The following is a 69,803-nucleotide window of genomic DNA, read 5'->3' as shown; positions in this document are numbered from 1 at the left end:
AAATTTGGACCTCAAAATGTCATAAAAAACGTCATAGTATAGTAAGGCGTCAAAATCGGACCAAAAATGTCAAAAAAAATTTTGACCTCAAAATGTCATAAAAAACGTCATACTATAGTAAGGCGTCAAAATCGGACCAAAAAGGTCAAAATTTTTTTTGACCTCAAAATGTCATAAAAAACGTCATACTATAGTAAGGCGTCAAAATCGGACCAAAAAAGTCAAAAATTTTTTTTGACCTCAAAATGTCATAAAAAACGTCATACTATAGTAAGGCGTGAAAATCGGACCAAAAAAGTCAAAAAAAAATTTGACCTCAAAATGTCATAAAAAACGTCATACTATAGTAAGGCGTCAAAATCGGACCAAAAATGTCAAAAAATTTTTTGACCTCAAAATGTCATAAAAAACGTCATACTATAGTAAGGTGTGAAAATCGGACCAAAAAAGTCAAAAAAAATTTGGACCTCAAAATGTCATAAAAAACGTCATAGTATAGTAAGGCGTGAAAATCGGACCAAAAAAGTCTCAATTTTTTTTTACCTCAAAATGTCATAAAAAACGTCATAGTATAGTAAGGCGTCAAAATCGGACCAAAAAAGTCAAAAAAAATTTTGACCTCAAAATGTCATAAAAAACGTCATACTATAGTAAGGCGTCAAAATTGGACCAAAAAAGTCAAAAAAAATTTGACCTCAAAATGTCATAAAAAACGTCATACTATAGTAAGGCGTCAAAATCGGACCAAAAATGTCAAAAAATTTTTTGACCTCAAAATGTCATAAAAAACATCATAGTATAGTAAGGCGTCAAAATCGGACCAAAAAAGTCAAAAAAATTTTTGACCTCAAAATGTCATAAAAAACGTCATACTATAGTAAGGCGTCAAAATCGGACCAAAAAAGTAAAAAAAAATTTTGACCTCAAAATGTCATAAAAAACGTCATACTATAGTAAGGCGTCAAAATCGGACCAAAAAGGTCAAAAAAATTTTTGACCTCAAAATGTCATAAAAAACGTCATACTATAGTAAGGCGTCAGAATCGGACCAAAAATGTCAAAAAAAATTTTGACCTCAAAATGTCATAAAAAACGTCATAGTATAGTAAGGCGTCAAAATCGGACCAAAAAAGTCAAAAATTTTTTTGACCTCAAAATGTCATAAAAAACGTCATACTATAGTAAGGCGTCAAAATCGGACCAAAAAAGTCAAAATTTTTTTTGACCTCAAAATGTCATAAAAAACGTCATAGTATAGTAAGGCGTCAAAATCGGACCAAAAATGTCAAAAAAAATTTTGACCTCAAAATGTCATAAAAAACGTCATACTATAGTAAGGCGTCAAAATCGGACCAAAAAGGTCAAAATTTTTTTTGACCTCAAAATGTCATAAAAAACGTCATACTATAGTAAGGCGTCAAAATCGGACCAAAAAAGTCAAAAATTTTTTTTGACCTCAAAATGTCATAAAAAACGTCATACTATAGTAAGGCGTGAAAATCGGACCAAAAAAGTCAAAAAAAAATTTGACCTCAAAATGTCATAAAAAACGTCATACTATAGTAAGGCGTCAAAATCGGACCAAAAATGTCAAAAAATTTTTTGACCTCAAAATGTCATAAAAAACGTCATACTATAGTAAGGCGTGAAAATCGGACCAAAAAAGTCAAAAATTTTTTTTACCTCAAAATGTCATAAAAAACGTCATACTATAGTAAGGCGTCAAAATCGGACCAAAAAGGTCAAAATTTTTTTTGACCTCAAAATGTCATAAAAAACGTCATACTATAGTAAGGCGTCAAAATCGGACCAAAAAAGTCATAAAAAATTTTGACCTCAAAATGTCATAAAAAACGTCATACTATAGTAAGGCGTGAAAATCGGACCAAAAAAGTCAAAATTTTTTTTGACCTCAAAATGTCATAAAAAACGTCATACTATAGTAAGGCGTCAAAATCGGACCAAAAAAGTCACAATTTTTTTTGACCTCAAAATGTCATAAAAAACGTCATAGTATAGTAAGGCGTCAAAATCGGACCAAAAAAGTCAATTTTTTTTTGAGCTCAAAATGTCATAAAAAGCGTCATACTATAGTAAGGCGTCAAAATCGGCCAAAAAAATTAAAAAAATTTTTTGACCTCAAAATGTCATAAAAAACGTCATAGTATAGTAAGGCGTCAAAATCGGACCAAAAAAGTCAAAAAAAATTTTGACCTCAAAATGTCATAAAAAACGTCATAGTATAGTAAGGCGTCAAAATCGGCCAAAAAAGTCAAAAAAATTTTTGACCTCAAAATGTCATAAAAAGCGTCATAGTATAGTAAGGCGTCAAAATCGGACCAAAAAAGTCAAAATTTTTTTTGACCTCAAAATGTCATAAAAAACGTCATACTATAGTAAGGCGTCAAAATTGGACCAAAAAAGTCAAAAAAAATTTGACCTCAAAATGTCATAAAAAACGTCATACTATAGTAAGGCGTGAAAATCGGACCAAAAATGTCAAAAATTTTTTTGACCTCAAAATGTCATAAAAAACATCAAAGTATAGTAAGGCGTCAAAATCGGACCAAAAAAGTCAAAAAAAATTTGACCTCAAAATGTCATAAAAAACGTCATACTATAGTAAGGCGTCAAAATCGGACCAAAAATGTCAAAAATTTTTTTGACCTCAAAATGTCATAAAAAACATCATAGTATAGTAAGGCGTCAAAATCGGACCAAAAAAGTCAAAAAATTTTTTGAACTCAAAATGTCATAAAAAACGTCATACTATAGTAAGGCGTCAAAATCGGACCAAAAAAGTAAAAAAAAATTTTTGACCTCAAAATGTCATAAAAAATGTCATAGTATAGTAAGGCGTCAAAATCGGACCAAAAAAGTCCAAAAATTTTTTGACCTCAAAATGTCATAAAAAACGTCATACTATAGTAAGGCGTCAAAATCGGACCAAAAAAGTCAAATTTTTTTTTGAGCTCAAAATGTCATAAAAAACGTCATACTATAGTAAGGCGTCAAAATCGGCCAAAAAAATTAAAAAAAATTTTTGACCTCAAAATGTCATAAAAAACGTCATAGTATAGTAAGGCGTCAAAATCTTCCAAAAAAGTCAAAAATTTTTTTGAGCTCAAAATGTCATAAAAAACGTCATAGTATAGTAAGGCGTCAAAATCGGACCAAAAAAGTCAAAAATTTTTTTGACCTCAAAATGTCATAAAAAACGTCATAGTATAGTAAGGCGTCAAAATCGGACCAAAAAAGTCAAAAAAAATTTGACCTCAAAATGTCATAAAAAACGTCATAGTATAGTAAGGCGTCAAAATCTGCCAAAAAAGTCAAAAATTTTTTTGAGCTCAAAATGTCATAAAAAACGTCATAGTATAGTAAGGCGTCAAAATCTGCCAAAAAAGTCAACAATTTTTTTGAGCTCAAAATGTCATAAAAAACGTCATACTATAGTAAGGCGTGAAAATCGGACCAAAAAAGTCTAAATTTTTTTTTACCTCAAAATGTCATAAAAAACGTCATACTATAGTAAGGCGTCAAAATCGGACCAAAAAAGTCAAAAAAAATTTTGACCTCAAAATGTCATAAAAAACGTCATAGTATAGTAAGGCGTCAAAATCGGACCAAAAATGTCAAAATTTTTTTTGACCTCAAAATGTCATAAAAAACGCCATAGTATAGTAAGGCGTCAAAATCGGACCAAAAAAGTCTACATTTTTTTTGACCTCAAAATGTCATAAAAAACATCATAGTATAGTAAGGCGTGAAAATCGGACCAAAAAAGTCATAAAAAATTTTGACCTCAAAATGTCATAAAAAACGTCATACTATAGTAAGGCGTCAAAATCGGACCAAAAAAGTCAAAAATTTTTTTGACCTCAAAATGTCATAAAAAACGTCATACTATAGTAAGGCGTCAAAATTGGACCAAGAAAGTCAAAAAAAATTTGACCTCAAAATGTCATAAAAAACGTCATACTATAGTAAGGCGTCAAAATCGGACCAAAAAAGTCAAAAAAAATTTTGACCTCAAAATGTCATAAAAAACGTCATACTATAGTAAGGCGTCAAAATCGGACCAAAAAGGTCAAAATTTTTTTTGACCTCAAAATGTCATAAAAAACGTCATACTATAGTAAGGCGTCAAAATCGGACCAAAAAAGTCAAAAAATTTTTTGACCTCAAAATGTCATAAAAAACGTCATACTATAGTAAGGCGTCAAAATCGGACCAAGAAAGTCAAAAAAAATTTGACCTCAAAATGTCATAAAAAAGTCATACTATAGTAAGGCGTCAAAATTGGACCAAAAAAGTCAAAAAAAATTTGACCTCAAAATGTCATAAAAAACGTCATACTATAGTAAGGCGTCAAAATTGGACCAAAAAAGTCAAAAATTTTTTTGACCTCAAAATGACATAAAAAATGTCATACTATAGTAAGGCGTCAAAATCGGCCAAAAAACTCAACAAAAAATTTGACCTCCAAATGTCATAAAAAATGTCATACTATAGTAAGGCGTCAAAATCGGACCAAGAAAGTCAAAAATTTTTTTGACCTCAAAATGTCATAAAAAACGTCATACTATAGTAAGGCGTCAAAATCGGACCAAAAATGTCAAAAAAAATTTTGACCTCAAAATGTCATAAAAAACGTCATACTATAGTAAGGCGTCAAAATCGGACCAAAAAGGTCAAAATTTTTTTTGACCTCGAAATGTCATAAAAAACGTCATACTATAGTAAGGCGTGAAAATCGGACCAAAAAAGTCAAAAAAAATTTTGAGCTCGAAATGTCATAAAAAACGTCATACTATAGTAAGGCGTGAAAATCGGACCAAAAAAGTCAAAACATTTTTTGACCTCGAAATGTCATAAAAAACGTCATAGTATAGTAAGGCGTCAAAATCGGACCAAAAAAGTCAAAAAAAAATTTGACCTCAAAATGTCATAAAAAACGTCATAGTATATATAGTAAGGCGTCAAAATCTGCCAAAAAAGTCAAAAATTTTTTTGAGCTCAAAATGTCATAAAAAACGTCATAGTATAGTAAGGCGTCAAAATCGGACCAAAAAGGTCAAAAAAAATTTGACCTCGAAATGTCATAAAAAACGTCATACTATAGTAAGGCGTCAAAATCGGACCAAAAAAGTCAAAAAATTTTTTGACCTCAAAATGTCATAAAAAACGTCATACTATAGTAAGGTGTGAAAATCGGACCAAAAAAGTCAAAAAAAATTTTGACCTCAAAATGTCATAAAAAACGTCATACTATAGTAAGGCGTCAAAATCGGACCAAAAAAGTCAAAAAATTTTTTGACCTCAAAATGTCATAAAAAAGTCATACTATAGTAAGGTGTGAAAATCGGACCAAAAAAGTCAAAAAAAATTTTGACCTCAAAATGTCATAAAAAACGTCATAGTATAGTAAGGCGTCAAAATCGGACCAAAAAAGTCAAAAAATTTTTTGACCTCAAAATGTCATAAAAAACGTCATACTATAGTAAGGTGTGAAAATCGGACCAAAAAAGTCAAAAAAAATTTGACCTCAAAATGTCATAAAAAAGTCATACTATAGTAAGGCGTCAAAATTGGACCAAAAAAGTCAAAAAAATTTTGACCTCAAAATGTCATAAAAAACGTCATACTATAGTAAGGCGTCAAAATCGGCCAAAAAACTCAAAAAAAAATTGGACCTCCAAATGTCATAAAAAACGTCATACTATAGTAAGGCGTGAAAATCGGACCAAAAAAGTCAAAAAAATTTGTGAGCTCAAAATGTCATAAAAAACATCATAGTATAGTAAGGCGTCAAAATCGGACCAAAAAAGTCAAAAAATTTTTTGACCTCAAAATGTCATAAAAAACGTCATACTATAGTAAGGCGTCAAAATCGGACCAAAAAAGTCAAAATTTTTTTTGACCTCAAAATGTCATAAAAAACGTCATACTATAGTAAGGCGTGAAAATCGGACCAAAAAAGTCAAAAAAAATTTTGAGCTGAAAATGTCATAAAAAACGTCATAGTATAGTAAGGCGTCAAAATCTGCCAAAAAAGTCAAAATTTTTTTTGACCTCAAAATGTCATAAAAAACGTCATAGTATAGTAAGGCGTCAAGATCGGACCAAAAAAGTCAAAATTTTTTTTGACCTCAAAATGTCATAAAAAACGTCATAGTATAGTAAGGCGTCAAAATCTTCCAAAAAAGTCAAAATTTTTTTTGAGCTCAAAATGTCATAAAAAACGTCATAGTATAGTAAGGCGTCAAAATCGGACCAAAAAAGTCAAAAAATTTTTTGACCTCAAAATGTCATAAAAAACGTCATAGTATAGTAAGGCGTCAAAATCTGCCAAAAAAGTCAAAAATTTTTTTGAGCTCAAAATGTCATAAAAAACGTCATAGTATAGTAAGGCGTGAAAATCGGACCAAAAAAGTCAAAAAAATTTTTGACCTCAAAATGTCATAAAAAACGTCATACTATAGTAAGGCGTCAAAATCGGACCAAAAAAGTCAAAAAAAATTTTGACCTCAAAATGTCATAAAAAACGTCATACTATAGTAAGGCGTCAAAATCGGACCAAAAAAGTCAAAAAATTTTTTGACCTCAAAATGTCATAAAAAAGTCATACTATAGTAAGGTGTGAAAATCGGACCAAAAAAGTCAAAAAAAATTTTGACCTCAAAATGTCATAAAAAACGTCATAGTATAGTAAGGCGTCAAAATCGGACCAAAAAAGTCAAAAATTTTTTTGACCTCAAAATGTCATAAAAAACGTCATACTATAGTAAGGTGTGAAAATCGGACCAAAAAAGTCAAAAAAAATTTGACCTCAAAATGTCATAAAAAACGTCATACTATAGTAAGGCGTCAAAATTGGACCAAAAAAGTCAAAAAAATTTTGACCTCAAAATGTCATAAAAAACGTCATACTATAGTAAGGCGTCAAAATCGGCCAAAAAACTCAAAAAAAAATTGGACCTCCAAATGTCATAAAAAACGTCATACTATAGTAAGGCGTGAAAATCGGACCAAAAAAGTCAAAAAAATTTGTGAGCTCAAAATGTCATAAAAAACATCATAGTATAGTAAGGCGTCAAAATCGGACCAAAAAAGTCAAAAAATTTTTTGACCTCAAAATGTCATAAAAAACGTCATACTATAGTAAGGCGTCAAAATCGGACCAAAAAAGTCAAAATTTTTTTTGACCTCAAAATGTCATAAAAAACGTCATACTATAGTAAGGCGTGAAAATCGGACCAAAAAAGTCAAAAAAAATTTTGAGCTGAAAATGTCATAAAAAACGTCATAGTATAGTAAGGCGTCAAAATCTGCCAAAAAAGTCAAAATTTTTTTTGACCTCAAAATGTCATAAAAAACGTCATAGTATAGTAAGGCGTCAAGATCGGACCAAAAAAGTCAAAATTTTTTTTGACCTCAAAATGTCATAAAAAACGTCATAGTATAGTAAGGCGTCAAAATCTTCCAAAAAAGTCAAAATTTTTTTTGAGCTCAAAATGTCATAAAAAACGTCATAGTATAGTAAGGCGTCAAAATCGGACCAAAAAAGTCAAAAAATTTTTTGACCTCAAAATGTCATAAAAAACGTCATAGTATAGTAAGGCGTCAAAATCTGCCAAAAAAGTCAAAAATTTTTTTGAGCTCAAAATGTCATAAAAAACGTCATAGTATAGTAAGGCGTGAAAATCGGACCAAAAAAGTCAAAAAAATTTTTGACCTCAAAATGTCATAAAAAACGTCATACTATAGTAAGGCGTCAAAATCGGACCAAAAAAGTCAAAAAAAATTTTGAGCTCAAAATGTCATAAAAAACGTCATACTATAGTAAGGCGTCAAAATCGGACCAAAAAAGTCAAAAAAATTTTTGAGCTCAAAATGTCATAAAAAACGTCATAGTATAGTAAGGCGTGAAAATCGGACCAAAGAAGTCAAAAAAATTTTTGAGCTCAAAATGTCATAAAAAACGTCATAGTATAGTAAGGCGTCAAAATCGGACCAAAAAAGTCAAAAAAAATTTTGAGCTCAAAATGTCATTAAAAAACGTTTTTTAGTAAGACCTCAAAACGTCATGAAACACCTCAATGGGGGGTAAGGCGTCAAAATATGACCAAAAAAAGTGATTTTTTAGTAAGACCTCAAAATGTCATAAAACACGTCATGGGGGGTAAGGTGTCAAAATTTGTCAAAAAAGTCATATTTTAGTAAGACCTCAAAATGTCATGGAAAGTGTCATACAGCCGTATGGCGTCAAAATATGCCAAAAAAAGTCATATTTTAGTAAGACCTCAAAATGTCATAAAACACGTCATGGGGCGGGGGGGTAAGACATCAATATATGCCAAAAAAGTCATATTTTAGTAAGACCTCAAAATATCACAAAACACGTCATGGAGGTAAGGCGTCAAAATATGCCAAAAAAAAGTCATATTTTAGTAAGACCTCAAAGCCTAAATAACAGTAAAATGGTTGTGGTACAAAAAAATTCACCGGCTTAAAATTCTTACATAAATTTGGGCGTGGTTACGTTGAGCGACAACCTCAAAGACGGGCACTGGCAGTTAGCTCTTTGCTAAAGCATCGGCTGGGCTGGGCTAGGCGGCTACCTCCAGCGGTTTACAGGGTCTGCAGTTCGGGAAACCCCCCGAACCTCCCGATGGCCAGCCCGCCTCTGGCCAGCTATGTTGTTTTTCTGCTCTCTTGGTAACAGTACAATCCTCAGCCACAGTGATTAAACCCTGCTGGAATACTCTGATTAAATAAGTGTGTCTAAAGACTAAATGTAGGCCAAATACCCTGTCAAACTCAAAATGTCATGCTGCTTTCACTGTTTCCACTCCTGCCACCTCACGCGTCTCCTGTCCATGTCTGCCCTCTCCAGTTTGTCTCAAATCTTTTCTGCAACTTCCTCTATCTGTGACTCTTTCTGTTCTTTATTCTGCAGAGGAATATGCTGGTTCTGATTTAACAGTCTCCATCTCCGCTTAGGTGTCAACGCTCACATCTAAACCACACAAACGCCCTCATTTCCACCATCTTGTTACAAACTCTTCCATCCTTCCTCTATGCTGCACTTCATCCTCACATTGTTCTGCAATTTACAGCTAAATATTGTGTATTTTTCCTCAGTCTCGCACCTACATACTTCACTTTCTCATGTTTCCTCCTCTCATGTTCCCTGGCTGCCACTCATCCCCCACCCTTTCAGGTCTTCCCCAGTTTCTTGGGCCTGTTATATGTTGTCAGGTTAAAAATAAAATCCAGCAACACCAAGATAAGCAGCTCAACTCACCACCCATCAGCTGACAGTAGCTTAACGCATCGCCTCCTAATTCAAGGTCATGAATGCTATTCTCTTTCCTGGAAGGCCAATTAAAACTCAATGTTGGGGATTTTCAGCAAAGACCAGGAACTGCTTAAGCTCCTACAGAAATTCCTCCAAATAACTTATATAAATGTGATGACCTGCCTGGGAGAGGTCATGTTGTGCGGTTGCATAAATGTATAGACAAAGCACTAGCTTCCAATAGTTATTTGCTTCAACTGGAGGCTGCTCATTATGGCTCCTCAGTGTCAGAATGTGAGTCCATATTCAGACCAGAGTTGAGCAGAGCACTGGATACTAAAGTTAGAACACAAAGTGCCTTTATAAATAGACATCAGCTCTCAGGGACCCGCACATTGAAAGCTTTAACTACCTCCAAAGTTACAGAGCATCGTGACTGTTGACATCAGATCAGTGTCTCATTTTATACTACTTCCAAGCAACATAAGGTTTTCACATCAGAGTTTCAAATTCAGCATTCTTTAGAGATTTCTCGCAGGCAAGCAAACACAACAGGCGGCTGTGTTGGTCCACCAGCCTTGAAAAACACACAGTAACTTTGTGCTCACCTTAAGGGTAACAAGTTCTTAGCATGCACACATGAGAGTGCTCTGCAGCTTTGGAAAAAAACTTAAAGATAGTTTCATATATTGTCTGTCTTAAACCACACTCACCTCCCAACGTTGAAAGAGTTTCTTCAGCGGTGATTCCTTCTCTACATGCACTCCACAAAGAGCCTTCCTAATGTCACTCCACTGGAAGAGATGAGGGACAAAAATTGTCAGACGAATTGTGTTTGCAAGTTCCAAAGTTAGTGTTTTTACTCTGAAATGTCCCCTTTACTAATGTGTTACTTATCCTCCACTACAGCTTCGCAGAGAAACACAAAACAGGTCATTTTACCATAGAACCAGGACTGTGGATTTTATCCCGTGATCTCTTACACTGAAATCACATTAAGGGGAGATCTCTTCACAGTCAATGTGGGCAGGAGGAATAATTTGGGATTGTGAGTATTGTTTCAAGACGGACTTGTAAAAACTGTGAAGTCTGATGCGACTGCAGAACATCATTTTACAAGAAGATTTAAGCCAGTGTCAAAGTATTTAGAAGCTGTAACTTTGAAAAAGAGTGATCAGATTAGGCCTAGTTAGGCACTGCTATTCTGAAGCTGGCGTGATGAACAGTAGCCAACATGGTAATTTGTATCCTCATTCAAAGAAAAATCATTCTGAAAGCTTGTTTAAATTCAGTGTCCTCATAATACAATGTTTCCTCTGCTCGCAGAGAAGCAACAGCTGTTCCTGGTAAAGCACATTCATTATGCAAAGACATGCAATTTAGCTGAAGAGTTTCCATAATAAAGCACCTCTTCTTTTGTGTGCAAACAAATGGAAGCCCCAAGATATGGCATTCTTTACTTTATGCAATCAAAATATCACACTGTGTGTAGAAATTATTATCTAGTAGTAGTAGTAGCAGTTGTAACAAGATAAATTATCATAAATGGAATTGCTTTTGTATTGTACCATGCAGCTGGTCCACACTGAATGCACACAGCAACTTCAAAATGGAGAGAAATAAAGTCTGGATACTTTTCATGCAATTCTTGCTGCTCAAGCTCAGCGAAATCACAGGATCCTCCTCAGCAGGAGTCATCTGATGTGCGTTAGACAAAAGGTTAGCTAAGAGAAGTACAACAAATATGATCAATTACACAAACAGGGAAAATGATTTTTCAGAAGAGAGGGCTTGTCAAAAGCTCAAAATGTGGTACTTTGAGTCATATGACTAGTTTGAACTTTTTGTTGTGTGCATTCTGGCTGCCAACATTTTGGGACATTGCATAATGTGTTGGTTACCGTTCTGAGTTAGAATTAGTTAGTTTCATGGTATTAGACAGGTCTGGGTTGGTTTTTAGGATAAAATCTGATTCTATTAGAAATGTTATTCATGATTTTTATAATCGCATCTCTGTTTAATTCTGATTTTATGGCATTTATTTCCATTATCTGTCTTTTGTTGTTTGTCTGTAAGGAAAAAAGATATATAATCTCAGCAAAGCTTTATCCACAACATAATGTCTTGTATTACCATTTTATTGTTTATTTTATATTTTTTAATATGTATGAGCAGGACTCATGCTAACTGAATAATAATAAAGTAAACCGAACTGATGATTTACATGATTTAAAACAAAAATATATACATAACATAACATTTGAGGCTTCCAGATGGATACAGATGGTTAAAAAAACATCAAGAATCACTGTACTGTACTCATATGGCTATCAGGAAATGGCTTCAGGTCTGGATGTACAGTACCAGTCAAAAGTTTGGACACGCCTTCTCATTCAGTGGTTTTTCTTTATTTTTATTACTTTCTACATTGTAGATTCATACAGAAGACATCAAAACTATGAAGGAACACATAAGGAATTATGTAGTTAACAAAAAAGTGCTAAACCAACCAGAATATGTTCTATATTTTAGGTTCTTCAAAGTAGCCACCTTTTCTTTGATGACAGCTTTGCACACTCTTAGGCTGAGCTGATCTGAAAAAAAAAAAAAAAAAAAGCTTCACAAGAAAGCCTGCACACATTTCCACCTCAATAACAATTCCTTGTGTTCTCCAAAACAAAGTTGACCTTTTTCAGAACATGGACATTTTCACTGTACGGTTTCACTCAAAAATACAAAGTCATTTCAGTTTCAGAGAACAGAAGAGGAAGGCAGCTGATGTATATCTAGATTTTAAAAAAAGACTCAAGCAATCATGTACAGGGCTGTGTATTATCTGGCAGAAATGATGAATTTTTCCACAGAACCCCCGGGACACACCACAGCTATAATTAGAAATGCAGCTTCACACAAGACAATTTGTTCCTCTTGAAAAAAAAAAAAAAAACATGAAAAAACAAGTTTGTGTGTGTGTGTGTGTATTGTCTGTATTTGTGAGAATTACTAAACCTACCACAGAGCAGGGAAGTGAACGACATCAGCACTGGTGGTGTACTGCAAAATTCAGTGACTCAGTGTTCTTGCTGATTCTTCAAAATGAAATTTGAATTTACCAAGGGCACAAATAACTACTTGCATGCTTCATGCATATAATGAATGGTTGTAGAAGAAATAATTCACTTACTAAGTATGTGGCCATGTGGCCAAGGTAAGACTGAGTGCGACAAGATGTCATTATAAGCAATCCCTGCAGTGAGTTATTAGGTACCTGTATGAACAACTGAATCAGGTTTGTTGAAATTACTTATTTATTTTGGTCATTAAGAGATCACTTTTTGATGCATTTCATGTATAAATGGTGTATACATGTAAAAACATATCTTAAGCTAAGAGGCTTTAGCTCTCTGACTCAGTATCTCCTGAAGTTTCAGTCTATTTAATTGGAAATTGTATTAAAAACTTTTCTCACCATAGAGTGAAAGGTAGTTGGAGATCTTAGACTGAGATGAAATCAAGATTAAACTGTTACTAAATCTGCATTTGGCGAATGAAATGGTTTGTAGGTTTATCCATCTTTCTTGCCTTTGTCCATCTATTTTCCAGAGAACAGAAGCAACTTTTTAAAAAAAACTCAGTGTGTAGGGACTGTAGCATCTGAGGCCTGTGTTTTCTGACTCATCAATCACAAGTAGTCTTGCAAACAAAGCATCAAAACAGCTCAGGTGCTGAAATAATGTTTTCAGGAGATGATGTGAGTGGAGTTATACAGCAAAATGTCGCCTACATACATATTTCTTGAGACTCCCACATGAAATAAAATCATCAGCTTTGTATTTTCTTATTCATTGTGTGGGTACCATGAACTGGCCACTTCACAGTAGAGCACATCCTGTAACAATGAATACTGGATTATGTTTTCTGTGTGTAAATGAATAGAAAGTGCAGAAAGCTCAAAGGGCATAGTGAAGGAGGGAAGATGTCCTTTGATATTAATGGAATAACATATTCTGAGCTTGAAAGTGGATCTGATTTATGCAAGAGAGCTTCCAGAGCCCTTGAGGTAATTATGTGATTCTTCCACCCCCAATGACAGAAGGAGGGGTATTATCATGATGCCCTGCTGCTGCATATACATATACAGCTGATTCGCTGGGAAAAACATTTACCAAATACTGCTACTGAGACACTCCTCCTGTTTGTTCAACTACTTTTCCAGTCCCACTTGTACATGACAGAAATGGACAGTGGATGCTCAAATTTTAATTTTTGTTATGAGTGAAAATTCTGTTTTTTTGGTTAGAAAGGATTCTTTAATTAAACACCAGTATCTTTACTATTAGAGTCACTTTCTGTCTACCTTGTTTGCAGACATGTTCTTTTGGAGGTTACAGGTAAAATGCCAAGTGAACGTTAGACTAATGATGGCAGTAGCGGGATTGTTGTGACATTAACATGGGTACTTTGGTAACAAATAGCTTGGAAAATTGCAGTTGTGCTGAAGCCATGATGAAGTCTGCAAACAGATATTTCCATATTTAGATCAAATTTGCAGAAGGAAAAAATATGTTTTGTCAAAGCACTGAATTTTGTCTGAATAGTTTTGCTGAAAGTCACCAGACGTTACATGTTGAACCGATTTACAGTCCATGTAAGGAGCTTTGTGAAAAAAGAACACTACTGTCCCTAAAGATAATCCAACTGAAAACAGGAAATTCAAACTCAGCTTAACATCTGCGCCTCTAGACCTACGGTTCTAGACTAATACTGGCCAATCGATTGATAAGAAAAGCAGCAGTAGCAGCTGTTTAGACCACTGGTACAAACTGCACCCAAGTGAGGGGCTTCTAGACCAAATGCAGACATGCTGATGTATGCCATCTACAGGCAAGCAAAGTAATAGAATGGTGACACTTGTGCCAATTCAATGAGTGTGGGGGGCAATGCACTTATTGTTTTGTTTTTTTGTTACTGCCATTTGTGTACGTGAGCATTTGAGGATTTATATGTTAAATTTTAAACCTGCAAATGTTTGTTTAACTGGAACATTTTCCAGTGAAAGCAGGGACAATGCAGAGACGACGCCTCCGGTACAGTCATCCGGCACGACTGTCGACGTGGTCCTGTCCTGGAGAGGAGAGAAGGCGGGGTCCTGACTAGATATGGCACATGGCTTGGTGGTTTATTATAAGGATTATACATTGAGCAATCTATGACTCTTTGTTAATGATTTACTGAAATTCATTCCTGCAGACTTTTTGGTTTATGATTCATGTAAGGTGAAAAACTTTTTAATGACTTACCGGCAACTGTAACTGTAGTCTTGATAGTAGTCTTACTGTGTGGAAAACCCATTAGTATTTACAAATGGATAAACAACATTTTTGCCATCAAGCTGTGGTAGCATTAATTTTCTTTGCCTGTAGGAAGCGACATCATCACATCTAAATCCACAGGTCTAAAGTGCTGCTGCTATTACTTTCCTTTCCTGTAGCTGAAGCACGCTGTCTCATGCAGAGCTGATCTGACAGTGACTTAACAGCTCCCACTTGTGAGGAATCCTGGAAATATGAACTGATGATAGAGAGACTCCTGTGGTAAAAGATGTACCTCCAGTTCTTGGCCTGACCTGCTTAGACTGATACATCTGGGTGAGAGAGCGATGAATTGCATTTGCCTTTCCTTCATTACCACCACTGATATGGCCTTGAGCGAGGTGCTTAACCTTCGACAGCTCCATTAATGCTGCTCACGGCCCGACAGATCAAGCTGTGGTTGCACTAGGCAGCTTCCAGGACTGAATGTGTGCAGATCCACAAACTGAAGGTGTCTATGGGGTGTCAAGAATGAAAGACAGCAGACAGCACTGCCTGAAACCAAGTTATGAAGCTGGATGAATGAGGGAAAATAGGAGTTGAGCTGTTGAATTGTTTCATGACTTTCGTCCACATTTCCAAAATGACCTGTTTTTCTTTTTAATAGCAAATTATCTTGCTTGTGCCAAAGGAAACTACTAAATTAGTTTTAAAAGTTTAAGGTTTTTTTGCTTAATTTTCCATTAATCTTATGGACAAATACGATATGTCTGTATTACACTTTTATTTGCACGCATATACTGAGAGTTCCAATGCTGTTTCTGAATTGGTGACGGTGAATTGGTGAAGGAACTACCCTTTTATTTACATTTAGATCTCAAATTGTGCAGATTTAGCAAGAAGCTCAAAAGTCGTAGGCCACCCCAACAGCAAGACACGCCAGCACACCAATGGAACGGGCAATTCAACACAGTCTGCACAGGTGACGCCGGGACAGAAATCACTCACCCTCAACTACAAAGACTCAGTTACAACTCCTGACACTGACACATTTGCCTTGGTCCTGCATTCCAAAAAAAAAAAAAAAAAACACATTTGCCAGTGCTCATGGTTGGGGATCACAGTGCTCATGTCCATGTTGCTGCACTAGCGGCTCTCACTGGCTGGTCAAAACAACTGCATGGAGTAAAGTGGCATTTGGGAGACAGCACAAGCTCAGCGTAACGTTTGACAGCATGACAGCATAGATCAACAGTGACAACTGCAGTGAGAGGAGTGTGGAACAAGAGCACTGCCTAGAAATAAATGGGTAAAATAAAAATACTAAATACTAAAAGAAAGGACAAAGGAATGGATTGTTGTTGCTAAAGTTTGTCACAGGTACAGGAGATGTACTTCTTATATAAACTTACAAATCTGCATCTAAAAATCATTCTACAAAGACACATCCAGTGGAGTGTAGGAAAGATTGTTGAGACATCAAATAATGGCTGATAGTCACTGATAACAAACATTCTCCTTTCTTCACCTTTGTTTCTAAATGAGGACAAAATGACGTCAAGATAGCTGCACTGCGGTCAAAGTGTTGTGTTTATAGGTTGCCACGACACTGTTGTCTGGCTACAGTGAATCCCTGGTGATTTACTTCAACAGTAGATTCTCACGAGTGTTAGTATGTATTTCACCTGAGAGCAGATCAACGCACGCACACACCCATACGTGTACAGTACACACAGTTTGTCAGACACCCTATAGGATGAGAGAAACACCTTGAGTTCACCGTGTTCTGTGACTGGTTATCTTCGCCGTTTGTCGTCAAACCAAACGGGCATCAGGGAGGTCTCAGAGGTCTCTGTTGAGTGAGAAACCATCACATTTTTGAGATGACTTTTTCTTAGACTAAGCAGAAAGGCAAAAATGAAGGCAAAGGCTTTGTCAGTGAAGGAGTGCACCTGGATGTCAGAGGACTGCCACCCAGTGGATGAGCTGCATAGAGATACCCAGAGGGACAGTATTTGTTTACCAAATATCTTCAAGTCCAAAAAAGTGAAGCCATTCACCAGGATTCAGAGCGGCCCCACTTACCAGGTTTACTATACCGCCAGAGAGCTTCTGCTGGAGGTGCTGGACAGGGGAGCTGTACGGGAGCTGATCAGGAGAGCTGCTGGTGTGAAGGCAGGAGCTAACCGTCCGTCATACAGCCAGAGCAGAGAGCAGAGCGCAGATCTCTCTGAAGAGGAGTATGCCGAGGCGTTAACGTGGTTCTCTGTTGTCCTACAGAGCGGTCTGTCTGCAGGAGACAACAGCAGCTTTGGCTCTGAGCTGACCCTAAAGCTGGATGGATGGCAGGGTGTCCTGAAAAGAAACAGTTTCCAGACCAACCTCCTGTCTCTGACCAGACTGGAGGATGGAGACAAGTTGGAAGCCCTCTCTGCCTTCTGTAGCCACTTAACCAGGCGCTACCAGGTCTTATACACACCTGGTCAGAACCTGGCTGTGAAGAAATACCAACTTAACTACCAGCTGGGTCCTTGCCCTCTCCAACTTGCCCTCCTCTGTGACTTGAGCTCAGGGTTCATCTGTAACATGTATCTGTACTGTCCAGAGCAGCTCCAGAGGCGGAGTAGGAAACCTGTAATTGAGCAGGTGGTTGAACGCCTGCTGAGACCTTTCTGCAGCCACAGACACCTGGTCCAGCTGGACAGCTCTGCTTGGATGGATGGCAGACTCACAGACATCTTCTCTGGCTTCGGGGTCAATATTAATTTTGTTCCCACAGTAAAAAGACCAGTCATGGACCAGATATCATCTTCATCTCCACCAGTCACGCAACATCAACACCAACAAACATCTGAGGACTCAACGTCTAAATTTGTAGCCCACCTGCAGGGTTGGACCGGACCTGCTCTGTTTCCTCTGTCAGACCTGAAAGGATCAGAGCTTGATGTGTTTCTCCCAGGCCTCTGGGTGACGCTACACGTGATCTGCATTAACACATTTGTGCTCCACACTCTGCAGAGCCAGGGCTCAGGCAGGCAGGTCCACCTGACAGAGTTCACCAGGACTCTGGCCTCTCAGCTGACCGTGGACAGCAGTGTCACTGTGCCTGTTTTGCCACGGCTAAACAGCAGTTCATACCAAGAGACAAGCTTACCAAATGTTTCTAAGCAAAGGTTAGTTACTGTGTCTTATGGTGTTTCAATTTTAGTTAATAATTGCCTAACTTATTAATGATTAATATGCCGATTATTCTTTCAATAATTTGATTGTTCACTTAGTGTCATCCTCAGATTTCTTGATTTGCTTGGCCAGCAGTCCAAAACACACATATATTAACGTTACATTAATTTAAAACAGAAAATCTACACATTTGAAAAGCCAGAGTTTCAGAAATTACTTCAAACTTTTAATTAGCAAAATTGTTTTTGATTAATTTTCTGCTGATGAACCAAACAACTAAACTATTCAGCCACAGAAAACGTATTTAAGGTTTTTAATGTTGTGACTATGTTAAAATTACGATGCATTGTGCAAGACTGCACAGGAATACAGAGATAGTTACGTGTTCTGTTCTGTCACTGCTCTTATAGGCCAAACACTATCAGCTGTGGTCAGGTGATGGAAAATGAGAAAAAAGGGTGCAGCTCTGAAGTGAAGCTGCAGGGGTGGAACACACCAGGAGTGTGTGGTTTGGACAACTCCGGAAACTCCTGCTACTTAAATGCTGTGTTACAGTGTCTGTGTTCCACTGTGCCCCTTGTGGAGCACCTCCTTAATCAGGACACTCGCAAAGAGCTGGCAAAGTAAGACCACTCACCATCTCCCTTTCTGACTCACTTGAATGTCGACAGTCAAACAGTGTTTTCCCACTGTTTTAACCTCTGTTCATGCAGGTCTAAGTGCCGGGTGGCAGAGGTGTTTGTCCGCCTGCTGGAGGAGATGTGGCTGGGAAGAAACTCCAGTTGTGCCCCTGTGGAGGCCAGGTCTGTGCTGTGCTCCATCCTCCCTCAGTTCAACAACAACTCCCAACAAGACGCCCAGGAACTGCTGCTCTTTCTCCTTAATGCACTCCATGACAACCTCAAAAAGGTCCAGAGATCCCTACCTCATCTGCACTGTCACTCACCATGTACCTCTCTGTGGAAAATCCCCACGGAAACTACAGAAAGAGTAAATCTGTGTGTTTGTGTCTGTGTGTGCATTTAAAAGGTTGCAAAGCGCCAGATGCGTTCCTCAATACGACAGCCGAGACAAAACCAAAATAGAAACTGTGCCACTGCAGCGGGAGACTCAACCATTGTCTCACATCTGTTTGAGGGCCAGCTGAGCTACATGATCCTCTGCATGCACTGCAATCACCAGGCACACAGCACACAGACCTTCACTGTACTGTCCTTACCGATTCCAACAGACATCATTAAGTGCTCTATTCAGGTACCTTTTAACAGCTGCAGGTGGTGCAAAATTACCTTTTAGCTCCTTTTACCTTTTACTCTCATCGCCCAGACTTTACGGATGTCATGTTTTGAATATTGGTGGTCTTGGCTTTATTGTTCTCTGCTTTCTCATCTTTATTCTGTCTCCATGTTGAGCAGGATTGCCTGTCGCTCTTCTTCGAGCAGACCCTCCTGACCGGGGGAGAGCAGATGCTCTGTTCAGTATGTGGTCTGAAGAGAGAAACGGCAGTCCTGACTTGTTTGGACAAGCCACCCGAGATCCTCCTGCTGCACCTGAAACGGTGGGTAGAAACAAAATATCATCTGTTAGGGTGACACTATACTGTGAGGCTAAATGTTGAATTGATGAATCCTTAGTTATTGCAAATGAATGGATGAGATATAAATCTTTTAACATCACCGATAAAACAATCTCACCTAAAAGTCCACTTAGCAGCTGGTCTGGGGCTTTCAAACATGTCACATGATCTTCATAAGCAGATGAATGTTGCCCGGTTGCCATGCAGATGTTCAGATCTCTGTTTTTTTGTTTTTTTTTTCAGGGCAGTTTAAGACTGTTTAGTCCACGTTGGTTTAAAAGTTTAGTTTCAAAGATCATTCTTGACCTAGTAAACAGCAGTTAACAGAGCCATCCAGTTGAATCTTCACTCAATGAATGATTTGCAGTGTTGTATGATAATTAACATGTCATTGGATTAGCTGTGAACTCGAGCGCCTTGATCAGTCACAACAGAAACAACAGTTCATGAATCTTTTCTTCTTGCACGAAGTCTAAATCTGCTAGAGAGATTCTGCTCTGCAGTGATAAATTTATATTTTTCCTGTAAAATAATCTGAATTTGGCCATTTTTTATGCACTTCGGAAAAGTTTCATGACAGCATAATGGAAGCATGGATGTTTATAAGAACAATAAATAGATAAATTAAAAACATTAAGTATCAGTTCTGTCAGAAATCATCTTGTCAGGAGAGAACTGCTAGAGTTAAGAGACAGACAATGAATAAATACCCTCAATATTTTAAATAATGGACACCTTAACTGTGAGTTCAAGTGATATTTAGATACTTAAAGTGCTTTTAGTACATATCAATATCGAGTAACAGAACTTCATGATATAATGACGTGTATATGAACACTTTAACTCAACAAGAGTCATGCATTCCTTATGCACTAATGAGTTATGTATTCTATTATGAAAAGCTACAGTGTCTAAATACCCTGGAGATACTTGAGAGCTAATGCTGTGGTATTATTATCTTACAATTAATCTGATCTTTATCTCCTCTGCAGGTTTGGTTGTAAGGGGAAGAACCAGGTGAAACTAAGGACAAATGTTGTGTTCTCCATGAAGCTCGACCTCACCCCATTTCTATCCACCTCAGTACAGAACACCTCATATTCTTCATACCGCCTATATGCTGTTGTGGTGAGATAACACACACAAATATATTTGGAACCCTACTTCCTACATTAATTTTTCACAGGACAGTCTTGATTTTTTTCTATATAGTGACTACACACAAATGGAAAATGGAGTGTGAGGCACTCGTTAAAATAATAGCAATTTATAATATTTGTATGAAACTACACATTGCAAAGCAACTGGGTTTTGACTTTTTGACAGTCTGTGTCTTTTCTGTCTGTTTGGGGAATTCATCTTATGCAAATGAACCCTTTTCTTCTCTAGAACCATGCAGGTCACCTGAACATGGGTCACTACACAGCTCTGTGCCACAACGTCCTGACGAGGACCTGGCACTGTTTTGACGACTCGGCTGTCAGAGAAGTTCAGGACAGCTTTGTGCAATCACCAAATGCGTACTTGCTGCTCTACAGTCGCAGGCCTTTCCAAAAGCCAAAGATCCATGGACTCTGAGCTCCGGGCCAAATCCATTAGGGGACTTTTCAACTCCCTGTCCATTTGTCCTTATCATCTTGCCCATCTTAAGTAATGCAGATTTAAACTATCTTTGAGTCTGCTCCTCATCAGTGGACCCAATCTCCATGTCTGTACTTCAAATAAATTAGAGGATCTACCATTGACTTGTGTGCTACTACTATGGCCAAATGTTTGTGTGTAACACTTATGCACTGTATTGTTTTATAACCGCAGGAATACAAGAAGATAAACGGGACAGGACTTCTTTGAGCCTGGCGCAGTCGTTTGTGTCAACAACAAACAAATGCTCATTCACACACACAAACGCTAATTTGAAGCAGTTTTAATAAATAGTCATATGAGTTGTTTGGGGTTAATATAATCGTTATATCTGAAAGAATTTTTTTTTTTCGAGCATTAAGAAATAAAATCAACATGTACAAGTAGAAAGAAAACAGATTATGATCTCATGCTATGCAATAAAACTGTAGTCAGGAAGTAGAATCAAATCCTGCCACCTCAGATCTCTGGTCCACTCAGGAAAAAAAATATCACTATACTCTGTGCTTGCTCTTGTCAGTCGGCTGGTCAGTCAGTCAGGCAGCAAATGTTGACACTTAAGCACTTGTATAAGTGAATACGGTCAATTTCTCATGTCTTCATATTCCCCTCAGTCTGTACTAAATACAGAAAGAAAATGGATCAGATAAATCAAAATCCAGCCTCCTCCAAACATGTTATTTCAAAACCAGCATCACTGGTATAAGCCAAGGAAGAAGCCAACTTATTCCAGTAATATTTCCTCTAAATAGTTTTTGCGTTTCGATATAGTAATGTAAAGAGTTAGGTATGTTTAAACAGAGAATAAATTCTACAACAAACTTTATAGAAGCAGGTAGGTTTTTCCTGTCACTGGCTGGACCGAGCAAGACGGACAAGATCTCAGCATCAGTATCGTTTTAAAGCATTCTGAGTATTAATGTCTGCTGTTAAACAATGTGTTCTACATAAACAACTTAAATTGATTGCATATTGTGTAAGTGCAAGACGGTGGCTAATATGAACAGGAAACAATCTCAATTCCCTCCTCTCTTTAGGAAGAATGCAAAATTCAACACTCACAGTCTTTTCATCCGCTTTAAGTGTTAAACATCAGAAGGCTATAGAGTTCAACCCCTAAATCACACGGTTTGTCTTCATGAATATGGTGATACTATGATGGCTGCTACTTTCAAGGGGAAAAAAAAAAAAAAAAAAAAAAATTTGGTCACTTAACAGATATTCACCTTGCCCTCAAGTATTTACATTTTTGAATGTGCAACATCAGCATTTTAAGTATGTACATGCCATCTAACTGTTAACCTTGGTGTATACACAGTACAAGAAAGCTGAAGATCAGTTCTGCGATACGGCCATCCACACTGAGTGCAGCAGAAATTAGGGTGAAGAGCATCTGAACCAGCTGTCGGCCCTACAACACGACCACCAAGGTATAGAAGTCAGAGTAAAAGGAGCATCTGTTTAGTCTCTAGATGATCAGTAATATGAATAGACAGCATGTTTTAACAGCTATAGGGTCCTCTAGTAGCTGAAGCATTGCACAGTGTGCCTGCACCATTCTCCGATCCGGGACAGACAGGATTTCATGGCCTCTCGCGCGAGTACGTCCTCTTGTGCACATACACGACTAGTTAACCCGCAACTAAGTGCACCAGGTCCTCAGAGCTGTGATTTTAAAAGGAAAAAAAACAAACAACCTCTAGGCTTGAGCATCGCTGCCCTGGTGTAGTGTTCTCTCTTCATGTTCTACAGCTCCATCACAGGGTGGAGTAAAACAGGATGTAGGCTGCAGACGACTTGACGGAGGAGGTGGAGATGTCAGACACCTCGTGGTCATCAAACTTGTACCAGCGCTGTTTGAGGGCGTTCTTACAGTATGCTGTGTAGTGGCCGCCATCTAAACCCCCGTAGTGGTTCTGGTAGTGGAAAAGAGGAAGGTTAAGATTGTCTTAACAGCAATAAAATAATTGAAACTTAGAAAATATCTGCGGATGCAGTTTTGCAAACCATGAAGGCTTTTTTTTTTTTTCATCTTTTAAAGACTCTACCATCAATAATAATAATAATACATTCCTTTGTGCTGTATATTGTCTGCATCTTTTATCCTCTTAAGTTGGTATTCTTCAGTATATATATATTTTTTTGTTTTTCTTTTGTTATTTTACATTTTGGTTCATGGTTCTGTATAAGCCTGAAGTCTCATGGCCTCTTCTGCAAAATTTTCATTGCGTATATTATAAAAATACACTTCCCATCAGAATTCTTTTTGCTTCTACTTACAGAAACTCCATAAAGGCTGTATCTCTTCAGGTTATGTTTGGGTCCAATGACATACTGGGCCAGGTCCAGACTGTCTAGAGGGAAGTCTACAGATGTCTGCAGTTTCTGCTTCCATCTACCCTCATAGGAGAATCTGTAGAAATTACACCCATTGAAGAGAAACTGTATCAGTGTGGTAAAACTAAGAAAAAAGGTCAAACATATCAGTCAGGATTAGAATTTCTCAATCTCATTTCCCAAACAGTGAAAGTGAGTATTGGAAAAAAAAAAAGAAAAGACCGTACAGACCGTTTTAAGTGCACTAGGAGAATTGGTGGGACTTTCCAGATCTCCAGTTTCTTGGTGGAATCTCTGTGGGCCTTGCAGTGTCTGCAGAACACCTTGTTGTTGTCAGTCAGCTTCTCTTCCTTGGAGAACAGCCTCAGACAATCCTGCCGAGCAGCAGGAAACATTTCAGTATTACAAAGCAAAAAAACTGGTGCAAACTGTTACAGATATAGATAAACAAAGAAAAGTGCTGACACACACTTTGGTGCACATGTTTAATGCCTGACTAACCTGAAGGGAGCACTTGCTGGTGGAGGCCAGAGGCAGTGACAGATACATAAAGGTCTCAAATGTCCGTGACTTCCGATGACAGGTCAGACACTGCACAGTGGACTTGAACTGCCCCTGGAACAGTGCTACGATGATGGACTCGTTCAGCAGCTTGTGTTTGCTCCAAGCCAGGTCGGCTGCCGTCTGATCGTCCAGGTGGTCGTTTTCTTCCTCCTTGTACCGCTTCCTGTTGTCCGCCTGACACCAGAGGGGAAAAACAACATGATTGTACAGAGGAAGAACTGCAGCTCTGGGTGCAAAGCAAAACCTCCTTCATGATCCCAGTAAAGCTCAGCGACTGATGGCTGATACAGAATATGCTGATCATAATTATAATATTGCAGTGAGCACTGAAAAAAAACAGCTCAATAAGAATCACACACTGAATTTTTAAGAATCAAACTTTATATTAACACCCATCCAATCTCTTTCACTTTCATTAGCATGCAGCTCAGCCAGTTTACTCTCAGTATAATAGGCAGGAAGAGATGAGAGGCTCTTTAACACTTGTTAATACATCTAATTAATACATCATTAATTAGTCTGACTGAATTATCAATTAGCCTGGAGAGATAAAGTGGACTGGGACGGGGTCAGCCTGATGGCAGACAGGTCTGAACATCACACAAAAGGGATGTGATGGGATGGAGTGTGTGTCATGAGAAATGCATGTCATCAGCTGTTATACCATAACTGGCACCTCTTCCTTTAAATATGCAAGAGTGAGTAGTCTGATAAGTAAATTGGGATGGATGTACTACTCCAACTCAACCCCAGGTGGAGACAGTGGTCACAGTATCTCCATGCTGACTGTTCAGAACCATATTCTCTGACAGCTTAACGATGGCCCTCATTATGAATAATGATTTTGAAAAATTATGAAAAGTTATGAAAAATAAAACAAAAAATATCAAGCTAGAAAATGGCCTTCTTTTGTTTTTGTTTTTTTCTACCCATTCACCTAGTCCTTTCCCCCGTTCAAATGCACATGAAGCCAGTAAAAATCAGTCGAGACAGGCAATGAGGCATGTCTTGGGTCTACATGCACAGAGGTTCTGACAGAGCATCAGACCGGACAGATGCAGACACACCACACTCACACTGCTGCAGGAGGACCAAGGACACACAAGTATTTACTTACTCTCTAATTTGCCATCAAAATGAAACCCGGTGAAAAAAAAAAAAAAAAACAGAAATAAGGAAAATGCTAAAAAACGAAGTTTGTATTGTTAACAGTTAAATGTGCAATAACAAACAGGGGTAGTAGAAGGCAAGCCTTAGAAAGCCATGGCTGAAAGGAATAAATTACTTAATATTTCCAGAACTACTCAATATTTAATTTAGGTTGAGCATATTCATGCTCCTAGCAGACGCTGAAATCTTTTTAAGGCTTTTCAGTTTATGCCACATAAAGTTTATGGTGGTTATGTCCTAGAGTTACGTGACGGGAGTGAGTGAACTACCTTGTTAAGGTCCTCATGGAGCCCATCCATGAGGAAAAGCAGAAGCTCCTGGGAGTCTTGCTGGTCATAGCCAGCAAACTGCTCGTTGATCTTTCCTATGGTGATCTTGAAGTCCCGTGGACTAATGCACTTGTACAAACCGGCCCACAGGGCCTTCATAATCACACCAAACTCCTCAGCCACCTCCCCTTTATGACCAAGTATGTTATACCTGGCAGAGGAAGAGAACAGAGACAGCTATGTTCAATATTTCCCTCAAACCTGATTCTTCATACATAGTAATTCCACTTATCTGGGCACCGACCTGTTGATGTCCTCCAGGTAGTAATTGTTGTTGAAGTAATCAGCCATGGCAGGAGTATTACACAGACACTGCAAGATGGAATTCATGTAGCACGTATTTCCCAAGTTACGAAGGCCAGTCAGTGATGCGCCCATTCCTCCAAATGTAGGATTCAAGTTGCGAATTTTGGCAGCCGAAGGCCGCACAATCTCCACTTTAGAATAGACCTTAGAACTGATAGGTCTAGAAGACAGAGGAGCACAATGTGAGAAGACTAGACTAGTTTCTGCAGAGGTAAGATGAAGGCAAATTAATCTGTAATATATCCAAAGGAATACAGTACAGCTAGATTATTATAATAGATGACACATCCATATCACTTATCATAGCGACTGAAAAATCATGGAATAGACTTGGGGCTGAACCCAGTTGGCAACTGAAATGTCAAAATAAAAATATATCAACACACATATTGCATAACAGATTTTGCTCCCCATATAAGTGAACTAGGTGAGCAAGATACTAAATATAAATTCAATTATAAGTACACAAATATTACAAGCTACAGCGTTGACAACATCTATCGGGCTTTATCATACTTTATAAGGATTTTTATTTTTTGGCCACTGGGTGTTGTGGCTGGTGGGATGGAGAAATCATACCAAACAATATGTATCCATATTTGCCTGGTCTATCATAAAACGTGTGTGTGCCTTACTTGGTATCTCTGTTGATGGTGGGAATGACAGCAGCAGTGGTTGGGGCGGTGGCCTTCTTGTGGGCCTCCTCTCTCAGGTCCTGGCTGATATCAGGGGAGGAGTAGGAGCGTTTCAGTTTAGACTGCTCCCGCTCTCGTTCACGGTTGGCGTCTGGCTCAGCTGGTCGTGGTGGTTTCTGTTTGACTGTTGGCGGTGTGGAGGGTGGAGTCTGTGGAACAGTCACCTCAGGAGGGTACAGGTGGACGCGGTTGGTTGGGGAATGGTAGTACCGGTAGGTCCCCGTCACTGTGTCAAGAAACTAGCCAAAAACGGAGGTGTAAACATGAAAAGAAATAGAACATTAGGCAAAACCAATAATCAGGCACAAGGAATAAATTATTTCTCATTTAAAATGTATGCCTTGTTAGCTTTTTGACTCAACATATTGCAGGTTTAAACATCTGGTACCTTCATCCAACCGTCTGGAAGGCCTGGTACACTCCTACCCATCTCCTCACTCCTTGCTCTGGTCAGGGGCTCCCTCTGTGGAATAAACACACAAACACACTGATTTCACTTAAAGGTTCTCTACAAAAATATTGGGGAAGGAGTTTCATGGTAAGGGTAAAAGGAATGATGGCTATTTCTTCTTATTATTAGATGTTTTATCTTTAAAAATAATTGTCTCTTCTCTTTACTTTAGTACTAGGCCTCACAGGAGCCTAGAGGATTGAAATCCTTCATTTCATCAGATCAGATTGATGGGTTGTATGTTTATACAGTGTATGGATGTGTGAATATATTGTTTCATTGTCTAGAATGTAAGATGACAAGATGACGTCAAAAGGATTTCACAAGTTTCCTTTCAGCAGCAGATCGCAGACACTATGCTTTAAAGGACTCTAAGGTTAGCATATCATTCCGATTGTGTGACTGGGGAAGTACTGGAGGCTTCTGTTCTGACCAGCACAAATGTTAAAGCTACCTCTAACAATCAGGGGTGAACTAACACTGACAGAAAAGAGGACTCACCTTAATTTCACTAACAATATGGTTGGGGGCAGGTGAATCCAGAGACTTGCTCTTCGAGGGCGTGTCAGAGTTCTGCTCCTTTCCCCTCCTCTCTTTGTTCTCTTTGTCTTCCTCCTCTTCTGCCTTTTGCCTTTCCAGTCTCTTTTTCTCCTGGTGTCTCAGCTCTTCTTCTTCCTTCTTTCTCTTCTCACTTTCTTCTCTTTCTAACTTTTCTTTCAGCTCCTTCTCCTTCTGTTCCCTCTCCCGCCTCTCCTCCTCTAAACGACGCTCCTGGTTGCGTTTTTCCTGCTCTTGCCTTGCTTTCTCCATCACTGCTATCGCCTCAGAGTGTATCTGACTTTGTTCTTCTTTAGACAAAGAAGTGTTGGGCATGAAGGCTGGTTTAGCTGAACGGTCAGGGACAACTGGGCCATTCTGGGTGGAGTCCTTCGCCGAACCGTTCTGGCTGGGCTTAGGCTCATCTGACACCCAGACAGAGGGTTTCTTGGCACGGTCAAACTGGGAAAGGAGAACAAGAGGATAAAACAAAACATGAGTGATGTTTAGACACACCTGGAGTCCTCCATGTTTTGAATTCTCCAAAAGCTTTAATAGTTATCAAGGTCAATATAATACCTGTGGGAACGCTTTGGCTGTTGCAGGTGACTGGCTGGATGTGCCTGCTGCAGGTTCCTTCTTACTAAGGTCTAGACCAGAATTCGTGGACACTGTGACAGGGGAATCGACAGTGTCTGGCAACCTGTCAGTAACCATGGATGTTTTAGATGTGGGAGGCTCTGCTGGTGTCACCCCATTCACCAGCACAGGAACTGAGGGTTCCTGAGGCTCAGGGATGACCTCTGGTTGAGGTGGGGTCGGAGGCTTTGGTTCCTCTAGGGATGGGTAGCTGAAGTTCACTGTTCAATACATCAAAGAAAATACACACATTTAAGGAAGTATAACTTCTCAGAAAAAAATTAAGACTAAAAAGTCCAGTTACATTTGGTGGGTAACATAAAATCTTTGGATGCAGCTGCAATACTGCTACTGCTGAGCAGGGCCTATTCAATACAGGGTGCCAAAGCAGTATGCTGTGCAGGTGTAATAGTGATACTCACACTGAGGGAGGGTGCTCGTGACATTCTGTTTAGGGGGTCGAACTTTAGCATTGGTTGTGTACATGGGGTAAAACAACAGCCAGTTCTCGTAGCCCCCCTCCAGCACCAGTGGCTCACTACGCAGGATGGTGATGCTGTCCCACTGAGGAGTTTGCAAACACATTATTGTTAGGGAAGGAGTCACACAATAGAGATTGCACAAGTGCCAACACACACACACACAATCACCTTAAAGAGGGCATCTTTGAGGCTCTGCAAGGTGGTTCCCAGTTTAAGGTCAGTGACAGAACTGAACCAGTCCAGCAAGACTATATAATCCACAAATCCCCGCCGCCTCCAATGCTCTTTGGTCGCCTCCGGTAGCTTTGTCTCAATCTGATTCACAGTGATTCTGAAATTTATGACAATCCAGTTCAGAAAGTCAGGTTTAGAAGTTAAGACTTTTTTTTCCCCATTGTTTGATAGTTAATGGCACAAACAGAGGGAATGAGAAAAAAGTTAACAAAAGAAAATGAGATAATACATTAATTCATATCATCAGTCCGAAAACCAGATTACAAATTACACATGCAGTGTCAGACACATCTTTAAATCTTTTACTTTGCCTGTCCTGAACCCCATTCTTACCCTGGGCTAATGGCCTCCTCAGGCACGCTGACACAGGTCTGGGCTGGGACCTGAATGTGGGACTCCTCAAACTCTCTGTGGCTGCGGGCATCCATAACAATTATTGTAATCGTCTGGTCCTTCATCATTTGGAAAAGTTTTTCGGCTGTGATCCCACCGGCTGCCACAGTAGCTATCAGGCAAAGTCATGAAATCAACACAAGACACATTGAAAAAGACATCACTCGTTTAAGACTAAACATAATGGCAGCAAAATACATCAGTTTATAGAATGATTTTCACCAGTATCTCAGAAAGAACTATACAAGTTTATCAGACTTCTTCTGTTATTCTGCTTACCTTTAGAGGCTGCATTCTTCAGTTCATTCTGCTCTCCTTTTACCTGTTATACAGACACAAAAAACAGACATCAGTGAAACATCTTGTTAACACTAAAACAATACTGATTCCAATTGGCTTAATTTCTCTTTAAATAAAATAACTTCAACTGATTAAAGAATACAACAATGTCATTCAAATATTTTCTAATTAATCTAGCGGCGTTGCTCTTGCTACTGGTGTGATGTGAACTATAGATTTAAAGATGTGAAAATCCAGTGAGTATAAATTCAAATGTATTTCATTTATATTACAATATATTTCATAATGTCTGGCTGAGCAGAGAAAAGAAAAGCTTTGAGACACAAATATATGTGGCACATGATATACTAAGCTCAAACTCAAACTACAGCCTAAACACCCACTTACAAAACTTCAAATTCAGGTCTTTTGTGAGGGTTACTCAATTTATGATTTGAAGTAATCCTGACTGTTGTTAGTGTATTAACTATGCCTCAGTTTAAAAAAGCACAATAATCACTATACTTGGCCTAAATTCAAGTCAACCACCCACATAATTTGTAAATGATAAATACATTGCAATGAAGTGTCTGCCAGATGTGACTACGTTTTAATACACAAATACCATATCAGCATATTCTTTGCTTGACATTCCTACCTTTTTGCTGTCCTTCTTGTTTGCTGACGATGTTTTTGGAGAGACACGACCACCATCTTTCTCTGTTATTTCCTCCCTTCTTTTCTTCTCCTCTTGTCTTTCCTTCTCCTCAAGTTTTTTTCGAACCTCAACTTCCTCATACCTATTTAGAAAAGTAAAGATTAGCCGAGTAAAACAAAAAAACAATGCAATGGCATGCTCTGACATTCTATCTTGCCATTCATGCATTAACAAGGTGTGTACAATTTAAGACAACCAAAGCTCCTAACCTGAGTTTAAGGCTTTCAGAGAGCTTCTCAGCTTCTTCAATGGCTTTCTTAAAGCTGGTTGGCCCAAGCATGGTCATGTAATACTCCTTTGTACATTGAAATAGAAAAGAATTACTTGGTTATAACTAATTGAAAAGAGTTACTTGGAACTAAATTTCCAAAGTTTTTACATAAGAAACACTACACTTTTAGTTTAGCAATAAAAATATTTGGATTTTTACTATTATGAACTATACCGGTTGCTGCTTGAAGTCCGGTCTTTTCTTGATGATGTCATATACTGTTAAATACTTCATGTACAGTACGTAAGCTTTCTCCTCATCTCTGTCCAGACGACACTCCTCTGCCGCCTTGAAGATTTTGCAGGCACTCTGAACATAGCTGCAACACACCCGACAAAAAAATATGCTTTCATATCTACATTGTAATGTTTCATGTTTGACTGGGGATCTTTAGTGCATTTTATCCCCATCTTTACCCCTCACTTAGTGATGCTAAGAAAGCAGAGACAAAGCCACACTTTTACTGTATTGAGAGTGGGTTTTAAAAGGCTTTTGATTAATTGTAACACTGGTGTCACATAATAATGTCACATATGCCCAACTGGGTTGATACCACTAAATGTAAAATCTAACTAAGAGCTAAAACAATTAGTCAATCAACCGAAAAACTAATCAAAACAATGCATTTGCATAGGTTGTGAGGGACATTTTGTGGACTAACCCATAATCAAAAACATAATCTGGAGCTTAATTGATAATGAGTTAATTGATATGAGTAAACATGAAACCTAGGGTTACCTTCTGGTGCTTGTCTTGTCTGGTTTTATTTCAGCCTTTTTATTAAGCTCTCCCAGAGATGTGGACAGGTACAGCTCTTTGACCCCGGTGGACACTGCAGGCATCTTCGCGGGTGTGTTCAGTCACAGGCAGGCAACCGGTCAGTGCTGTACACAGGCTCTGGACATCTCTGGAAAAATGTCTGTTGACAGCAAAATAAAGTAAACACACGCTGTTTCTAAAACATCCAACTATTCCTGCTCCAAGTCGCACCTATTGTTGACTAACGTTAGCATTTACTTTACCGGTGCTGATTAGCTTCCAGTATTAGCAATAACGTCTCAGGGAGATGACAGTCCAACGAACTGAGTTTTCACTTTCGTTATCCTGTCAAGTAGCATTTAGAAACGGCCATTATTATTATAAGTTAGCCTAAAAACATGACATATCGATATTACGTTGTATTTAACTAAGAAACTCCCTGTTAGCACATTAGCCAACATTAGTTAGCTTCTGTTTGTAGTTTGCTAGCGCAGGACATGTCAACATTGACGACAACAACATTAAATAGTTTTCTGCCTGACGATAATCTTGACCGGATGCCTGCTAGCCAGCTAGCGGACAACTAAACTGACAGCTTACTTCACAGTAAATTTACATCAACACCATTCAGCAAACTGAATATTAACTTAGCTCTGAAGCCATCTAGCTACGTTAGTTAGCAAGCTACCACGCAGTTAAGCGTTAGGTTAGCTACTGTAGGCTATTCAGCTATGGCACAGGTAGTCACGGCTATAATCACATTCATCAGCAAAACGATATCCTCTAGAAATAACGTCGAGTCATATATAGTGGGTAACTGCTTGATAAGATAACGTCAACTTAAGAAATTACCTCTTACTGATCCGTTGCTTACACTTTAGCTACTTTTTTGACAGCTGGTTCCTGATTTCTTGTTCCTGCTCCTCCTCTTCTTCTTTAACGACCTTTGGCTGCAGCTAGTATCTTTATTGTTGCATTACTGCCCCCTTCTGGACAGATGTATACTTCACTGACCACTTTCTGTTCACAGAAGCACCCGTCTCACATCTCAAAACACATTTCACATAAACAGCCATGTTTTAACAATATTTATATTATAACAATGTCCAACTCCAACATTGCCAAAACAATTTAGAAATTAAATAAATATACTCTATATCCATAAAGGTGGCAAAAATATACACAATCACAAATAACAACAGCAGAGAATAACAATAATATAAAATAAAAACAATATAATTTTATTATTTTAGAATAAAAAAGAAAATAAAAGAATAATATAAAAATAAAATATAGAATAAATATTCTGAATAGCACAAATCCTTCATCACACACATGAAAACACACTAAAGGAAATCTAATTATAACACTACTGCACTAAGAATAGCAAACTAAAACTAAAACTAAAACCTGACCTTTCTGGCCTTCCTTGATGCAAAATCATCAATAATGTCATCATACTAAATCTGCTCCCCTATTGAGTGATCGATACTGATGACAGCAAGGCCAGTGAGCCGTTCCTGAGACAAAGTTGACCTCAGGTACGACTTGATCAGCTTCAGCTTTGAAAAGCTCCTCTCTGCTTGAGCCACAGTGACTGCCAGATTAAGTGCAAACCTGAGAACAGGATAATCAGAAAAACAAAACTGTTCAGGAATTATAGGTCTGTATTTATAATATGAATGAAATGTGCGTTATTTGGAAGAAAGTCGAGGTGACTTTAGCCCACTAATTCCATTAGAGTATTGCTCTGTACACCCTTTATTTCTTCCAAACATGTTTCACAGTTTGTTGTATGTTATAGTTTAATATTGTATGGTAAAACTTTTAAACCCAAAATAAAAACTTTAGTTTTTATGTTGGGTTTACATTGTATCCAGAAAAAAAGAGTCCACAACTCTGTGTATGAATGGATTTTTTTGTATAACCAAACAATTAATGAATACTGTACAGGATTAAAAACAAAGAACATGGTAAAGCAGGAAATCCCTGTTAACAGTCACACTACCACACTGGGAAGCTGCCCATTACAACCAATCTGATCTGTTGGTCACTACCCAGCCCCACTGAAGCAGCTGGGGATTAAGGGCCTTGCTCATGTGCACCCCAGTGATGTAATGAGGGAAGAGGTAAAGCAGATTTATACCCCCAGTAAAAAAAAAAAAATCAACCTTCAAATAATAAAGCTGAAGAAAAATAGAATTGCTATAAAAGTAAAGTTTAATGAAACTAAGAAATATTCTGCCTTAACTACTAGCTAAAATTAGACAAAGGTTATAACTTACTGCTAAAATTACTGTCACCATAAAGCAACATGCTTAGTTCCTGTTTCCCTTTTTTTTCACAGACCATCTCATCATTAGTCAGTGTCTTTTTTGCTCCTACTCGCGTCAAAGTAGCCAAATTATTTTTGTTTCTGACTTTTGTCTTGAATTATCAAGCCCAAGGTTTTCTTTGTGAAAGGCTGATGTCATGTTGATATTTTCAGCTTATTTGAATAAAAGCAGTAGAGCAAGATCTATCATGAAGCACTTTGACTTTGATGTCACGATTCAGCGCCCAAGCTTCAATTGCACAATTATGGTCAAACCTGCTTTCATCAGGCGTAAAGGTGCACAAGACGTAAAGGCACACAAGGAGCACAATAGTCGCAGTGTGCTCTGCTCCATGTCACATACCACTTATTTTTCTGTATTATACCACACACACACACATACACACTCACCATTACTCTGGTCATTGCCTGCTACTGGGCTTCCTGCCTTCAGTTAGATCAAAAGTCTGTGTAGCAGTGATTGCTCAGATTCAAAGAACTTGTGGGCTTAAGCTCAACTATGATTGAGGGGACTTGCAAGAATAAATGTTCCAATCATATTTTATAGAAAACAAACATTGTGTCCATGTTTTATAATGTGACCCATTTACCAGCACTAGTTTAACCTATGTAACACTTTGGACTTAATGAAAGGATCACAGTGTAATGTGTGTGGTGAATGAGTGTGTGGAAATGTTTTTTTGATTGAGTCCAGTACAAGAAATACACCTAAATAGTATTTGACAACTTTGTCTGATGAATCACCTATAAGTGGTGTCAATAAATAATGCAACTAGGGTGGGCAGACTCCAATTCTATTCTAATGAACTTCCTGAAAATAACATTGAAGTTTATCAAATCTGCAGTTTTAATATTAATGAATAGAGGTACAGGTTTCGATTGGCTCAGACAAACATCCTCTAGTGCTTTATCAGTTTCACTGAATCAACAGATTGAATTGATTGCCTCTCATCATAGTCTCTTGGTAAAACACTGATGTATGCTTAGTGTGTTTGATTTGGATTTGTGTCCAACCATAGGCTTCCCCAGAGAACCAGATGAGATCTGGCACATGTCGAGCACAATGCATAATAAAGGGCACAGTGTGTGAACAGTCCAGGTGCTGCTGGAGCTTTTGTCAGTGTTTAAAAGGCAGAGATAAGCTGTGACAGAGATGTGTTTGCCCTCATCATCCTATTACCATTTACTGTGTTTTCATTCATTGTTCATTTTTTGGTAATGCTCCCAATATTTTACCTTTCTATTTGTTTGTGAAGAGTATTCTTCTAAAACAAATATAACGTATTCAGATCCATTACCAGTAAAAGTCGTGCATTTAAAATTCTACTTTAGCAAAAGTACAGAAGCATCATTAGCTAAATTTACTAAAAGTGGAAAAAATAAAAGCATATATTTTGCAGAAAATCAACCCTGTGACTCACAATTCCTATGGGTCATGTGACTTGTAGATTAGTTAATTCTGTTGCATGTGAGCAGCATTTCACTGCCATAGCTGCTTGAGTTGGGGCTAGTTTTAACTACTTTATACAGTTTTGTTAATTAATCCAGTGATTCCAAATCTAAAGATTGGCCACCTCCAAAAGATCACAAGATAAAAGATAAAAAGACAGAAAAAAAACAATGTCCTGGATTAAAGCTCTCTAAAATTAGCTTTTTAGGCACTCATTAAGGTACTTAAGACACTTGTCTTTGGATAACAGGTTTATATGTAGATATGCATAATACATTATGTAATTATTTTTTAAATAAATGAGAAATTGCTGCAATTCATTCATTCATTATGTTTGATATATTTCATAAAATACTTAAAACATTTTTTAAGTGACATATTTGGTAAAATGCATTTCAGATACACAGAAGGCAACAATCTATAAGTTTATAATCTGATATGTAACATAAAATAATCACAGAGTGACAGTTTGAACCCATCGAAAGCATTTGTTTTGGTTACAGAGGGACTGATGTATATTGAACAAAATGTTTGCGCTGTGAAGTGAAATCAGTTACACTATTTGTTTTGTCTAACAGTGTAATTTCTCTGAGATGTGAGTTAATAACCCATTACCACCAAAGGAGGGTAAATATTTAATACAAATGTGGAGTCAGTGGATGATGTGACCAACAGTTCCAACGATGGAAAGAACATGTGGAGGGCTTCTCTTTGGTGGTTCAAATGCGTCACCAATTTAGGGCGTGCTCTCCACAACAGGCTCTATATAGTTCTGTGATCTCTGCTACTGAATACACAAAGCATCACTGCAGCTACCAGGTATACACAACGAATTAACTCAAGGAGGTCTCATCTTTCAAAAATGCAGGCTGAGGAATACAATCGCAGAGGTAACCATGAGTTCAATTTTACCACATCGACTCAGTTTGACTGTGTTGTGTTTCACTGCAAATAATAATAAGTAAACTGTAACTATAATTAACATGAATAATATATTATAGGCAAAATATCATTCCAGCTTTTACAGTGTCTATTCCTGATCAGGTAAGGAGCTGGTGGACTACATCACACAGTACTTGGGCTCCATCAGGGAGAGGAGGGTGATTCCAGATGTGAAGCCAGGTTACATGAAGGAGCTTCTCCCTGACACTGCGCCTACAGAGCCGGAGGACTGGGAGAGCATTTTCCACGACATCGAAAAAGTCATCATGCCGGGAGTAAGTTCCTACTGTGTCACCTATCATCATATCAGCCTTTTGAAACTATGGCAAGGAAGCAAGTGTTTTCTCATCTGTTTTCCCAGGTGGTTCACTGGCAGAGCCCCCACATGCATGCCTACTACCCCAGTCTGACTTCATGGCCCTCTATGCTTGGGGACATGCTGGCCGATGCCATCAACTGTGTTGGATTCACCTGGGTAAGAGGACAACCTACTTTTTTTTCTCCAGTACACCATCTAAAAATACCACAAACATCACAACAACGAAGTGTCCCACTAAACAATATTATCCATGCTGGTTTTGCACAGGCTTCTAGCCCAGCATGTACAGAGTTGGAAATGAATGTGATGGACTGGTTGTGTAAAGCACTCGGGCTCCCCTCCTTTTTCCTGCACTACCATCCTGACAGCAGAGGTGGAGGCATACTACAGGTTCATGACACCTTGATCAGTTTATTTTAAACCCAAAACCTTTAAACAATAATATCTGTGGTAACTGAGAGGTTATTATCTTCTTCTTCTACTTGACTTCTACCTGTTAGAGCACAGTCAGTGAGAGTACACTGGTTGCTCTGTTGGCAGCCAGAAAAGACAAAATTCTGCAGCTGCGGGCCGAGCTCGACCAGGATGTGGATGACTCAGTCCTAAATTCAAGACTCGTGGCCTACGCTTCAGATCAGGTTAGTGTTGCCATTTCCTGTGCAAAAACTTCCTGTAAATCTGAAGAAATAAACTGATTTTATGTAGCGACTGCTTTCATAGGCTCATTCCTCAGTTGAGAAGGCAGGTCTGATCTCCCTGGTGAAGATTAGGTTTCTGCCCACTGATGAGCAGTTGTCTCTGAGAGGTGACACCTTAAAACAAGCCATACAAGAGGACAGGAGGAGAGGACTGGTCCCTTTCATGGTATGTATTTCACATTGAAGGATGAATGGGTATAATGAGGGTCAGGGGGTGTCTACGTCATGCCTGATCATGCAGAGTCCTGAAACTTGCAGAATTTAACTTGACTTAGCACAGTTTATATGTTCATGCATCAGAATGAAAAATCTAAAAATGTAAAACATGATCATATATAAAAAGCAGTTTGGAAATAGTCAGTGATAATATTTATGTACATAACAAATCATTGGCGTGTGTTAATTCAAAATAATTCAAGCCATTTGATTTTGGTTCTCTTCTGTTTAGCTGTGTGCAACTTTGGGAACTACGGGAGTGTGTGCCTTTGACAAGCTATCTGAACTGGGACCCGTGTGTATGTCTTCAGATTTTACTTTCAGTGATGTCTGCTTTAACACTGCAAGGTCAAACATCTTGCACTTCTACTGACATGTATTGGAAGTACAGTACTTGTATTGAAATTTGTTTTACAGGTGCAGAAGAGGGACTATGGCTCCATGTTGATGCTGCGTACGCTGGCTCAGCCTACTTCTGTCCTGAGCTCCGCTGGTCACTGGAGGGCATTGAATTTGCCCACTCTTTTGTCTTCAATCCTTCCAAGTGGATGATGGTCCATTTTGACTGCACAGCTTTCTGGTGAGTAAGAACACTGAAGCCTTATCTCCCTTTTACACAAAGAAACATTTTCTATGAACATAGGTCTGAAATTAAAAACCAATAAAACCAACATTAATATCAAGGACGCTTGTTGGTTGGTGATACCGTTTAATTTTGTTTTCTCAGGGTAAAAGATAAATATAAGCTCCAACAGACCTTCAGTGTTGATCCTGTTTACCTCAGACATGAAAACTCACAGGCAGCCACTGACTTTATGGTGAGATGACATCACGTCTTCAACAAATAAAATATTCAACTATTACAATGAATAATTTCATCCAATAACAGTGATAACAAACTTTTTTCTGCTGCTCAGCACTGGCAAATTCCCCTCAGCCGACGTTTCCGATCTCTCAAACTCTGGTTTGTAATGCGCTCCTTCGGACTGAAAAACCTCCAGGCTCATATCAGACACGTAAGTGGCATTCATTTCTCTTCATGCAAAAACAAAATCCAGCATCATCAAATTGGGGAATTTGCACAAAATGTATTTGCTGCAGGGATTTCTGTTAATGTGGCAACTGTGTTTCTGTTGTTTTAGGGGATTGAGATGGCAAAGCTCTTAGAGTCTCACATCAGGAGTGACCCAAATTTTGAGGTTCCTGCTGAGAGGCACCTGGGCCTGGTGGTCTTCTGTCTGAAAGTATGTAGAACAAATCTGAACTATCTAAGCAGTACAAAAGTGTTTGTGTTAATCATTACTGAGACATACAAACTTCCCTGTCAAGCCTTGCTTCAAAGGTGAGTTACTTAAATAAGGTTGACTAGGTTTATCAAGAACGGGTGAAGGGCAGAGCAATATCAGAGATCACTGAAGGCCTGAAACCTTGAACTGATGTTGAAAATCCTTTAGTCTTGTTTGGAAGCTTAGATTTTTCTTTCTTTCTTATTTGGTCCTGCTTTGATTCTGAATATTTTATGTCATTTCCTTATTCTAGGGAGGAAATGCTTTGACCCAGGAGCTGTTGAGGAGACTGACCCGGTCAGGCACCATGTACCTCATCCCAGCGGAGATTCACACCAAGCGCATCATCCGATTCACAGTGACCTCACAGTTCACTACCGCAGACGACATCCTCAAGGACTGGGACACCATCTCCAAAATGGCTTCCACTCTCCTGGCTGAGACGCAGGGTCAGAGTAATGCAGACCAACCAGCGTCAGGGGAAGATGAGGCGACAGGAGCAGAAGAATACCAAGACCCAGACTCAGACACCAGGTCTAATGAGAAAGAGGATGCTGCATCCAGGCTGGACAAAGCTCAAGTGGAGCTGTGGATTGACAAGGCTTGGAATCGATCTAGGAGACCAATGCGCTCCCTTAGCTGCAACAGTGAGCCCCTGCCTTACACTTACATAGGGGCACTGTCTGGCTACGACTTTGACACAAGGCCTAGTGTTAAAGATGCTGCGGGTGCCCTCCCCACACCATCAACAACAGGATCCGGTCCTACTTTTAAGATTACAGAGATGCCTTCAAATCTTCTGGGTAAACAAGTCCTGAAAAAGCTGACAAAGTTCTACAGCGTGCCCAGTTTCTGCAACCAGTGGGTGCAGTGTGGTCGGCACCAGCTCTGCTGCCCCCTGAAGGTTTCACAGGCAGCTCAAAAACACTTGACCTCCACCTGCAGAAGAATGAACTGTATGTCATCTTCTCCAATAGCCAACACAGCTCCTTCTCCTACTCCACTAGAAACTGCCTCTGCACCTAAGCTCCTGTAATGATTCTACTGATAATCAAGCAATTTACTGCTTTACTGGCTGTGTTGGTCCTGAGCCAACACAGCCACCTCTTGGCAAATCACTCTCTAACTGTGTCAGTGATATGGGATTACTTTGCTCATTTCCTCATCGTGTTTTTAAAATCATTTTATGAAAAATTACTTCAAACAACAGCATTTCCCTTGATATATCTCAGTACACAATATTCCTCACAGAAGGTAAAGTAGCTCATGAAATGAGGTGCACATAAATGCTCAATGTGCAAGTCATTTAGCATTACTTGGCATCCTGTATCAGCTACAACCTAAAAATTCAAATGTACCGCTTGAGGCTGACAATCTAAAAATAAACATTGAACTCATTCAGAGTCTGATTCTTCCCTCTGAGATGGAGTTGAATATCTCCTGAGTCATGGGTACATAGCCTTTATTGTCCTCCAGGTAAAACAAAGGGTCCCTGATGACAGCAGGGTTGAAGCCCTCCTCTGCCAGCTTCACCTTCATTTGCTTAAACGTCCCAGTTACTGCCAGTGCATCCTGCCAGTGCAAAATAGATAACTGTACAATGGTTGCAAGACATTTTTAGACAAATTCCTGATTTTTAATGTGTTATAATCTTGTAAGTAAATCCAGCAGGAGTTTGTTTACCTGTATGCGAATGAAGCGTGGTCTTGCATAGCTGGGGAGGTAGCTTTTGACATGTTGGTATGTAGCTTTGCTGTCAAAGTCCATGTTTTCCTTCAGCTTTAGTGCTGCCATTCCAATTCTTCCCTCGTGTCCTAATCAGTGAAGGTCAGTGTAAAAAGAGGACTTATTTATGCACGTGAGTGTAAACAAATTCTTCTCAGTTTTCTTTTGTTTTTTTACTTGATTTGTAGGATTACAAGATTCATGATTACAGTGATTATTGATTAATGGACATGTGAAAAGTTATATAGGTCAAAGGGTCTTATTAAACCTTTGAAAATCCCAACAGACTCAAACAGACATAGCGGTCATATGAAAGGCTTTTACTAAAATGTCATATTTTGAAGATGAATGTTTTCACAGAAATAAAGTTTTCCTTATATAATGAGTATGTCGTTCAAAAATCTTATGTCATTGCTTAAATTATTACCTGGCACTTTCACACCATATACATTAGCCTCCTCAAAGCAGTCCACCATGAGCAAATGATCAGCCACCTCTGTGGTTGCCACATTTTCTCCTTTCCACCTGTATGAGACAACAACACAAACACAATATGTTCATAACTTAGCTGCAATGTTTTCATTTAGAACTGGGAACAGTTTGTTATAACTTAGGTACAAGCACACCCAGGGAAAATATATTTCATTCGCAGAAAATACTGATGTAATAATTAAATAAAAATACTTAATTTTAACAGCTACAGGGAATCAAATGTTAAAAGCACGAATAGAAGAATAAGCAGGATGTGTGCAGTTCCTGAAATGTTATTACTTAATTTCAAGGCCTTTAATGGTTTTCAATATAGACAAATGTAATATTTTGTCGTGCATCTTAAATTCTGTTTCCAGTCCACTAACCCAGTGTCTTCCTTATTTGCTCAGACTGTTAAATTTGTTCAGTTTGTTTCATCTAAAGACCTGAAGGTGTCTCCAATGCGGTCTTGAAAGTAGATAAATCCTTCACTGTCTATCTTCAGAAGGTCGCCACTGTTAAAGTAGAGGTCTCCCTTCACAAACACATCTCTCAGCTTCTTCTTCTCTGTCTGCTGCCTGTTCTTGGCGTAGCCGCTGAAAGGTGCTCGTTCTCCGATCTTTGCCACCAACAAACCGGTCTCTCCTGCAGGTAGATGCATCGAGCACAGGATACATATTAGTGAGAGTTCAAAGGTCAACAAAGAGCCACATTCTTGGAGGAGGTTGGCTCACCTCTGGGGACTTCAATACAAACTCCTCTGGAGTCTCTGACTGGCTCCTCTTTCTCTGTGTCATACCTTATGAGGGCATACGGGGAGCTCATCTGAAAAATAAAGCAATAAAACATACTGAATGTCAAAATGAATACCGAAACTTGTTTTGAACATTATTTTTGCATGATTCTGTAAACATACTCTTTACACTGTGATGATGAAATGTGACCCTGTATCAGATAAATTCTGACAGATTGTACAAAATGGACCATCCAACCCTGCTCGTCCATCTTACTGTGCTAAATGTTGCCATTCCCCTAATTAAATAAAAATAAACATTTTCCCCTCTCTTACCTTTTGTAGAAAATGCTCTTTGCCAATAGCTCCAATTTTCCCAATGTAGTTGACAAAGCCAATATTCCCTTCTGTCGCTCCGTAGCATTCACAGATGCGAATGTCCCCAAATCTCTGCAAGAAGTCAGCCCAGGTGTCGGTCCTTATCCCATTCCCCAAAGCCAATCTGACTTTATGATCTCTGTCATTGTCTCTCTAGAAGAGAGTGAAGAGGAGCTGAGACTAAGAGAATAATCATCACATTAAATCCACCTTTGGTTTAGAATCTAAACAGGGACTCTGACTGCAGGTGTTAAATGCCCATGCAAATTTCATTTTAAAGTTACTAACATTTAACAACATATTGTTTGTTACACAATACTAGTTATGATCATATGTGATATTATACAGAGGTTTACCTTTGGTACGTTGCAAAGGTAGCGTATAATCTCTCCTATGTACTGAATGACCGTCACATTGTACTTTCTACAGTCATTCCAGAAGTTGGAGGCAGAGAATTTACGTCTTAAAACAACAGTGATGCCTAGAAATGAAGAGGCACAGATTTCATCAACGTACAATCTCACACTGTGAGCTCAGCAAGTGTTATAAACTTGTGAACTTTAGGACTTTGAAATACAAACAGTGAAAATCAGTGCCAAATTGCCTGTTATTTGAGGTCATATACCTGTTAGTTTAACCTTTAATAAACTCAGTGTCATCATCACGATACAGCCTGGAAATCATGTTTTGTAGTTTTATGATTCTTTTGCACAGTGTACAGTAAAGTAGGTAGTGTTTTATGGGAAACACTCGTGAATTACCCTTTTCTATGGCTCCACAAAGGCCCATTAGAAAGCCTGCACTGTGGTAGAGAGGCAGGTATATATAGATGATGTCGTCTGAGCGTACGCCAGCAATAGACTGAAGAAAACTTGCCATCCATAGCCTCTCGTGGTTAATTACAGCTGCCTTGGGAAGCCCTAAAAGATAACATTGCCATTAGAAGCAGACGTAGCATAGTTTATTGTTCTGCTTCCGCCGCTCAAGGTCTGCACACTGAAATTACAATTGCAGGTTAGAAGTGAAGATCAGATAAATCCACCAGATTACCTGTGGTTCCTGAGGTATAGATGTACAGTGCAGGACTCTTAATGTAAATGTTGGCCCTCAGCTGAGGGCACAGGGGCTGGTCTGAGGCCTGCTGAATTTTATTAGCGAGGCATTCGGTGCCCTCCACATCACAGTCCTTGCTAAGGAAAAACACACGGACACCCTGCTGGTTCAACGTGGGCAACACCTCCTCAACAGCCCCTCGCAAGTCTGAGAGAGACAGGCAAAACAGAGCTAGTGAAGGCTTCATGGAGGTCAGTGCAGTGATGATTCACACAGGAGCTAAACTGATATTTCTATCCTGATTAATACATCGGCTGATATCTGATTACTCCAGGGCCTTGGCCTTGGCCATGTCTCTGAGCACTGAACACCTCATACTTCTGGGCACTCCAGGTAGGTTGCAGTTCGGGAATATGACAGCACTGGAGGATAATGGGTTCCTCGTAGCTTCACGTTTGATTCTTGTCAAATCTTTGGCAGTTAATTTGCGTCTTTTTTCTCCACACGTTTCTTGTGACTCTGTTGACTATTTGCAACAAAACATTTGATGGTTCTGTCATCATGCTCCAATATCTTAGCAATTTCAAGAGTGCTGCATCCCTCTGAAAGACTTTGTACAATTTTTGACTTTTCAGAGACAGTTAAATCTCTTTTTTGGCCCATTTTGCAAGAGGAAAAGAAGCTGCCTAATAATTATGCACACCTAGAAATAGGGTGTTGATATCCTTAGGCCATACCCTCCCTCATTACACAAATACACATCACCTGATATGCTTAAATCCAATAAGAATTCAAGTTTATACAGCTTGGAGTTGGAAAATATGCATAAAAATGATTATATAGTCAAAATACTCACTTGCCTAATAATTGTGCACACAGTGTATAGTTTGTCCACCAGAGAGAACTGACAAGTAGATTTTTCAACCAGATAATGTTTTTAACATGAACTGTGTTCATGTTAAAAGAACTTAATCATTAGAAGATATATAGATTTTTTTAAAACTCCCAAATATTATCAACATCGGCCTCAAAAATCCAGCATTTTTTGGCCTATATTTCAAACACCATGTGGTGCAATTAACACCATGCAGAGAACAAACTCATAGGAGGATTCAAATTTAACATCAATGATCACTTATTAAAGAAGAGGTCAATTTCATTCCTGCTCAAGACTCAAGATGCACGTTGAACAAGTGTTAATGCACTGGTATTTTAAATTTAAATGCAAATTTATGTGACGATATTGCTGACTTGGTTGTTGAGTTCTGGAAAACCACTGTCGCCTTGTATTCATAATGCAACACTAAACAAAATAAATAACGCAGAAACAACAATTCATTACGTAATTGCAGGAAGGATTACAGTCTGTCTCAGACTTACCAGCACCAGCGACCAGGACCTTGGCATCACAGCAGGAGAAACAGTGCAGCAAAGATTTGGATCTGATGTTGTGGTTGAGCAGAGAGGCTGTGCATCCCAGCTTGGCAAGTGCGAGCCACAGCCACACAAAATGCGGCTCGTTGCCGAAGAACAGGGCCACAGTGTCCCCCTCCTTCAGCTGGGCACTCGCCGACAGGGCTCTGGCAATTTTGTTGCTTTCCTTGTCGGCTTGGCTGTAAGTGTAGGAGCTTTCCTCAAAAACTATAAACTTCTTATCCGGCTGCTTCGCCACTTTGTCCAGAAAACAGTCCACAATACTGTAAAATGGTTTCTGCTTTTTGAATTTGCCCATGCGTATACCGATTTGAATTGCAGTAACTGCGTAACTCAAATCTTTCAAAAAATAAGGGTTTCTCAAGTAAAGCAATAATGGCAAAACTGCCAAACCCGTGATAACGGTATACAGAATGTATGCAATCATTATCAGGAGTGATGTGTCAGTCCCGCTACTATGAGAGTCCCGAAAGTCTCAATAGCTCTCACCAATACAGAACATCTTAACATACAGCCACTCAGTGTACGCCTCATGAACTTTGAGCTATTTTTTCTTCTGGGGGTGTTGTCCTCGGTTCAGTCAATCAGAGGACATCGTGCACACAGCCATTCAAATGAGTTAACTTGTGTGTGTGGTCTTGTCGTGTTTTGAACCTGACCAAAAACAAACAAACAAACAAACCAAAAAAAAAACAAAAAAAAAACAAACACTATAAGTCAGGTGCTGTATTATAAAGTGTTACAACAAAATCTCCAATTGCTGCCAAAAGTGAAAAGCATCACCTACTTTTTTTTTTTTAAATGCTTTTACTTCTCATCCTTTCTTGGACCTTGGACAAGTGACTACATGAGAAAAAAAAAATCTGGGCAATGAAGCCTGATAAAATATGTTTCTGGCACTTTTGAGAATCACTCAAAACTTGTATAGATGATAGGCTATAGTACTGATAGGCATTTAGTTACATTTGAAAACTGCATTTCTAGATCAAGTAAGAAAGAGAAAATACTGAATATTTAAAAATGTTTTTGAAACTCACATAACTGATTTATACCAAGGCTAGAAAAAACTGCACTTGCGTAATAAATGAAAATGACCTTACAAGGCACAGGGCTGTTTTACACCCATTGCAACACATTTGTCATCAATACATTTTCCCTTACATCTGTTAATTGTGACCCTCAGGGAGGGTTCCAAAACTTATTCATCATCACTGACTCAGAAATTGATATATAAATTAGTGTGAAAACTGTGCTTAAAGTCTAAAATTGTCGGTTTTTGGCACAGTAACAGTGAAAACAAGCTTGTTAAGCTTCACAATCAAAGATTAACTTAACTAACAGTGAATTTCTCCATCTTTTCCCATCTAAAGCATGGAACTGATCATAAAAGAATAAAACCTTTCCTCCCCCAGGATGATTGTGACACACTGTGTATTTCAGTACAATTGCACAACAACAGTTCACTTTTTGGAGATTGTTATCAGATGGTTTCAAAGTTTTCAAATGGCAGTTACCAGTGCGAAATTACTCACTGTGTTGTTACTGTAAAGTCTGTCACGTTTCATCTTACTGTATATCATTATTTTCTTGCACATAGGCGATTGTCATTTTTCACAGAGTGAAAAAAGGACATGTGACTGGTTAGAACTGACTGTAGGCCCTAATGTTGTGGGGGACAGATATGCTATCCAAGTCAGTACATAATTAACTAGAGTGCATTCTTCAGCCAAGGCAACAAATGCCCTATCTTGCAAGTTGTTAAGCCAAAGTGATAAAAAAAAAAAAGAAAAGAAAAAATCTTAACTGGATCTTAACTGGATCTGCACCAAAATTTAACGGGTTCTTCCCCGGCCCATGCCCCATACCTCCACCAAGTTTGGTGCATATCACTTAAGTTCTTTTTGTGTTACAATGCTGACAAATAAACAAACAAACAAACAGACAGGGGTAAAAACACAACCTCCTGACCTCACCTCATCCAGCATCTTTGGGATGAACTAGACTGCTGACTGCGAGCCAGCCTTATGCTCTTGAGGATCAATGGGAACAAATCCTTGCAGCCAGATTCCAAAATACTGTGAAAAACCTTTGCAGCGCAGTGGAGGCCATTGTAGAAGGGGTTTAATGCTCATAGTTTTGATATAAGATGTAATTTTCAGGTGTTTAACTTCAAAGGAGACACAATTTTGTTTCTGTAGTTTTTCTTCGATTGTATATCCCAGCTACTCTTGAGTCAGAGACTCCTCTAGCGTGTGCATTTGTCTCCACCTTGTGGTTTTTCCACGTCTGTCACACCTGAAATTTGACTTTGAACTGTTAAGAATTACGATGAGTAAAATGAGAGCAGACAGACACATGAAAACTAGCTCTAGTTTTACAACAGCACTCACTTTAATGTTTAGGAAATGTTTAGGAAATTTACATTTACAGATACTGGCACAAAAATATAAAATTTGTGTTTGAGCCTGTTGCACATACTTTGTGTAACTCATAAACCACTACATGCTACTTACATTTTTCCTAAAAACAAAGTATTCTGTGAAGTACATCAGATTTTACTTGTGAGAGAAAGTTTAATAGCTACTGCCTTACAGTTTGTTCTCCATGAAGGCTGTTAGAAGCACCTCATTAAACGACAGTATCTGTTTATCCATACTGTGTCTTTGCTGCAACCATCCCAGCAGCACCACTTCTCCACACCATTCACTGACTGAACAGAGTAAAAGCAACAGTCCTCATACTGAAAAGAAGTCAACATGCTAGTAAATATACTATTTATATAATCACTTGCCAGTAAATATATCATTTATATTATCAAGCCCCCTCCCCTCCCCTCCCCTTGCAGGCTGACTCTGACCCCTGACATGAATCCTTAAAAATGATTCCTAAACTTCTATTTCTCATGTACTGCTTTTGATACTACACATGAAGCATATTTTGAGATTTGTTCAGTCCCTGAGCTGGAGATTAATTATTAAAAGTATCAGTGCAGCCAGTCTGAAAAGCCTGCACAGTTAGAGAACACTAAGAGCCTGCTCATAGTTTTATATTTCCTGATATGATGGAACAGTAAATCTCAGCTGTCAGTGGTATGTAGCTTTTCTCACTGTCGCCAAGGATATAAAGTGGGTCCCGGATACGTCCCGGATCAAAACTCTCCTCCACTAACTTCACCTTCATTTGCTTGAATGTCCCAGTTACCTCCACGGCATTCTAGATGGAGGAAAAGTACAAAATACAAAATTTTGACTCAAGCGCAGTATCAAAATATCATCATCTGCTTTTGATCACAAAATGTAATGCGTCTGGTCAAAAGTGAAATACAGTAAAGTGTGAGTGAACTCAAATTACCTGTATCCTTATAAAGCGAGGTCGCGCATATGAGGGCAGGTAGCTGACCACATGGTTATATATTTTACTTCCATCAAACTGGGCGCCCTCCTTCACCGTAACAGCTGCCATTCCTATCCGCCCCTCATGCCCTATATTGCCAAACAAAAAACACAGACAAAACCCTGGTCAGCATTATGTGATTCATTACCAAATCAGTGTCTCCTTTCAGTAATCTGGCATTTGGAAGTCTTGATATTATTATTACACACACTGTGAGGTAAAATGAAAAGAAGAAAATGACCATCACCTGGCACTTGGACTCCATAAACGTTGGCCTCTTTGAGACAATCACTGATCGTCAGGATGTCAGACACCTCGGTTGTGGCCACATTCTCACCTTTCCACCTGTGGGCTCAGATAAGTTACAACTTTATATATACTTCAAAACCTTTTGCAGCAAAATTAAGGAGGAAAACTCTACAGAAACAGAAACATAAGAGATTTCCCACTCTTCCTCAATTCTGTCTTGCAATACATTTTCATTGTGTTTTTCACCTTGTATCATCCTCTGTTTGTTCAAGTCTTTAAATTGCAGTTGTGCAATATGGCTGATACTGCAGTGCAAATTATAAACAATTATTCTGTAAAAAAAAAAAAAAAAGAAAAAGCTTCAAAGTCAAATCATGATGCACAGGAGCTCTGTACCTGAATGTGTCACCCACGCGATCCTGAAAGTAAATGAAGTTGTCCTTATCAATCCTCATTAGGTCTCCACTGTTGAAGTAAAGATCTCCTTTCTTGAGAACATTACGGAGTCTCTTCCTCTCTGTTTGCTCTTCATTCTGGGCGTAGCCGACGAAAGGAGCAACGTCTGTGATCTTCGACACCAGCAGTCCTGTCTCACCTTAGAGAAAAAACCACTGACTTTACGAACATAATCTGTCAATGGTCTACCTGCCCCATCACTAGGGTCCTGATTTGACTGATAAATAGACCCTGCCTACATGATCCACAAATAGAACTCTGTATAAAGTGCATAGTTTGAAGATATGTGATGCAGTGGTTTAGTTTATATTAATAGTTGTTTCTTCACCTTTGGGAGACTCCATGCAGAGGCCACTAGCATCTCGAACTGGTTCATCTCGCTCTGTGTCATACTTAATAAGAGTGTAGGGAAACAGCTTCTACAAGAGGAAGTCAAGACGTCAGTAATGCACAAAAAAATAAACGTTTTCTTTTTTTAACTACTGTTTAAGCCACAAAATAAATACTGTGTGGAAGTTCATTCTTGACCTTGGGATCAGTATGTGTAGTAAAAATAGTCTCAACGCAAGGTCGTCTTAAAAGCTTTTTCAGAGCTTTCAATCACATTTCATGGTCCTCTACTAGACTCAGCAAATGGAAGAAGGCAATCTTTTACAGCTGTTCCACAGTCCACCGTGAGATGCCATTGAAAGCTCAGAAAAAAGTAGGAAGCTCAGTTGAGATCATTTTGACACATAACCTAATAAATAGGTAGTAAATCCATTATGAAAGTTCAACGTTGATAACAAAAACGCAAATGTTTTTGTTTTGGGATTATCTCGTTCTTACCCGATGCAAAAAGTTGATGCGTCCAATGGCTCCAATTTTTCCCACATAGTTGACAAATCCTACGTTTCCCTCAGTGGAGGCGTAAAACTCTCGGACCTGAATGTTCCCAAAGCGACCGAGAAACTCTCTCCATATGTCTGCTCTGATGCCGTTACCAATGGCCAGTCTTACTTTGTGGTCCTTGTCATTTTCTCTCTGGATTTTCATATAAAAAAAAAAGATCAAGAATTTTGCTTTTGTTACAGAAATAAATAATTTGATACCTAATTAATCTAAATAGTCAAGGTACTGAAATCAACTAACTATAAAACTCTTATCAAAGACAGAGGAATCGGGATTAGACACCTTTCTGATGAAGTATGCCTAATCCCTGTCTGTATGTAAGAATTTGACATTAGTCAACAGTTCACACAAGCAAAAATACTTCTGTGTGATATACAAAATACTCATCTCTCCAAAAAACCATAGAAATTTTGTATTCACTATAATGAATGTGACCCTAAAGTCATATACTAGTACAGGGAGATGTGGTTGCCATGTTACTTGATATGGTCTTCCTAAGTAAAGGCCAGCATCTATTCCTAGAGGTGACCAGATACAGACAAACCACCTCCTCTGACTTGTGCAGGGTCACGCAGTAAATTGAGACTGCACTTCATGTGATGCAACTAGATACTCTGAATGGCCATACATGTAGACAAAATGTTTACAGTACTCCCAAATTCAGCAGATGCATTTTTAATAGATATCAACAGTACGCAATCATTCTGGTACTTTAAAGATTTATCATATCAGCCACTGACATTTACATGTTTCCATAACGTTTCATTCTGCTCAAACCCCTACAGATAATGACGCAGAAGGCTGGAACATGATAGTTGAGATTGAACAATTTCTATTTTGGTAAGCCAGCTGTGCAGCTCTGTGGGAATGTACAGATTTGGAAAGTTATCTCTTGACTTGATCTGTCTCACTGGCAACTCGCTGCAGCCGGTTCACAGCGCTCTGCCTCTGCAGTTGTCTTGAGCGACAAAGTTTTACAGTGGTTAAGATGGCAGAGAAGAGATACTGTGACCACAGCAATCTAACTGTGAGAGCTTGTTTGAGTTGGAGTGATTAAAAGAAAACTAGCGTTCAATTAATAGATAAAGGTTATCAAATAGGCCTGTCATCACAGTAGACCAATATTTTTTTAATATGAGACAAGAGGGACAATCACAACAGCTCCTTTAGTCCATAGATGACTAAAACTGCATTTCCATATAGTTTCTTTGACCATATTTCAATTATGTCCAACATTTCTATCCATGTTTCCCTGCCCCCGAGTAATAAAGAGAGTCATGTTAACCTCCTGCCAACCCTCAGTGATTGCCCGTGGTTTGGGTTTCAGTTGAGAGTTGTGTCACATGATGAAGACACTGCTGGAGAGGCTTTTCTACACCACAAAGAAAACGAAATGGAGTAAAAACGTGGAATAACTGATACTTAGTGGCATGAAAATGAAAGGCCGGTATCAGCAACTTTAAACAGTCACAACATATTCCAATCAGTCTTCAAAACTTTCTTTCTTTTGTCCAGATCTGCAAAACAAATATTTCTACTTAAACAGTTCGAAGTTTTGCAGCACGGAGCTCTGTATGGCTGAACAGCATCATATGAAAAGCTGGGAAAAGTAAAAGTCATTTTACCTTTGGTGTGCTACAGAGGTAACGCATCACCTCTCCGATGTACTGGATAACAGTCACACTGTGTTTCCTGCAGTCATCCCAAAACTGAGAGGCAGAAAACTTCCTCTTCAGAACTATAGTTGACCCTAAAAAAATAAGAAAGTTAAAAAATAAAGGACAATTTGATTATGGGTTAAGGAGCATAGGAATGTAATGGCAACATATTAAGTACAGTATACCAAGTTATTTCTATTTTTCATTTACATTTTGTATTGACTGAATTAAAAACAAATGACTGTGCTTTGTGTAAGACTTGAATATTTCCAGAAACTCGTGGCAGCAGTATTAACCCATATGCCATTTAACTGCATGTACTACACAACAGGACTGTGATTGTTCTGGGGCTGTATTGGATATCTACTAATGTGTGTGTAACTCAGGCTGATTACCCTGACATATTATAGCAGAGTGAACTTTAGCCTATTTATACAAAAGCTTTTAGAAAGTGGAGGTAATCTGGTCTTGTTCGACCCAGCTCTGTTCAGATTACAAGTTCACGGCAACAAAAGACTCTTTCTCTCAGTTTCCCAGGGACCGAAAAACCACAGGGGAGAAGGAGGAGCAGGGACATCACTTTTGTGTAGTATGGAAAATAATTCAGATCTGTTAAGACTTTTTCAGCACAGGCCTCATATTTAGGTTATTATTTAGGTTAACTGTACATTCCAACTTAGGACACAACGTCAGGAAAATAAAAACATGCATATTTTTTCGGTGATTTAACAAAGCCAGAAATCTATAAAACAAGCTAACAACTCTTTATCTCAGCGAAGGATTCATCCATCTGCAAGTAATCGCACACAGCCCTCACAAAGTCTTTTTAGTTTTACACTCTGGTCTAAGGTTACAGCTGCCTTAGCTACAAGTCATTCGTCTCACCTGTCTCAATGGAGCCAATAAAGCCTATAATAAACCCAGCCGTGTGGTACAGAGGCAGGTTGAGGTAGATGACATCACTAGGCGTTACACCGTTTGACGATAAAACAGCCAGAGCCGTCAGGAGGCGGTTCTGATTGACCACAGCTGCTTTAGGGAGACCTGAAATACCACAAGACACAAACAGCACAAAAGGAAACTGAACGAGGCTTATGGTGTTTGTTGTTGCGGGTACAGGTTATCACATGAAACTGACAGACAACTGCAGCCACTTCAATACCTGTAGTTCCAGAGGTGTAAATATAAACCGCAGGACTTTTGAATGTGATGTGTGATCTGAGGGATCGAGGGAGTGGGGTGTCCGATGCCTCGTCCACTTTATCAGAGAAGCTCTCGATTCCAGGTGTGTCACAGTGTTTGGTCATCAGGAGGACAGTGACGCCCTGCTCTATCAGAGAGGGCAGCACATCCTCCACCGCGTCCTTTAGCTCTGGAGAAGGACACACAGCACAATCATTCACTCATCACTTGCCTATTGGCCCACTATTGGCAGCAAAATACGAAGCTTTACTGAACATGCAAGTATGATTAAAGCCATATGGAAGCCAGTCAAACCCCTGCAAGCCAATGTTTCACTCTGAGATATTAGTGTGGACAACAGCAACAAATACTTAGCTCTTAGTCCCTTCCACCTCCACATGACTATGTTAAATCATGCTGGCAGGGGTTAATTCAGGATTATTCTCCAAGCCCCTTTACATCTCTTAGTAAATATCAACTGTACTAGTCACCTGGCCCACTGTGATGGAAATACTTCCCTAAACAAAGATTTTCTTTAAAAAAAAATCTGTGTAACACACCATGTTCATTTATTTGTCCACGTTACTTTGCTCTTCTAGTTTATGTATCTGTTTATTATTTATGTATATGGATTTCCAAATGTATGCCGCACATGGGCCACTGGCTATTAAAGGGACTTTAATACACGGTGCCAGTGCCAATATCAAACTGTTCCAAAAGCATGACAGAGGTTAAACCGAAACCACACAGATAATTTCGTTTCACGGCTGTTTGAAAAACGTCCGTCCCGCCTCAGTGTAGGGGCGGATGTCGACAGTTCCTTGGGAAGCAGGCCCAATGGCCCCATGTAAAGTTCTGTTCATAAAAACAACAACAACTGTAAAACACAAACACACGGGCGCATACCTGAGGCTGCTATCAACACTTTAGCTTTGCAACAGTTAAAGCAGTGCAGCAGAGACTTGGTGCGGATGTTGTGATTGAGCAGAGCCACGGGGGAGCCTAATTTAGCCAGAGCCAGCCAGGTAAACATGAAGGCGGGTTCATTCCCCATGAAGAGTGCGACGGTGTCTCCAGCTTTAAAGCCTGGGTGAGCCTGAAGCGCGTTGGCTGTTTGGTTACTCCTTTTATCACTGTATGCGTACGAGTATCTTTCATTTTCAAACACAATGAACGGCTTGTCCGGTTGCGCAGCGCTCTGCTCCAAGAAACGGTCCAAAACAAAGAAGAAAGGTCTCCTTCTTCGCCTTGATACAAACCTCACTATAATCCGCAGCAGATCCCCGACATACAGAATATCCTTCCAAAGATAAGGGTAAAAAGTTTTGAGTGTGAATGGTATGATGAGGATACTTGCTAAAAGAACTGAAATAAGATACATTTCCATCCTGTTTTCTTCTTTAAAAGCAACAGTTCCTGTAAAAAAAAAAAAAAAGTGTAGCCCCTGCTGCAAAATGGGGAATGTGACAAATAAGGATTTTGTTCAGTGGGGCGGGGCGTTTTCTCAAAATAAATTAAGTCAGTGGAAAAGGTAAAAAATAAATAAATAAAAAATAAAAATAAAATATGAATATTTGGGAATTTCTGGAGATTGAGGGCTACTGCAGATTTCACATCAGCAGTATCATGTATTTTACTGCAGACACTGAACTTATTCTGCGACTCGAGAAAATAAGAGTAATTCTTTTCTGACTGTTGGCTCACAGAATTGATCAAAACCTATCTGAAGAAATACTCTTGAATGATGTTAAGAAAACGTGTCCATGTCTCACACACTTAAGGTCGGTGTCAGGGTCAGGTGAAAAAGGCTGTGAAAGTTACGTGATCTAACGCTGCTTGTCCAGGGTCAGCTGTTGCAGTGGGCGGAGCCGCAAATACTAGACATTCAGAAAACATAAGAGTTTTACAATTTAACCTGAAAAAAAAAAAGCATTCTGAGCTTCCCTTATCATCATTATGCATAAAGTAAAATAGGCCCGTGTTAATCCTTTATACACAGTTTGGTAATTTAGTTCAGGTTGAGTCAAGGGGTGACAGTAGCGTTGTCAACCCCTTGGCAGACGTCCCTAATATACCCAAAATAAAAAAGGTCATTGCTGTTAAACCCTCTTGATTATGGTCATAACCCAAGTCAGAATGAGTGTGAGAGACACTGAACCAAAGTTAGTCTAGTCTAGTTACTCTGTGTTAACACCTGCTGCAGTGATATTGAGATCCTAAAATGCTTTTATCAGATAGAATCAGGAGACTTAGCGCTTTCAAACAACTAGGAACAGAACAAACACCTAAAGTTGGGCTACAAAGGGCAGAGAGACCCATGGGTAGGATGGTGTATTTTAAAAGGTTAAGAAGAAAAATAAAGTTTTGCAACACAAATTTGTTTATTGTGCCTTTCTCTAATTGTTGCTTTTTTATGAAATACCAGATGATTTGACCTGTTTGGGCCACAAACAATTACTTAAATGAAAAAATCTGAGACAGGGTAAAGGGCAAATATGTCTTTGGTGGAACTGCTAACAGCTTGTAGACATCTGAAACTTGACAAGGGGCCCCAACTAGACACTGCTGATTTGTGAGGGGTCACACGTCAAAACAGGTTGGGAACTACTGATTTCTTCAATAACAATGTGTTATAATTTATAAGCTTATCAGATGTATTTTTTAAACAAAATCTTTATTGGATTAGTATCTTGTAACTCCAGCTCCAGCTGGTAATGGGACCTCCCTTGTATTTAAATTTGGATTACAGATGACTGTCTACGTATGCATTAAGGTACACACACACACTCAAACACTACAAACAATAAAAAACACTCACAATATGACAAAAATTAAGAAGTTTATACCTGAGGCAAGTTTGTGTTTATGGTGACAGACTTGTAAAAATTTGGCAAATCCTTGAAGAACTGTGTCATTTTCTCTGAATGTTCTTTTGAAACTATTTTAAATTCCTGCAGGTGGCACTCTTTTCTTTGTTTGTGCTCCACTTTCATTCATTCATTGCCAGATTTTGTCACTGTAAAGCCCATCATTTTCTGTCTAACAGAAAATGTGTCACTTTTAAACAGAACAGACTGTGGGTTAAATGTCTCCTTTTTTCCAAACTAAAAAAAATGTCATAATGTCAGGGAACTCCTAACATTTTTTCCCCAGCTTGAGGGACCAATAAAGGATAAAACTTAAACTTAACTCAAACATTTTATGTAACTTTCTGTGGTTTTGAACAACCCTGATTAAGCTGCATTACATGGGTTTGTAAAGATGCACTCACCAGTCAGACAAGAGTTTAAGGAAAATGTTCTTGGAACAGAAGATACTGAAGATTATTTTGATGTTAATTAAGAACAAATGCAGCATTGAGTAGATGTCAAAGCAAGAAACGTGACAGAGAAACAACTCTGTCTGCAACTTACAGTGCATTGTTTGTATTGATGTCAGTGTATGAGTCAGTATCAGCACAACATGTCTACAGACAGCATGTACATTAGTGCAGTTAAACACATTTTGAACACAAACATTTTCATTTTGTTTACCACACAGTCCATACAGCTGTGGCTGCAGGAATAAATGAGAAGTTCTAAGCATTTATTGACAAGACACACAAGACGACTCCATTGTGCAACTTTTCATCACAGATTTTGCAGATTTGAAACCTAAATACAATGCATGCTGGGAAGCACACTGATAGGTACTAACTATGTTTAGTTCCAAACATGATTTGGTAAGTGGTTTAGTGAAGCTTAAACAGGACATTGATTCAAACAATTTCAAGTCACAAGACTTCAAGTCAGATGCTCTAAAGATCATAAGTCATAAGTCGAAAGATCATTTATCATTAATTTGACTTGAAATTGGTCAATTTTCCCATCTACATTAAATTAAACCAACATTTATCACTATTTTAATATTCATTCTAGAATTAAGATTCAACTCTGTAGCTCTTTATAGCTCAGATTTAGGTTTTACAGCTTGTTGTTTGGAAACATGAAGCACAGTATCAACTGACATGATAAGGGCCTTAAAGCAGCGGTTCATGGTTTGGGAAATAGGTCATGCACTTTCTTATAGTTACATGAGAAGCTTGATACCACTCTGATGTCTGTGCGGTTACAGTTAGCAACTGGTTAGCTTAGCTTAGCACAAAGACTAGAAACAGGGGGAAGCAGCTAGCCTTACTCTGCATAAAAGTAATAAAAACGACCTATCAGCGCCTCTGAATCTCACTAAATAGCATGTTGCAGTGTATGTCAGCTGTATGTCTGATATCTGCTATATCTGCTTGTTTGGACGCTTTTCTGTTCCCTATTGATCATGCATTGATTAATTCAGCTTCAGCGATACAGCATTGGCAGATTTCACAAAACTTTCTTTTTGACTGTTGGACTAGTGAATGATGCTGTTGGGAGCTGAAGGCATCCTCGGCGCATATCCTTTGAACCTTGGGCATCAGCCAGAGATTTTTTTTTTAGAGGGCAAGGTAATATCAGCGGTCACTGAGGTCTTTGGGTTGTGAAACTCTTGTGAGCACAGTCCAGAGAAGCATGTGGTGACACAGCCTGCACAAGGCTGACTATCTCTTTGATTGTGTCAACTCCCTTTTTCACCCTTTGCTGTGCTGCCCAGTGTGTGTTTGGTAACGTTCCATGACACAGTGATGTCAATATTACACTGATAATGTTTATGTTATATTACACTGTGTTCAAAACAGTCAAGTGAGCGAGCATGACAAACTAAATCATGACACCCACTCAGAGAGCACACAGCAGTTAAGTCATTTAGTGTAATTATTTAATTAGTTTCTTTCTAAATTAATATTTGTTGTGGCCACTGATACTTTTGTGTGTGTGAAATATTCATAAGAAAGCTCTGAACTAGACACTGCCTCTAGACTTGGAGACTTAACACTGGGTTTGAATTACTTAATTAATTACATGAAATCACTAAAGGGCTGGAGTCATGCAGCCTTTTTATGCAGCAACAAACAAGATGTTCCAATAATCTGTAATTATTTTTGCAATGCCTGCATATCTTTAATCGGTTTATACTGTCGCTTGATTATTTTTTTTATTACTATGATTATTGTTTTGGCAAAAATGACAGCTCCCAATTCGCTGTTCTGCACAATGCCAATAATTCTTGAGACGTTTCGATGACTTCTCCTTTGAAACCTTTAAAGCTAGTAGCCCAGTTGATAAGAATTTGCTGGCGTAAGGGATTGTGTTTCAGAATTGCTTTTTCTCAAGTCACGTTGCCCCAGGACACGACCGCGACCAATGGTCTAAGAGGCACGTAGACCCACTCCTATAAAGTTGCCCGCGAGCTGAGGCGTCTTCATTCATGAGCAAACTGAGAGGTGGATCCTGCGCTGCCGTGTGATTTCACTGACACACTCACTATTACATTGGACAATGCTGCGAGTAAGATGTCTGAGAGGAGGTAGCAGGGGGGCCGAGGCTGCCCATCTGATCGGAGCCATGGTTGGTATTATGGTGGTTTCATGTCTTCTATTTTTTTTCTTCTTTTTTTTTTTTCAGTATAAGTTTTTGTGGGGTTGAAAAAAAAACACATATCAATCAACGTGAATAAAGAAAATAGCCTGTTGGACATTTTCTTCACTAGGCTACATCTAAGCTGCTACTTTCACTTGAGATCAGTTTAATTGATTTATTTATGTATCGTCTGATTAAGCATTTTGGCTGATGAAAGTACCAAAAAAAAAAAAAATCCGCTCTAATCGACTTTTTTGGGCTGAAAAAAAATCCAAACATTTTAAAACACTGATTAAAATAGACCGTAGTCCAAAATTGATGTGTTTCTATTTGCTGAGAAAGGGTTTTTTTTGTTTGTTTTGTTTTCTTTGGTCCCTGAGTGACAGTGAACAGCTGTTTGGCACAGATGCGCTCCCAAACTCAGTGACACTGGAGCTGCTCCTGAGCCAGCAGAGGCCACACTGTAAGGCCTATCTGTGGAGATAACGCTGCTTCTTAATAACACGTGTACTTTGGCACAAAACCAGTCTACCTTACAGCGAGCAGTGCTCACTGATTTCTAAGGTCACTGTGCCTTTCTGTACTTGAATCAGTCTTTTGTATGCCAGCTGGCTGCCAAGCCATTTATCTGACTACATCACTTTTAATTTTATTTCAATTCTGGCACTAAAATAAAGTTAGGAAAAAAAACATACAACATACAGCAATGGTATTTACACACAGGTAGTGTTGTTTACAGCTAATATACAAACTGCATTAACATATATCCACTGTGTTTTTTATCTGAAATCGTTTATTAAATCTAAAGAATTGTCATATATAAAAACTATTAAAAGTCTCTGCTTTTTTGCTCCAAAATGGCCAAAACAAAGGCCATTTTTGTTCCTCAGAATACAAAACAAAGTCATGATCCATTTTTTTCATTTTCCTCAGCTTGGTCGTGCGGTGACTGGATGGGTGCAGAGGGCGTTCCAGAGCACTTCAAGTGCAGCTGCTGCACAGCCGCACCATGCAGTTGAAGAGGAACACGTTACTGAGCCTGTGCAGCAGGAATGTCCTGTATGCAGCTACAATGAATGGGACCCTCTCGAGGAGGTGATTGTGGGCCGTGCCGAGAACGCCCATGTGCCTCCCTTCACTGTGGAAGTGAAAGTAAGCTATAACATCAAAGTGATTCCATGTGTAGGGTACTGCAGTCAAATGTTTCTCAGTGGGAAACAGCAAAACTTTAACCGTGAGACAATGATATTAATTGCATGTTGTCATATTGCAAACTTGTCAACAGGCTAACACATATGAGAAGTATTGGCCCTTCTATCAGAAGTATGGGGGCCAGTCTTTTCCTGCGGACCACTTGAAAAAAGCTGTTGCTGAGATTGAAGAAATGTGCAATATCCTGCGTCACGAGGGCGTCATTGTGAGGAGGCCAGAACCCATTGACTGGTCCCTGGAGTACAAAACTCCAGATTTCACATCATCAGGTAAAAAAAAAACAAACAAACAAAACTACATACAAATCAAAAGCATTACTTACTGATAAGCCTTTTCTATGTACTTTCAGAATCAATTAGTATCAAAATTATGTCTAAAATGTAGCTCACAACTCAAAACCAGTAAAAGTACAACATATTGTAAGTATGATGCATATTTATGTTAAACCATGCAGAAAAATGTATAGCTGTTAAAACTAGATCTAGACAGCTATGACATTTAAGTACTGTTCATTTCTTAACGCATTGATAATAATGGTCCACTATTTCTTTTTTTACATTTGATGCTTGAAGTAACCTCTACCCATAACACTCATGTATATAAGTTTGTAAGACTTTACTTGTAATTGAGCATTTCTATAGAATAATGCTACTTTTACTTAAGTAAATGATCTAAATAGTTCTTCCACTACTGTTCTCACATTTATCTGTGCATGATAACAGTTTAAAACATTCTATGCAAGCTAACAGTGTATTGTTGAATCTTTTGTAGGCATGTATGCTGCCATGCCCAGAGACATCCTTATAGTTGTGGGAAATGAGATTATTGAGGCACCTATGGCCTGGAGAGCTCGTTTCTTTGAGTACCGGGCCTACAGGCCTTTGATCAAAGAGTACTTCAGTAAAGGTGCTAAATGGACCACTGCTCCCAAACCCACTATGGCTGATGAGCTGTATGATCAGGTGAGGCCAGAAGACAGAATTTCCAGCTGGTAAATTCTCAAGACAACACAGTAGATATTTCCTGTGGACTATGTCATGTTTTTTTAAAGGGATTTGGGATTGTGTGTTTTACTTCAACACAAACTACTTCCTCATAACACCACTGAACTCTTTCCCTCCATCACTATATGTGATGAGAAACTGTCGATTAATACTTAATTGCTATAGTGTAAATCATTATTGCTTGGCGTCATTCAGGACTACCCCATCCGCACAGTGGAGGACAGACACAAGCTGGCTGCCCAGGGGAAGTTTGTGACCACGGAGCATGAGCCCTGCTTCGATGCTGCTGATTTTATTCGAGCTGGGAGGGATCTTTTTGTCCAGAGGAGTCAGGTATGAAGACTGCTGAACTCATGGGATCCTTCGTTCTTATACAGCAGCCTATGGCTTAAAAGTTAGAGTGCAGAGCAATACGCAACATGCAGCACGAAAAACTAGATAAAGAAAAATTGTGAACACCCTACCATTTATTCACTCAAAAACTAATACTGATACATAAAATAATGCATCACAGGTTTAACAATTTGCATTAGAATATACAACATGTATAACTACCTCTTGTATCTTCCACTGTTTTTTTTTGCAGGTTACAAATTACATGGGAATTGAATGGATGCGTCGTCATCTTGCCCCAGACTACAAGATCCACATAATCTCATTTAAGGATCCTAACCCAATGCACATTGATGCCACCTTCAACATCATCGGGCCAGGACTGGTGCTGTCAAACCCAGATCGGCCTTGTCGCCAGGTACTGTAAGACAGGAAAAGCTACTTTTCATTTCCTGTGCTACCCTCTCCTGGACTGATGTATTATCTTGCTTTAATCAACACCACAATGAGCCTCATGTTCACCAGTTTTCTCTGTTCGCCACCTCAGATTGACATGTTCAAGAAGGCCGGTTGGACTATTGTGAAACCTCCAACACCTCTGATTCCTGATGGTGGGTACTGACACTAGAACTTTGCTTCTCTTACACTGGTTGAACATTTCTCTTCAGTCTTACTGAAAAATAGAAATTCACTGTCTTTTTGTGTAGACCACCCACTGTGGATGTCCTCCAAATGGCTGTCTATGAACGTCCTGATGTTAGATGAAAAGCGCGTTATGGTTGACGCCAATGAATCCACCATTCAAAAAATGTTTGAGAACCTCGGTGAGTTCACTTATTAAAGTTGTTCCAGCTTCTCCCATCATTTTACATCCGTTAAGATTCCTTTTGACAGATATTTTGATCTTCCAGTTAACCTCTGACAAAAATGCTCTGTATTTCAAAGGCTGTTTTCAGAAAACGAGGCCTCCATACTGTGTGATGATGATGCATAAATGTGTTTTTGCTGCAGGTATCAAGACCATAAAGGTGAACATTCGCCATGCCAACTCCCTGGGTGGTGGCTTCCACTGCTGGACAACTGACGTCCGCCGCCGTGGTACCCTGCAGTCCTACTTCCACTAGCCTTGCCAGAAATAGGCAGTTTTTATTGAGCTTTGAAGATTAAAGCCTCAGTCCGGATTTTCATTTCCACTGTAACTGACAAATTTGTTGCCAATCATGTGTATACACAGGTTAATGAAGGGAGGAGCTTTGTGACACAAAATCTACTGTTTCCAAATTTCAAACCCCATCTTAAAAAGTATGCACATTTGAAATTTCTGTGTTCGGGTGTCATCTGCTGCAATTCAAAGTCAAACCAATGGACAGTGTAATCTTCAAACCTGTATGAAACTAGTAATTGAGAAAGCTTATAGTGTTTCAGGTGGCACCAAAGACGTTTTCTGGATTGGGTCTTAATGTCCTAAATGAACATGTATGAATAGTTTTGATTTGACATTGCTGTGCATCTCAGTGCCTTTGCAAAACAGCTTTGTTGAGATATATGTATATATGCTCAATAGTAACAAATGAACATCACTTTACTTCAGTCAGTAATCTCAATATTAACTGCATTTCTGGCCTGGCTATTGTGAAGCTGAACACCTGAAAAGTCACAACTCTGAGGACAAGGTACAATTTGGTATGTGAATGTCATCAAACTACAGGGCACAGGAGGAGAGAAGCTACCTCCTCATGGAAACTTGGACACCATAATTCTATCTTTTTCCAAAGTATTTTTATATTTAAAGAAATGTATAAAAGTTGTTACGTAGGTCATTAATTATTAATATTATTAATCATTTTATTATTAATAATTTCTTATGGCTAGTATATTATTTTGTAAAGATTTTAACTGATTGAACAGACAAAGTTCTATTTATATTTTTCATACTCTTTATTGGATTTCCCGACAATTAGTGTTTTTATATATTAAAAAGTATGCTGTCCATATCAGATATTGTATACCTTTTGCCTCTGCTGTTTTCTTCTATTGCAAATCTGGGCCAGTTATATGCTACTAGTCATTGTCACTGAACTGCTTGGCTGCTTTTGTGTGCAAAGCAAAAATGCCTTAAAAAAAAAAAAAGAAAGACATTTTGTTGTGAAGACTGATGTTTTATGATTCCTTTGCTGCATATACAGTTGGATATAGATGTTTACCTCTTGAAGTCTGCCTTGATATTTATTTTGAAACAATGAATTCAAGGGAAGTTATGGCTCAGCAGAGGAATGCAAGTGAAGTTTTGTATTATGCAACATTATTAAATGTAATTAAAAAAAGAGTTGTGTGTCATTTTTGTGATTGTGTATTTGTTTTTGATGACATTATTTGTTATATGTAACATATCATGTTTGTGAATTGGCCATTACAGGAGTGAAAAAATATTACAACTATGCAAAACGCTTAATCCAAATCACCAGTGATGTGAGAAATACAGATCTACATCTCTAATACTATAATATAAAAATACTTATAGAGTGAAAGTCCTGCAATTACAATTTTACTTATGTAACTGTAGAGGAGTATTATCTGCAAAATGTACTGACATGTATAAGTAAAAGTACTCATTACACAGAGTGGCCCCTTTCATACTGTTATGTTTACCATATATATTAATGTGTTAGCAGAATTTTCTTATTATCAGGGTGGAGTTTTTAAGTACTTTATATACCCCATCATATTGTAGAAGCTGATAGCTTTAATTAAGATGTATTTTGGTTGACCAATAAATGTAGCGTAGTGAAAAGAAAATGTAGTGAATTAGAAACATAATGTAGCATAAAAAAATAAAAATATAAGTAAAGTACAAGTACTTCAAAGTTATACATAAGCACAGTCCAGGAATAAATCTACTCAGTTATATTCCACCACTGAAATCACACATGTAGTTGGATGAATTAGGCCACTGTGGGGCACAGAAACCTGTGAACCTGGGATCTGTTCACCTGTTTGATAAATGGCACCACATTTACTTTAACACCTTTATGTCTGTAAACATTAACCAGGCTGATGTGTCACTGGGAGCGATATTGCACCATATAGTATTATGTAAACTTGACTAATGCATATGTAAATAGGAATGGTGACTTTACTGTAAAGATAAAAAAGTGACTGCTTTATCTATGTATTACTATTGTTTAAGATGAAGGCCAAGTCTTGGTGACTATTGTTTTATTTAGTGGATATCTAGGGAAATAAAATCGGCCTGATTCAGTATTACTATTTTCAGTTTATAAAAGTGCCAAACCTTCCTTTTTAAAACTCCACTTCCACTGTGGCTGGGATGAAAGGTCAGTCAGGTGAAATGTGTAATGAACAAGGTGATGTTACATAGTGTGGTCACAAGTACCTGGGTAAATTCTCAGCTGCATGCACCTACGTCACAGCTGCTGATTAAGTCTTGAGAGTTAATAAATCAAAAAATATTTTTATGGCAATGGTGCCACTGACCCTTTTGTATCTATCGTAAATGACCACTCACTACAGAAAACTAATTTAACTTCATGTATATCTGTACAGTTATCTTTCTATAGCCTACTGTATTCACCTCAGATCAGCTCTTTTGGACAATCATTCTCTGTCACAGTAGCATAGTAACTTGTGCGGATTATAGATTGTTAAATAGTGTAGTGTACTTTATGAGCACTACATTTAACTGTCTGTATTTTAATATGTAAAGAATGCAAAACAAAATAACGTTAGAGTTAATGATACAAGTAATAACAATATTGTCATCTATTGTCTGACTCCAAGAGTATGGGGAACTGCAACATGCTGAAAAGGTTCTGTCATAACTGAGAAACAAAAAATGCACTGAAACAAACTGAGAAAAGTAGTGCAGCAACCTGTTGATGTCTGCATTCTGCTGCCATCTAGTGGTCAAAATACCACACAGCACTCTGTAGTTTACTGAGCAGTCAAGCTAGAAAACCACATTTAAAAATAAAAGTTTCTGGATGACCCAATCAAACAATGATGCTGCTGCTGTGTACTAACTCTAAACAGTGAAAATAACGGTTTTCTGCTGTATGCAATGGAAAACAAGTCCTGACCTATATATGAGGATTTACTGCAACATTTCAGCATATTAAATTGTTTTCCTCAGTGTGCAAGTAATTCTACAGATTACATTTACAGACGGCAACACACTGGAGGCAGCCGCATACAAGACAACATGCTGAAGATGGACAGACTGATTTTGGTCCTGATCCGGAAAGTTTCCACCCTACAAAGTCTGTCACAAACAACCAAAGTGTTTTTCAGACAGGCTGCTACAGCATATGACTTCAGTGGGACCAAAACAGTTTGCTACCAGTAGGCACATCCTAACTATGTGTGGCTCTCTGACATTCGGCTCAAGCATGCTGCCTATTTAACAGCTTCACCTTTGTCACAATGTGGCTTGGATCAGGCACTACAGAGTGAGTGCTATGAGGCCACAGCTGAGGCTTGTGGTGAGGCCTGTGACTACCTCCAGGCCTGATTATATGAACCCAGGATCACACTATAGATAACTGTGCAATACTGCGGATGCCTCAACAATTGTCCTCAAACAGGATAATTGACTGGGATCTGGTAATGATCAGGCTTCAAAGTCTGCAGGAAAACAGCAGCTATCTTCTCTGAATGACTATGAGTAAGCAGGTCCACATGTTCAGATTTCTGGCAACAGGACCTTTTTTTTTTTTTTTTTTTTTAAAATAAAAGTGTCTCAGAGAATGTGCAAAAATGTGGATTTTTCTGTCCATATTGGGGCAAACATTGGTAACTGGTAGTAAAACACAAAATATGAGAAATATAAGATCAGATAAACTGTTGATCCCAAGCAAACTCTACCACCTTATAATGGGAAGTATTAAAAAAAATTCTTTATTATTATTATAAGTATAAGTATAAGTATTATTAAGTACTATTTGCACAAACAAAAACTTTAGTGTGCATTCAGACAAAAATAGTTACCAGAAAAATGGGGAACAAGGAAGCTGACAAAAAGTTAAACACAGAAATTGCACTTGAATCAGAAACTGCATTGAGGTGGTGAGCAAAGTGTCTTGTGTCTGCAGACAGCAGCCTAGACAGCTCAAACACATAGTTAATGCACTTGTAGCAGCAAAAACAAAGTGTTTAAGGTGTTTGTCTCATAATGCAAGGCAACAGTGCGGAGGCGAACAGTTGTATAATGTGAGTGACTTGTAATCCAGTTGAGAACAGTTGTGATTGAATAGTCCGTGACAACTCCGTGACCTTCACAAACAAACAGGTGACAGTGGAACAGTAAGATCATACTTGCTGTTTAACCTGCTTTGCCATGGCACAGAAAGTGGGTGTTTTCCTTTTAAAGTGGTTAATAGTGGTTACAGGTGGCCATTATGGGGGAAGGGGAGAACAAACAAACTTTTCATGCAAATCCACTACAGAGGTAGGTACATTTACCCTGTGGTGTCTTGCACAGCAATCTTTCCATGAGCTTTAAGTCCAGCAAACCATACTAACCACACTCACAAACAGGGTCTATTTTTGACGGAATCACCCAGAAGAACGTTGGATATTCTCCCGTTTCACCTTTTCACCGGGTCACAACTTCTGTATTTACTCTACCAGTGTCAGTTGATGCCATAATGTAATAAAACTCCTCCTGTGTGTAGCTTAATGTGAGTGAGGTCATACTGAAGATTGAATTCTTGTGTGCAGACGCCTGCATAATAAATACAAAAAATAGCATATTAATGTGACAATTTATATCCAATTACATGTTTATTTGACAAATGTGACCAAGAGAAATTGGAACACTTAGGGAATGAACCATATTTAAAAAGAAAAAATGTATATCGTGAGAGAAGTATTAAATAAAAGTCCCTGGTTTTCTAAGTCTAAATATAGGTTCAAAGTGACTTGTGAAAAGGAGTCAAAACAGTGTGTTAAAGGACTGTCACTACTATAAAGTAGCTAACTCACTAATTATATAAGCATATTATTCAATGAGGCTGGTTGAATGGCAAACTTTGTTCATGGCAGGTCATACTTTTAAGAAAACAGTATTTCCTCTTTATTAAAATGGCTTATTTGTATCATGAGAATTCCTCTGTTTGTCATCCAAATAACTGTGATTTGTGGGTTCTCCGAGACATATGTGTGTGTGCGTGTGTCTCAAGCATTCTTTCAAATGTCATCTTACATCATTTTATATTTGGATTATAAGAAACTGGATTAATTTTTGATATGCTGGAGTTCATTTAAAATATTTATGATTCTGGAGAATAGAATGCAAAATTCATTCAGTGGCACGACATTGATCATGAGAGAGGATCCTGAGTTCACCCATGCCAGTAAGGCTTCATGCACAGGCTTTACTTTAACATCTTGGACACAGTATACTTTAACTTTGTCTATTGTAACCAGAATGACAGTTTTGCTCTGGATCATGGCCAAGAACTGTGTGTTGAACAAAGATACTACAAGCACAGTGAGTGCAGACAATACATGATACAGTAGCATGGCTGCAGGTCGGTAAGAAAAACAGTTTGGGTTTTCTGTGTTGTGTCTGGATGTTCTGTGAGACACAGCCACTGAACTGTTTATAACTCAATTGTTGAATAGACACCAGAGACATGAAATGGAGTACCTGTCAGTTGTTACATTGCCCAGTTTACACCATTGTCCGATGTAATATCCAGACTGTTCTGTAGCGGTTTAAAAGTTTTAAATCTGTCAAAACAAATCCACATTTGCAAACTGTGAGTTAATATAGATATACTATACACTAAAAACAAACTGTAACATTTGCATTAAATTGGAACCAATTTTATTTAATTATTTGCTGCCTTGTAAAACATATCTGACCACTTTGACTTTCTTTTTTTATACCAACAATATATAAATTATACTATTTTACTGTAGTCGACAGTAGATGGCAATAGAAAAGATGTTATAAATTTCATATCATTGGACAGACATTGTCTCTTAATATTTTACACATTATCAGTTTTGATAATGAGTAGGCCAACAGAAAATTTTCATTCAAATATTTGCATTAAACCCCTAAAGTTACATGATGGAGTATGTAGAGAGATTTTAACTTACTCTTCTGATTTTAGGTTCTAAAAGCACAAAATATTTTGTTTAAAAAAATAAAAAAAAAATCACTATTTGTTGGATAATTTGCTGCTTTGGCGCCCCTTAGTGGGCGTATCACAAAAGACACTATCACACTGCAATGTACACTCCTTGAACAGTTTTCAAGCACTTGCAAGATGTGATGAAGAGCACTATTTTTATTTAAATTAGTTGCAAACAACCAACGTGATAGAAAAATAGAATGATTTTTACTGTTGTAGAGTTCATATAGTGAATGTGTGGTGCTACTTCTACTCACTTGATAAAGATTCCTGCTCTCAGTCAACACCATTTCCTATAACCGGTTCACACACATGTAAAAGCACTGAGTCTTAGTTAGCCCATGACCTTCTGAACGGTCATATATTCCCTGATCAATAACTGTTGCTTCATGAATGACTTTACACTAGTTTTGCTACTGTTTTGTTTTTTTTTGTTTTTTTTTACCAATAGAGAAGATCAATTATAAGCACACCTGGTGTTCTCTAACTAAAATGAGCGCCTACGTGGAAGACAACCTTGAATGTTTAAAGAAACACTTTCACAGCAGTGCATACCAGCTGTCTGATGCTCTATTGCTACGGGTTTCTTGTGCAGCTCCTTTCAAGATTTTTTCTTCCAGGGCTTCTTGATTTCCTGTGATAGTCACAGACACAGAGGATGAGGTATCAAGAGAGGAAGGTGAACTAGGACAGGAAGACTAACTAGGGCTGAACTCCTTTCAGTAAAAGGTAATGGAGGCTTCACACACACTGACCATAAGCTTCCTTAGCTGCCTAAAACCTCCTCTGTATTACCAGGATGCATCTTTTTAAATTGTAATTTATTCAACACCTTGAACACCACAGCAACAAATCCATTCATCTCTTTTGTACTGAGGAGTGAGAGAAGCCTTAAAATTCCTGCAAATAATATGGAAATTATCTTCAAAGAAAAGTACAACTAGGTTTAAATGTGACATCAAAAATGCAGGTGTTTGATTTGGTGCGAAAAGCTTTTTCTTTTATTAGAAGACATTTTGAAATATTTACTGTACAAGCCTCAGTCAGTATCATACGGAAGAGGATTAGGGCCACTAAAAAAATATTTTTTAAATAAAAAAGATTTTTTTCGGGGGTGTAAGAATTCTGACTTTTTTCTCAGAATTCTGAAAAAAAGGTCGGAATTCTTACCCCCCCCCCCCCCCGAAAAAAATCTTTTTTATTTAAAAAATATTTTTTTAGTGGCCCTAATCCTCTTCCGTAGTATAAAGCAAAATGTCATACAACACTTTAATACTGTTATATTTTTTAACCTACAAAGCACTATTATTCATGTAAAAGGAATTTATTATTAGTTAAGCCATACAGGACAGTTGAAAAACACTGGACTGACTTACCAAAAGTTTACATATAGTATAGATAAGACATGCTGTTTGACAATAAACCATACATAAACATATCACGAATTTACTTTCCTGCAGTGGAACAGCTGAAGAATGTAGCAGCACAAAGTACAATGATGATAACTGATAGCCAAATACACACAAATGACAGAAGTGCAAATAAGGTGACAGTAAACATGTCATCCCCTCATGAATAATGCAGCCAGTGTTACTGAAAGCTTATGAAGAACTGAGCATGATCTGTCAGTGGGTTCATTTATGTGATGTCATCTGTCATATCTCTAACACAGATTTAGTCAACACTTACATTCTTTGTATTAAACTTGTGTGTTCTTGTTTTATAAGAGCAATAAACCATTTGCGTTTGTGATTTACAGTGATTTTAAAGTTGCCGAAGGTTTGGTTTCCTTTTGCATGCCCTGACTGAAGTAGCTTAACCACACCTACATATCATATTGTGCCATAAAAGCTCCAAAAGAGCTATTATTACTGATGTTAACATAGAATCAGTAATGGTCTGTGATGCGAAAAGGTTGCTAGTATTGCACTTAACAATGAAAATTAACAGCCAATTCTGCAGCTCTGGGCAGTTTTGAGCCTGTTGAAGCTTACTGTCCTCCAATGTAACACACACTGGCCCCATCTGACACATGTTAAAGGGGAACTCCACCAATTTTACACATAAAGGTCAGTTGTCACAGGGAGCTGTACTCTACCTGTGAGGACCTTTGTTAAGTCAAAGAAAAAACCCCAGACAGATATCTTAACTTGAGCTTGAAGACTACAGATTTATGAGAGAAAGTCTGCATTTCAAACTCGGGGCGTTTAAAAGAGGGGTTTTACCAGAGAGAGGGGGTCTAATAAGAAAATACTAGCTGTTGCATTACGCGAAATGTAGGATCCGGGCATTTTTGGAAATTATAGCGACTATAGGCAGGATATCTCTACATCTGCCTCTCTGATTTTGATTATTTCGTTATCTGTCTCTTGCAAGTCTTCCACCTTTATGGAAATACAATACTAAATTGCTGGAGCGTCCCTTTAAAATATCCATGTCTTTTCTTTCTATGTAAGCCCACATGTCAGAAGCATCTTGCAGGCTGATGCATTTAAACGCAGTGAAACACACCGCTGCCCTTTTTCTCAGTGATAACATGTGACAAGACTCCATATAAAC

At 38.4% G+C, this 69,803-nt stretch overlaps 6 protein-coding genes across 7 annotated transcripts; 3 read left to right on the top strand and 3 right to left on the bottom strand.

The window, feature by feature from the left end:
- Window positions 1–17,331: 17,331 nt before the first annotated feature.
- LOC121184649 (putative ubiquitin carboxyl-terminal hydrolase 50) lies at window positions 17,332–20,950 on the top strand. Its single transcript, XM_041042452.1, has 8 exons — window positions 17,332–17,811; window positions 18,161–18,173; window positions 18,269–18,419; window positions 18,510–18,705; window positions 18,826–19,050; window positions 19,212–19,354; window positions 20,365–20,500; window positions 20,762–20,950. Exons 1-8 carry the CDS (start codon window positions 17,332–17,334, stop codon window positions 20,948–20,950), a joined length of 1,533 nt encoding a protein of 510 aa, XP_040898386.1.
- Window positions 20,951–21,280: 330 nt separating this feature from the next.
- Window positions 21,281–32,117, bottom strand: usp8 (ubiquitin specific peptidase 8). Of its 2 annotated transcripts, XM_041037288.1 has the most exons (20): window positions 32,030–32,062; window positions 31,441–31,522; window positions 31,157–31,337; window positions 30,593–30,737; window positions 30,357–30,442; window positions 30,088–30,229; window positions 29,430–29,472; window positions 29,091–29,262; window positions 28,692–28,854; window positions 28,464–28,605; window positions 27,982–28,262; window positions 27,367–27,864; window positions 26,803–26,877; window positions 26,355–26,653; window positions 25,658–25,879; window positions 25,354–25,564; window positions 23,852–24,088; window positions 23,582–23,724; window positions 23,294–23,426; window positions 21,281–22,929 (listed from the first exon to the last, which is right to left on the bottom strand). In XM_041037288.1, exons 3-20 carry the CDS (start codon window positions 31,258–31,260, stop codon window positions 22,771–22,773), a joined length of 3,255 nt encoding a protein of 1,084 aa, XP_040893222.1. In that variant the 5' UTR covers window positions 31,261–31,337; window positions 31,441–31,522; window positions 32,030–32,062; the 3' UTR covers window positions 21,281–22,770. The 2 variants fall into 2 exon arrangements, with proteins under 2 accessions (XP_040893222.1, XP_040893213.1); XM_041037279.1 differs by lacking the exon at window positions 31,441–31,522 and having other exon boundaries at window positions 32,030–32,117.
- A 3,673-nt stretch (window positions 32,118–35,790) lies between these two features.
- hdc (histidine decarboxylase) lies at window positions 35,791–39,613 on the top strand. Its single transcript, XM_041037403.1, has 12 exons — window positions 35,791–35,852; window positions 36,007–36,179; window positions 36,266–36,379; window positions 36,491–36,613; window positions 36,724–36,861; window positions 36,944–37,087; window positions 37,370–37,436; window positions 37,555–37,717; window positions 37,865–37,955; window positions 38,055–38,153; window positions 38,280–38,381; window positions 38,677–39,613. Exons 1-12 carry the CDS (start codon window positions 35,825–35,827, stop codon window positions 39,457–39,459), a joined length of 2,025 nt encoding a protein of 674 aa, XP_040893337.1. The 5' UTR covers window positions 35,791–35,824; the 3' UTR covers window positions 39,460–39,613.
- Window positions 39,614–39,821: 208 nt separating this feature from the next.
- Window positions 39,822–44,729, bottom strand: LOC121181495 (very long-chain acyl-CoA synthetase-like). The gene is made up of 10 exons (XM_041037415.1): window positions 44,164–44,729; window positions 42,781–42,990; window positions 42,492–42,650; window positions 42,087–42,211; window positions 41,689–41,883; window positions 41,354–41,444; window positions 41,066–41,264; window positions 40,576–40,673; window positions 40,107–40,237; window positions 39,822–39,995 (listed from the first exon to the last, which is right to left on the bottom strand). The coding sequence occupies exons 1-10, from the start codon at window positions 44,642–44,644 to the stop codon at window positions 39,822–39,824; spliced, it is 1,863 nt and encodes a 620-aa protein (XP_040893349.1). The 5' UTR covers window positions 44,645–44,729.
- Window positions 44,730–46,601: 1,872 nt separating this feature from the next.
- zgc:158482 (uncharacterized protein LOC100009650 homolog) lies at window positions 46,602–53,482 on the bottom strand. The gene is made up of 10 exons (XM_041035826.1): window positions 52,953–53,482; window positions 52,027–52,236; window positions 51,750–51,908; window positions 50,832–50,956; window positions 49,144–49,338; window positions 48,644–48,734; window positions 48,256–48,454; window positions 47,858–47,955; window positions 47,569–47,699; window positions 46,602–47,430 (listed from the first exon to the last, which is right to left on the bottom strand). The coding sequence occupies exons 1-10, from the start codon at window positions 53,431–53,433 to the stop codon at window positions 47,254–47,256; spliced, it is 1,866 nt and encodes a 621-aa protein (XP_040891760.1). The 5' UTR covers window positions 53,434–53,482; the 3' UTR covers window positions 46,602–47,253.
- A 3,895-nt stretch (window positions 53,483–57,377) lies between these two features.
- On the top strand, window positions 57,378–62,376 carry gatm (glycine amidinotransferase (L-arginine:glycine amidinotransferase)). Its single transcript, XM_041035956.1, has 9 exons — window positions 57,378–57,523; window positions 58,469–58,687; window positions 58,821–59,016; window positions 59,519–59,709; window positions 59,947–60,084; window positions 60,338–60,502; window positions 60,632–60,695; window positions 60,792–60,908; window positions 61,096–62,376. The coding sequence occupies exons 1-9, from the start codon at window positions 57,455–57,457 to the stop codon at window positions 61,206–61,208; spliced, it is 1,272 nt and encodes a 423-aa protein (XP_040891890.1). The 5' UTR covers window positions 57,378–57,454; the 3' UTR covers window positions 61,209–62,376.
- The last annotated feature ends 7,427 nt before the right edge of the window (window positions 62,377–69,803 follow it).

Source organism: Toxotes jaculatrix, chromosome 1, assembly GCF_017976425.1.
Source record: "Toxotes jaculatrix isolate fToxJac2 chromosome 1, fToxJac2.pri, whole genome shotgun sequence".
In the NCBI taxonomy this organism is placed as follows: Eukaryota; Metazoa; Chordata; class Actinopteri; family Toxotidae; genus Toxotes; species Toxotes jaculatrix.
The sequence above is the reverse complement of the archived record's forward strand: the minus strand, read 5'-3'. Positions and strand labels throughout refer to the sequence as shown.

Excerpts from the sequence above, each read along its gene's own strand:
- zgc:158482 (XM_041035826.1), bottom strand. The coding sequence starts at position 53,433 with ATGGAAATGTATCTTATTTCAGTTCTTTTAGCAAGTATCCTCATCATA. Across the intron at positions 50,957-51,749 it reads TATTGGCTCCATTGAGACAG|GGTCAACTATAGTTCTGAAG; the intron begins GTGAGACGAATG and ends TTATTTTTTTAG. Across the intron at positions 47,956-48,255 it reads CGCGTGGGTGACACATTCAG|GTGGAAAGGTGAGAATGTGG; the intron begins GTACAGAGCTCC and ends CTGAGCCCACAG.
- usp8 (XM_041037279.1), bottom strand. The coding sequence starts at position 31,260 with ATGCCTGCAGTGTCCACCGGGGTCAAAGAGCTGTACCTGTCCACATCT. Across the intron at positions 30,230-30,356 it reads TCTGAAAGCCTTAAACTCAG|GTATGAGGAAGTTGAGGTTC; the intron begins GTTAGGAGCTTT and ends TTTTCTAAATAG. Across the intron at positions 28,855-29,090 it reads GAGGAGGCCATTAGCCCAGG|AATCACTGTGAATCAGATTG; the intron begins GTAAGAATGGGG and ends CATAAATTTCAG.
- LOC121184649 (XM_041042452.1), top strand. The coding sequence starts at position 17,332 with ATGGATGGCAGACTCACAGACATCTTCTCTGGCTTCGGGGTCAATATT. Across the intron at positions 18,420-18,509 it reads ACTCGCAAAGAGCTGGCAAA|GTCTAAGTGCCGGGTGGCAG; the intron begins GTAAGACCACTC and ends CTGTTCATGCAG. Across the intron at positions 20,501-20,761 it reads ACCGCCTATATGCTGTTGTG|AACCATGCAGGTCACCTGAA; the intron begins GTGAGATAACAC and ends TTTCTTCTCTAG.
- LOC121181495 (XM_041037415.1), bottom strand. The coding sequence starts at position 44,644 with ATGATTGCATACATTCTGTATACCGTTATCACGGGTTTGGCAGTTTTG. Across the intron at positions 42,651-42,780 it reads CTATACCTCAGGAACCACAG|GGCTTCCCAAGGCAGCTGTA; the intron begins GTAATCTGGTGG and ends GTTATCTTTTAG. Across the intron at positions 41,884-42,086 it reads ACCTTTGCAACGTACCAAAG|AGAGACAATGACAGAGATCA; the intron begins GTAAACCTCTGT and ends ACTCTCTTCTAG.
- gatm (XM_041035956.1), top strand. The coding sequence starts at position 57,455 with ATGCTGCGAGTAAGATGTCTGAGAGGAGGTAGCAGGGGGGCCGAGGCT. Across the intron at positions 58,688-58,820 it reads CCTTCACTGTGGAAGTGAAA|GCTAACACATATGAGAAGTA; the intron begins GTAAGCTATAAC and ends ACTTGTCAACAG. Across the intron at positions 60,503-60,631 it reads CAGATCGGCCTTGTCGCCAG|ATTGACATGTTCAAGAAGGC; the intron begins GTACTGTAAGAC and ends TCGCCACCTCAG.
- hdc (XM_041037403.1), top strand. The coding sequence starts at position 35,825 with ATGCAGGCTGAGGAATACAATCGCAGAG. Across the intron at positions 35,853-36,006 it reads TGAGGAATACAATCGCAGAG|GTAAGGAGCTGGTGGACTAC; the intron begins GTAACCATGAGT and ends ATTCCTGATCAG. Across the intron at positions 37,718-37,864 it reads TTTGACTGCACAGCTTTCTG|GGTAAAAGATAAATATAAGC; the intron begins GTGAGTAAGAAC and ends TTGTTTTCTCAG.